At 25.4% G+C, this 58277-nt stretch overlaps 3 protein-coding genes and 1 long non-coding RNA gene across 6 annotated transcripts; 1 reads left to right on the forward strand and 3 right to left on the reverse strand.

The window, feature by feature from the left end:
* Positions 1–7039: 7039 nt before the first annotated feature.
* Positions 7040–12894, forward strand: LOC126554825 (uncharacterized). Of its 2 annotated transcripts, XR_007606736.1 has the most exons (6): positions 7040–7129; positions 7887–8041; positions 8802–8956; positions 10080–10234; positions 10988–11142; positions 12809–12894. It is a non-coding gene; the product is annotated as an uncharacterized LOC126554825 (long non-coding RNA). The 2 variants fall into 2 exon arrangements; XR_007606737.1 differs by lacking the exon at positions 7887–8041.
* A 10315-nt stretch (positions 12895–23209) lies between these two features.
* Positions 23210–24212, reverse strand: LOC114131506 (uncharacterized; the record flags this gene model as incomplete). The annotated part of the gene is made up of 4 exons (XM_027996741.2): positions 23210–23556; positions 23642–23846; positions 23966–24082; positions 24197–24212. Coding segments are annotated over 4 exons (603 nt in total), but the record flags the coding sequence as incomplete, so codon positions are not given.
* Positions 24213–27471: 3259 nt separating this feature from the next.
* LOC126548867 (general transcription factor II-I repeat domain-containing protein 2A-like) lies at positions 27472–28392 on the reverse strand. Its single transcript, XM_050209846.1, has one exon. The coding sequence runs from the start codon at positions 28390–28392 to the stop codon at positions 27472–27474; it is 921 nt and encodes a 306-aa protein (XP_050065803.1).
* A 13996-nt stretch (positions 28393–42388) lies between these two features.
* On the reverse strand, positions 42389–45968 carry LOC126554823 (uncharacterized). 2 transcript variants are annotated; one of them, XM_050209847.1, is made up of 6 exons: positions 45743–45968; positions 45514–45619; positions 43215–43343; positions 43022–43150; positions 42829–42957; positions 42389–42764 (listed from the first exon to the last, which is right to left on the reverse strand). In XM_050209847.1, the coding sequence occupies exons 1-6, from the start codon at positions 45831–45833 to the stop codon at positions 42557–42559; spliced, it is 792 nt and encodes a 263-aa protein (XP_050065804.1). In that variant the 5' UTR covers positions 45834–45968; the 3' UTR covers positions 42389–42556. The 2 variants fall into 2 exon arrangements, with proteins under 2 accessions (XP_050065804.1, XP_050065805.1); XM_050209848.1 differs by lacking the exon at positions 43022–43150.
* Between the last annotated feature and the right edge of the window lie 12309 nt (positions 45969–58277).

A 58277-nucleotide genomic window follows, 5' to 3' on the forward strand; every position in this document is an offset into this window, starting at 1 on the left:
ATAACATAATGGATTAGAATTATATAATATAAATATTGTTAAAGATTTGATTCAACCAAATTTCAAAAATTACAAAATCTATATGTAACTCATAATCATGTATTAATTCTATTCCTTTTTTTGTTTAGCTGAAACCTTGTAGCAGAGTATTCAATTTACACATATGAAGCAATTGCCATGAATCAGAATAGAATGGATACCAAGAAGATATTACTTCAAATTTTATATGTTAATATTATTAAATTGAAAAATTAAAAATGCCTATAGCTTATCAATATTATGAGTATGTATACTACATGAGTTTTTGTTTTGCTAATGAAAAACTCATAATTTAACTAAAACATTTGAAATATTTTTCATGTTGATAAAAGATAAATTAAGATAAACTATGATATAAGTTGACAATTAATATTTGTTTATGAGTCTTTTAAAAAATATAAAATCGTTATTGTTACTTTATATTATACGTAAATAGTCAATATTCATTTTTGTTTTACTAATTAAAAACCAAGAAGTTAAGTCAAACATTTGAAAATCTTTTTGTTGGGATGAAAAATAAATTTTAACAAAATAGAATATTACTTAATAAATGATATGTATAAAAGAATTTTTAAAAAATTGAAAATACCTATAGCTTATCAATATTATGAGTAAGTATACTACTATAATTTTGATTTTGCTAATAAAAGTCATAATTCAACTAAAACATTTGAAACCTATTTCATATTGATAAAAGATAAATGAAGACAAATTATGATATAAGATGACAAATAATATTTGTTAATGAGTTTTTTTAAAAATTATATAACATCATTGTTACCTAAAATTATAATTAAAAATTGAATACTTATATTTCTTTTGCTAATTAAAAACTGAGTATTCTTCTCAACAAAATTTGTGACAAAACATTAATAACATAATGGATTAGAATTATGTAATATAAAATACTGTTGAAGATTATTTTCAACCAAATTCAAAAATTACAAAATCTATATGTAACTCATAATCATGTATTAATTCTATTCCTTTTTTTGTTTAGCTGAAACCTGTAGCAGAGTATTCATTTACACATTGAAGCAATTGCCATGAATCAGAATAGAATGGATACCAAGAAGATATTACCTCAAATTTTATATGTTAATATTATTAAATTGAAAAATTAAAAATGCCTATAGCTTATCAATATTATGAGTATGTATACTACATGAGTTTTTGTTTTGCTAATGAAGAACTCATAATTTAACTAAAACATTTGAAATATTTTTCATGTTGATAAAATAAATTAAGATAAACTATGATATAAGTTGACAATTAATATTTGTTTATGAGTCTTTTAAAAATATAAAATCGTTATTGTTACTTAATATTATACGTAAATAGTCAATATTCATTTTTGTTTTACTAATTAAAAACCAAGATGTTAAGTCAAACATTTGAAAATCTTTTTGTTGGGATGAAAAATAATTTTAACAAAATAGAATATTACTTAATAAATGATATGTATAAAAGATTTTTAAAAAATTGAAAATACCTATAGCTTATCAATATTATGAGTAAGTATACTACTATAATTTTGATTTTGCTATAAAGAAGTCATATTAAACTAAAACATTTGAAACCTATTTCATATTGATAAATAAATGAAGACAAACTATGATTTAAGATGAAAAAAATATTTGTTTTTTTAGTTTTTAAAATATATAACATCATTGTTACCTAAAATTATACTTAAAAGTGAATACTTATATTTCTTTTGCTGATTAAAACTGAGTATTCTTCTCAACGAAAATTTATGACAAAACATTATAACATAATGGATTAGAATTATAAAATATAAAATACTGTTAAAGATTTGATTCAACCAAATTCAAAAAATTACAAAATCTATGTAACTCATAATCAGTATTATTCTATTCCTTTTTTTGTTTAGCTGAAACCTTGTAGCAGAGTATTCAATTTACACATTTGAAGCAATTGCCATGAATCAGAATAGAATGGATACCAAGAAGATATTACCTCAAATTTTATATGTTAATATTATTTAATTGAAAAATTAGAAATGCCTATAGCTTATCAATATTATGAGTAAGTATACTACTATAATTTTGATTTTGCTAATAAAGAAGTCATAATTCAACTAAAACATTTGAAACCTATTTCATATTGATAAAAGATAAATGAAGACAAATTATGATATAAGATGACAAATAATATTTGTTAATGAGTTTTTTTAAAATTATATAACATCATTGTTACCTAAAATTATAATTAAAAATTGATACTTATATTTCTTTTGCTAATAAAAACTGAGTATTCTTCTCAACAAATTTTGTGACAAAACATTAAAACATAATGGATTAGAATTATGTAATATAAAATACTGTTGAAGATTATTTTCAACAAAATTCAAAAAATTACAAAATCTATATGTACTCATAATCATGTATTAATTCTATTCCTTTTTTTGTTTAGCTGAACCTTGTAGCAGAGTATTCAATTTACACATATGAAGCATTGCCATGAATCAATAGAATGGATACCAAAAGATATTACTTAATTTTATATGTTAATATTATTAATTGAAAAATTAAAAATGCCTATAGCTTATCAATATTATGAGTATGTATACTACATGAGTTTTTGTTTTGCTAATGAAAAACTCATAATTTAACTAAAACATTTGAAATATTTTTCATGTTGATAAAAATAAATTAAGATAAACTATGATATAAGTTGACAATTAATATTTGTTTATGAGTCTTTTTAAAAAATTAAAATCGTTATTGTTACTTATATTATACGTAAATAGTCAATATCATTTTGTTTTACTATTAAAAACCAAGAAGTTAAGTCAAACATTTGAAATCTTTTTGTTGGAATGAAAAATAAATTTAAACAAAATAGAATATTACTTAATAAATGATATGTATAAAAGAATTTTTAAAAAATTGAAAATACCTATAGCTTATCAATATTATGAGTAAGTATACTACTATAATTTTGATTTTGCTAATAAAGAAGTCATAATTCAACTAAAACATTTGAAACCTATTTCATATTGATAAAAGATAAATGAAGACAAACTATGATATAAGATGACAAATAATATTTGTTAATGAGTTTTTTTAAAAATTATATAACATCATTGTTACCTAAAATTATACCTAAAAAGTGAATACTTATATTTCTTTTCCTGATTAAAAACTGAGTATTCTTCTCTACGAAATTTATAACAAAACATTAATAACATAATGGATTAGAATTATGTAATATAAAATACTGTTGAAGATTATTTTCAACCAAAATTCAAAAAATTACAAATCTATATGTAACTCATATCATGTATTAATTCTATTCCTTTTTTTTTGTTTAGCTGAAACCTTGTAGCAGAGTATTCAATTTACACATTTGAAGCAATTGCCATGAATCAGATAGAATGGATACCAAGAAGATATTACCTCAAATTTTATATGTTAATATTATTAATTGAAAAATTAAAAATGCCTATAGCTTATCAATATTATGAGTATGTATACTACATGAGTTTTTTTTTGCTAATGAAGAACTCATAATTTAACTAAAACATTTGAAATATTTTTCATGTTGATAAAAGATAAATTAAGATAAACTATGATATAAGTTGACATTATAATTTGTTTACGAGTCTTTTTAAAAATATAAAATCGTTATTGTTACTTAATATTATACGTAAATAGTCAATATTCATTTTTGTTTTACTAATAAAAACCAAGAAGTTAAGTCAAACATCTGAAAATCATTTTTGGGATGAAAATAAATTTTAACAAAATAGAATATTACTTAATAAATGATATGTATAAAAATTTTAAAAAATTGAAAATACCTATAGCTTATCAATATTATGAGTAAGTATACTACTATAATTTTGATTTTGCTAATAAAGAAGTCATAATTCAACTAAAACATTTGAAACCTATTTCATATTGATAAAAGATAAATGAAGACAACTATGATATAAGATGACAATAATTGTTTTATGAGTTTTTTTAAAATTATATAACATCATTGTTACCTAAAATTATACCTAAAAGTAATACTTATATTTCTTTTCCTGATTAAACTGAGTATTCTTCTCTAACGAAATTTATAACAAAACATTAATAACATAATGGATTAGAATTATGTAATATAAATACGTTGGAAGATTATTTTCAACCAAAATTCAAAAAATTACAATCTATATGTAACTCATAATCATGTATTATTCTATTCCTTTTTTTGTTTAGCTGAAACCTGTAGCAGAGTATTCAATTACACATTTGAAGCAATTGCCATGAATCAGAATAGAATGGATCCAAGAAGATATTACCTCAAATTGTATATGTTTAATATATTAAATTGAAAAATTAAAAATGCCTATAGCTTATCAATATATGATGTATACTACATGAGTTTTTTTTTGCTATGAAGAACTCATAATTTAACTAAAACATTTGAATATTTTTCATGTTGATAAAAGATAAATAAGATAAACTATGATATAAGTTGACAATTAATATTTGTTTACGAGTCTTTTTAAAAATAAAATCGTTATTGTTACTTAATATTATACGTAAATAGTCAATATTCATTTTTGTTTTACTAATTAAAAACCAAGAAGTTAAGTCAAACATCTGAAAATCATTTGTTGGGATGAAAAATAAATTTTAACAAAATAGAATATTACTTAATAAATGATATGTATAAAAGAATTTTTAAAAAATTGAAAATACCTATAGCTTATCAATATTATGAGTAAGTATACTACTATAATTTTGATTTTGCTAATAAAGAAGTCATAATTCAACTAAAACATTTGAAACCTATTTCATATTGATAAAAGATAAATGAAGACAAACTATATATAAGATGACAAATAATATTTGTTAATGATTTTTTTTAAAAATTATAACATCATTGTTACCTAAAATTATACCTAAAAAGTGAATACTTATATTTCTTTGCTGATTAAAAACCGAGTATTCTTCTCAACGAAATTTATAACAAAACATTAATAACATAATGGATTAGAATATATAATAAAATATTGTTAAAGATTTGATTCAACCAAATTTCAAAAAATTACAAAATCTATATGTAACTCATAATCAGTATTAATTCTATCCTTTTTTTGTTTAGCTAAAACCTTGTAGCAGAGTATTCAATTTACACATTTGAAGCAATTGCCATGAATCAGAATAGAATGGATACCAAGAAGATATTACCTCAAATTTTATATGTTAATATTATTAATTGAAAAATTAAAAATGCCTATAGCTTATCAATATTTGAGTATGTATACTACCTGAGTTTTTGTTTTGCTAATGAAGAACTCATAATTTAACTAAAACATTTGAAATATTTTTCATGTTGATAAAAGATAAATTAAGATAAACTATGATATAAGTTGACAATTAATATTTGTTTATGAGTCTTTTAAAAAATATAAAATCGTTATTTTTACTTAATATTATACGTAAATAGTCAATATTCATTTTTGTTTTACGAATTAAAAACCAAGAAGTTAAGTCAAACATTTGAAAATCTTTTTGTTGGGATGAAAAATAAATTTTAACAAAATAGCATATTACTTAATAAATGATATGTATAAAAGAATTTTTAAAAAATTGAAAATACCTATAGCTTATCAATATTATGAGTAACTATACTACTATAATTTTGATTTTGCTAATAAAGAAGTCATAATTCAACTAAAACATTTGAAACCTATTTCATATTGATAAAAGATAAATGAAGACAAACTATGATTTAAGATGACAAATAATATTTGTTAATGAGTTTTTCAAAAATTATATAACATCATTGTTACCTAAAATTATACCTAAAAAGTGAATACATATATTTCTTTTGCTGATTAAATACTGAGTATTCTTCTCAACGAAATTTATGACAAAACATTAATAACATAATGGATTAGAATTATATAATATAAAATACTGTTAAAGATTTGATTCAACCAAATTTCAAAAAATTACAAAATCTATATGTAACTCATAATCATGTATTAATTCTATTCCTTTTTTTGTTTAGCTGAAACCTTGTAGCAGAGTATTCAATTTACACATATGAAGCAATTGCCATGAATCAGAATAGAATGGATACCAAGAAGATATTACTTCAAATTTTATATGTTAATATTATATTGAAAATTAAAAATGCCTATAGCTTATCAATATTATGAGTATGTATACTACATGAGTTTTTGTTTTGCTAATGAAGAACTCATAATTTAACTAAAACATTTGAAATATTTTTCATGTTGATAAAAGATAAATTAAGATAAACTATGATATAAGTTGACAATTAATATTTGTTTACGAGTCTTTTTAAAAATATAAAATCGTTATTGTTACTTAATATTATACGTAAATAGTCAATATTCATTTTTGTTTTACTAATTAAAAACCAAGAAGTTAAGTCAAACATTTGAAAATCTTTTTGTTGGGATGAAAAATAAATTTTAACAAAATAGAATATTACTTAATAAATGATATGTATAAAAGAATTTTTAAAAAATTGAAAATACCTATAGCTTATCAATATTATGAGTAAGTATACTACTATAATTTTGATTTTGCTAATAAGAAGTCATAATTCAACTAAAACATTTGAAACCTATTTCATATTGATAAAAGATAAATGAAGACAAACTATGATATAAGATGACAAATAATTTGTTAATGAGTTTTTTTAAAAATTATATACATCATTGTTACCTAAAATTATACCTAAAAGTGAATACTTATATTTTTTTGCTGATTAAAAACTGAGTATTCTTCTCAACGAAATTTATGACAAAACATTAATAACATAATGGATTAGAATATATATAAAAATACTGTTAATTTGATCAACCAAATTTCATTCAACACAATTTCAAAAAACAATATATACTATGTACTCATAATCATGTATTAATTCTATTCCTTTTTTTTTAGCTGAACCTTGTAGCAGAGTATTCAATTTACACATTGAAGCAATTGCCATGAATCAGAATAGATGGATACCAAGAAGATATTACCTCAAATTTTATATGTTAATATTATTAAATTGAAAAATTAAAAATGCCTATAGCTTATCAATATTATGAGTATGTATACTACATGAGTTTTTTGTTGCTAATGAAGAACTCATAATTAAACTAAAACATTTGAAATTTTTTCATGTTGATAAAAGATAAATTAAGATAAACTATGATATAAGTTGACAATTAATATTTGTTTCGAGTCTTTTTAAAAATATAAAATCGTTATTGTTACTTAATATTATACGGAAATAGTCAATATTCATTTTTGTTTTACTAATTAAAAACCAAGAAGTTAAGTCAAACATTTGAAAATCTTTTTGTTGGGATGAAAAATAAATTTTAACAAAATAGAATATCACTTAATAAATGATATGTATAAAAGAATTTTTAAAAAATTGAAAATACCTATAGCTTATCAATATTATGAGTAAGTATACTACTATAATTTTGATTTTGCTAATAAAGAAGTCATAATTCAACTAAAACATTTGAAACCTATTTCATATTGATAAAAGATAAATGAAGACAAACTATGATATAAGATGACAAATAATATTTGTTAATGAGTTTTTTTAAAAATTATATAACATCATTGTTACCTAAAATTATACCTAAAAAGTGAATACTTATATTTCTTTTGCTGATTAAAAACTGAGTATTCTTCTCTACGAAATTTATAACAAAACATTAATAACATAATGGATTAGAATTATATAATATAAAATATTGTTAAAGATTTGATTCAACCAAATTTCAAAAAATTACAAAATCTATATGTAACTCATAATCATGTATTAATTCTATTCCTTTTTTTGTTTAGCTAAAACCTTGTAGCAGAGTATTCAATTTACACATTTGAAGCAATTGCCATGAATCAGAATAGAATGGATACCAAGAAGATATTACCTCAAATTTTATATGTTAATATTATTAAATTGAAAAATTAAAAATGCCTATAGCTTATCAATATTATGAGTATGTATACTACATGAGTTTTTGTTTTGCTAATGAAGAACTCATAATTTAACTAAAACATTTGAAATATTTTTCATGTTGATAAAAGATAAATTAAGATAAACTATGATATAAGTTGACAATTAATATTTGTTTATGAGTCTTTTAAAAAATGTAAAATCGTTATTGTTACTTAATATTATACGTAAATAGTCAATATTCATTTTTGTTTTACTAATTAAAAACCAAGAAGTTAAGTCAAACATTTGAAAATCTTTTTGTTGGGATGAAAAATAAATTTTAACAAAATAGAATATTACTTAATAAATGATATGTATAAAAGAATTTTTAAAAAATTGAAAATACCTATAGCTTATCAATATTATGAGTAAGTATACTACTATAATTTTGATTTTGCTAATAAAGAAGTCATAATTCAACTAAAACATTTGAAACCTATTTCATATTGATAAAAGATAAATGAAGACAAACTATGATATAAGATGACAAATAATATTTGTTAATGAGTTTTTTTAAAAATTATATAACATCATTATTACCTAAAATTATACCTAAAAAGTGAATACTTATATTTCTTTTGCTAATTAAAAACTGAGTATTCTTCTCAACAAAATTTGTGACAAAACATTAATAACATAATGGATTAGAATTATGTAATATAAAATACTGTTGAAGATTATTTTCAACCAAAATTCAAAAAATTACAAAATCTATATGTAACTCATAATCATGTATTAATTCTATTCCTTTTTTTGTTTAGCTGAAACCTTGTAGCAGAGTATTCAATTTACACATTTGAAGCAATTGCCATGAATCAGAATAGAATGGATACCAAGAAGATATTACCTCAAATTTTATATGTTAATATTATTAAATTGAAAAATTAAAAATGCCTATAGCTTATCAATATTATGAGTATGTATACTACATGAGTTTTTGTTTTGCTAATGAAGAACTCATAATTTAACTAAAACATTTGAAATATTTTTCATGTTGATAAAAGATAAATTAGATAAACTATGATATAAGTTGACAATTAATATTTGTTTATGAGTCTTTTAAAAATATAAAATCGTTATTTTACTTAATATTATACGTAAATAGTCAATATTCATTTTTCTTTTACTAATAAAAACCAAGAAGTTAAGTCAAACATTTGAAATATTTTTTGTTGGATGAAAATAATTTAACAAAAAGAGAATATTACTTAATAAATGATATTTGTATAAAGAATTTTTAAAAAATTGAAAATACCTATAGCTTATCAATATTATGAGTAAGTATACTACACGAGTTTTTGTTTTGCTAATGAAAAACTCATAATTTAACTAAAACATTTGAAATATTTTTCATGTGATAATAAAAGATAAATTAAATTAAGAAACTATGATATAAGTTGACAATTAATATTTGTTTATGAGTCTTTTAAAAATATAAAATCGTTATTTTACTTAATATTATACGTAAATAGTCAATATTCATTTTTGTTTTACGAATTAAAAACCAAGAAGTTAAGTCAAACATTTGAAAATCTTTTTGTTGGGATGAAAAATAAATTTTAACAAAATGCATATTACTTAATAAATGATATGTATAAAAGAATTTTTAAAAAATTGAAAATACCTATAGCTTATCAATATTATGAGTAACTATACTACTATAATTTTGATTTTGCTAATAAAGAAGTCATAATTCAACTAAAACATTTGAAACCTATTTCATATTGATAAAAGATAAATGAAGACAAACTATGATTTAAGATGACAAATAATATTTGTTAATGAGTTTTTTCAAAAATTATATAACATCATTGTTACCTAAAATTATACCTAAAAAGTGAATACTTATATTTCTTTTGCTGATTAAAAACTGAGTATTCTTCTCAACGAAATTTATGACAAAACATTAATAACATAATGGATTAGAATTATATAATATAAAATACTGTTAAAGATTTGATTCAACCAAATTTCAAAAAATTACAAAATCTATATGTAACTCATAATCATGTATTAATTCTATTCCTTTTTTTGTTTAGCTGAAACCTTGTAGCAGAGTATTCAATTTACACATTTGAAGCAATTGCCATGAATCAGAATAGAATGGATACCAAGAAGATATTACCTCAAATTTTATATGTTAATATTATTAAATTGAAAAATTAAAAATGCCTATAGCTTATCAATATTATGAGTATGTATACTACATGAGTTTTTGTTTTGCTAATGAAGAACTCATAATTTAACTAAAACATTTGAAATATTTTTCATGTTGATAAAAGATAAATTAAGATAAACTATGATATAAGTTGACAATTAATATTTGTTTACGAGTCTTTTTAAAAATATAAAATCGTTATTGTTACTTAATATTATACGTAAATAGTCAATATTTTTTGTTTTACTAATTAAAAACCAAGAAGTTAAGTCAAACATTTGAAAATCTTTTTGTTGGATGAAAAATAAATTTTAACAAAATAGAATATTACTTAATAAATGATATGTATAAAAGAATTTTTAAAAAATTGAAAATACCTATAGCTTATCATATTATGAGTAAGTATACTACTATAATTTTGATTTTGCTAATAAAGAAGTCATAATTCAACTAAAACATTTGAAACCTATTTCATATTGATAAAAGATAAATGAAGACAAACTATGATATAAGATGACAATAATATTTGTTAATGAGTTTTTTAAAAATTATATAACATCATTGTTACCTAAAATTATACCTAAAAAGTGAATACTTATATTTCTTTTGCTGATTAAAAACTGAGTATTCTTCTCAACGAAATTTATGACAAAACATTAATAACATAATGGATTAGAATTATATAATATAAAATACTGTTAAAGATTTGATTCAACCAAATTTCAAAAAATTACAAAATCTATATGTAACTCATAATCATGTATTAATTCTATTCCTTTTTTTGTTTAGCTGAAACCTTGTAGCAGAGTATTCAATTTACACATTTGAAGCAATTGCCATGAATCAGAATAGAATGGATACCAAGAAGATATTACCTCAAATTTTATATGTTAATATTATTAAATTGAAAAATTAAAAATGCCTATAGCTTATCAATATTATGAGTATGTATACTACATGAGTTTTTGTTTTGCTAATGAAGAACTCATAATTAAACTAAAACATTTGAAATATTTTTCATGTTGATAAAAGATAAATTAAGATAAACTATGATATAAGTTGACAATTAATATTTGTTTACGAGTCTTTTTAAAAATATAAAATCGTTATTGTTACTTAATATTATACGGAAATAGTCAATATTCATTTTTGTTTTACTAATTAAAAACCAAGAAGTTAAGTCAAACATTTGAAAATCTTTTTGTTGGGATGAAAAATAAATTTTAACAAAATAGAATATCACTTAATAAATGATATGTATAAAGAATTTTTAAAAAATTGAAAATACCTATAGCTTATCAATATTATGAGTAAGTATACTACTATAATTTTGATTTTTTAATAAGAAGTCATAATTCAACTAAAACATTTGAAACCTATTTCATATTGATAAAAGATAAATGAAGACAAACTATGATATAAGATGACAAATAATATTTGTTAATGAGTTTTTTTAAAAATTATATAACATCATTGTTACCTAAAATTATACCTAAAAAGTGAATACTTATATTTCTTTTGCTGATTAAAAACTGAGTATTCTTCTCTACGAAATTTATAACAAAACATTAATAACATAATGGATTAGAATTATATAATATAAAATATTGTTAAAGATTTGATTCAACCAAATTTCAAAAAATTACAAAATCTATATGTAACTCATAATCATGTATTAATTCTATTCCTTTTTTTGTTTAGCTAAAACCTTGTAGCAGAGTATTCAATTTACACATTTGAAGCAATTGCCATGAATCAGAATAGAATGGATACCAAGAAGATAGATATTACCTCAAATTTTATATGTTAATATTATTAAATTGAAAAATTAAAAATGCCTATAGCTTATCAATATTATGAGTATGTATACTACATGAGTTTTTGTTTTGCTAATGAAGAACTCATAATTTAACTAAAACATTTGAAATATTTTTCATGTTGATAAAAGATAAATTAAGATAACTATGATATAAGTTGACAATTAATATTTGTTATGAGTCTTTTTAAAAATGTAAAATCGTTATTGTTACTTAATATTATACGTAAATAGTCAATATCATTTTTGTTTTACTAATTAAAAACCAAGAAGTTAAGTCAAACATTTGAAAATCTTTTTGTTGGGATGAAAAATAATTTTAACAATAGAATATTACTTAATAAATGATATGTATAAAAGAATTTTTAAAAAATTGAAAATACCTATAGCTTATCAATATTATGAGTAAGTATACTACTATAATTTTGATTTTGCTAATAAAGAAGTCATAATTCAACTAAAACATTTGAAACCTATTTCATATTGATAAAAGATAAATGAAGACAAACTATGATATAAGATGACAAATAATATTTGTTAATGAGTTTTTTTAAAAATTATATAACATCATTGTTACCTAAAATTATACCTAAAAAGTGAATACTTATATTTCTTTTGCTGATTAAAAACTGAGTATTCTTCTCAACAAATTTGTGACAAAACATTAATAACATAATGGATTAGAATTATGTAATATAAAATACTGTGAAGATATTTTCAACCAAATTCAAAAAATTACAAAATCTATATGTAACTCATAATCATGTATTAATTCTATTCCTTTTTTTGTTTAGCTGAAACCTTGTAGCAGAGTATTCAATTTACACATTTGAAGCAATTGCCATGAATCAGAATAGAATGGATACCAAGAAGATATTACTCAATTTTATATGTTAATATTATTAAATTGAAAAATTAAAAATGCCTATAGCTTATCAATATTATGAGTATGTATACTACATGAGTTTTTGTTTTGCTAATGAAGAACTCATAATTTACTAAAACATTTGAAATATTTTTCATGTTGATAAAAGATAAATTAAAATAAACTATGATATAAGTTGACAATTAATTTTGTTTATGAGTCTTTTAAAAATATAAACGTTATTTTTACTTAATATTATACGTAAATAGTCAATATTCATTTTTCTTTTACTAATTAAAAACCAAGAAGTTAAGTCAAACATTTGAAAATCTTTTTGTTGGGATGAAAAATAAATTTTAACAAAATAGAATATTACTTAATAAATGATATGTATAAAAGAATTTTTAAAAAATTGAAAATACCTATAGCTTATCAATATTATGAGTAAGTATACTACACGAGTTTTTGTTTTGCTAATGAAAAACTCATAATTTAACTAAAACATTTGAAATATTTTTCATGTTGATAAAAGATAAATTAAGATAAACTATGATATTAGTTGACAAATAATATTTGTTTACGAGTCTTTTTAAAAATATAAAATCGTTATTGTTACTTAATATTATACGTAAATAGTCAATATTCATTTTTGTTTTACTAATTAAAAACCAAGATGTTAAGTCAAACATTTGAAAATCTTTTTGTTGGGATGAAAAATAAATTTTAACAAAATAGAATATTACTTATAAATGATATGTATAAAAGAATTTTTAAAAAATTGAAAATACCTATAGCTATCAATATTATGAGTAAGTATACTACTATAATTTTGATTTTGCTAATAAAGAAGTCATAATTCAACTAAAACATTTGAAACCTATTTCATATTGATAAAAGATAAATTAAGATAAACTATGATATAAGTTGACAAATAATATTTGTTTACGAGTCCTTTTAAAAATTTAAAATCGTTATTGTTACCTAAAATTATACCTAAATAGTGAATACTTACATTTCTTTTGCTGATTAAAAACTGAGTATTTTTCTCAACAAAATATGACAATACATTAATAATATAATAGATAAGAATTATAATATATAATACTGTAAATGATTTGGTTCAATCAAAATTCCAAAAATTCCGAATCCATATTGTAACTTATAATCAAGTATTAATTCTATTCATTTTTTTGTTTAGCTAAATTTTGAAAAATGTTTTTTTTCTTATAATTATTAGTAAATAGTCAATATTTATTTTTGTTTTGCTAATAAGAAACTGAGTATTCATCTTATGCGGCTGAAATATATGCTAATACTTTAATAACAAAATATATACGATTTGATTTAATGGAATTTTAATAAATTGCAATATCTGTAAGTTACTCATTTTCTCATATTAATTCTATGCAATTTTTGTTTAGCTTTAAACTTTTAGCATTGGTTCAATTCACACATTGTAAGCAAAGCCATTGACATCAGAATATAATAGGAATGAAAGATGTTTTTACCTCAAACTTAATATGTTAATCTACGTATTTAAAAAATTGTAAATCCTTCTTGTTTATAAAAATCAGGTGTAAGTTAACTGCTACAATTTTTATTTTGCTTCGAAAATCTCAGGATTTATCTCATACATGTGTTACATTTTCCACAAAAATAAAAAAATAATGGAGACTAATTATAAAATTACTTCATAAATAGTATTTCATAAATGTAAACTTATAGAGATGTAATTTTGTGTTCACATGTTTTAATTAACATACAGTCTTTAGATATATTCTTAAATTTTAAAAACTTAATGATGGACTTAATTATGTGGATAACATAATTGCTGCTATATTTTTAAATATCCCGTTCTTGGTTTATTTTATTATATTTATATATAAATCCTATTTAATTAGGAACTTTGTTTAATATTGAGATATCTTTACAAGTTAATCCTAAGTTAAATGTTTTATACATAAAATATTTTATCATGCTACATTTATTTCAGATTTATATTATTCATTTAATGAATATTTTCTATTTTTTTGTTTTTTGTTTTTTAATTTATAATTAATCTTTATTATTTCAATAGAGATTGACATGAATTATTTGATCTATGTGTATGAGTGAATAACATGTTAACACAACCATAGTTGTTATTAGTTATTGTTAAATAGAAATTAAACATTATTTTTTTAATTTGTGTTGTTACTTGTTTTGCATAATTATTTATTTTATATAAATATTTATATTATTATATATGTTATGGTACATTAAGAAGTATTATTATTAATTGATAGGTCTTTTTACAAATTGAAAGCAACCAGTTTTATATGATTCTGATGTATCATTGAATTCAGAATTATTTTTTATAATAATACATCAATTATATGATGTTGGATACAATGTTATTGGCTTGGTAAATGATATGGTTGCGACTAACATGGGTCGTTGTAGAGACTTAAAAATCTCTGTCAGTAATGTGTTTTCTCTTCATCCAGTAACAAACAAGAGTATATTTGAAGAATATATACAATAGAACTACAGTTATCCAGACTAATTTATGTCAAGTGTGGTCCGCATAAGCAAATATCCGGATAATTGACGTATGACATATCAAATGTTATATAATTATATAAATATATTGTATGTATGTATTTATTGTTAATAATATGTATGTAATATATTCTAAAATTTGTAACTATAAAGAAATAATTTTATTAAAATATTTCAGTTTTTTATTGTTTAACTTACATGGCTAATTATAAATCATTTCTTGAATTTGAAAATTATTTTGTCTGATTTCCTCTTAAAATTTTTAATGAATAATATTAACAAAAATAAAAAATATCTTAAAAAATAAATATAAGTACCTATCATAAAATTATTTTATGAATAAATTATAATAGTATTAGAAAAGTCGGTTGATACCTATCAAATTAATACAATATAGTTATTTTTATTTTTCATTATTATAAGTATTTGTTTGGCATGTAACAAAATTAATGGTTATACATATATAACTATAAAACAATATAATATACTACTACACATAAATAATTTAACTATATTATATTATATTTAACTGTATAAGAAAGTAACAAAAAAGTTAAAAAAAAAATTGTGAACAGACGTTTTGTTTAAATATATTATTATAATGTAAGGTACCTAAAACCTAACAATTAAGAATATTTTGATTTACACATTTAGAATTAATTTTTACTTACTAACATGACAAAAATATATAATAATAATGTTTAATGACACAAATATTACTTATTTAAAACTTTAAAAAAATAAGAATTGAGGTACTTATAAAAGTATATTATAATAATATGTATATGTATACACATACAATAATATTGCACATTAAGCTTATGTCTGATACACATGTCATCATTGTCATCTTACTAAAGTAATTTGGCGGACTTTAAATGTTACTAGAGTCTTGATAAACAATGTTATTGTAACTTGTTACTAGTTACAACTTAGAACAAATTGAGTATCTATTTTACCTATCTTAGAATTTACGGGTACCATAAAACTTCTAATAAAATAAGGGAGTATATGAAATTTGTATAATATACAATGTCTTAGTAATAATACATTATATGATTTTCAAATTATTTTCAAATAATTATGCCAAAATCAAATTGTATTTATTAGATAGTGTCATTACAAGTATTCAATTTATTTAATTTAACTAGTAGGTAAAGTGAATATTAAATAGGTATGCAATACATCAAAATGGGCAAGTTATTTTACATTTAAAATCTAGTAATATATATAATCATATATCTAAGTTTGGATCACGCACTAAGTATACTATTAACTGCTACGGATTAAATATTCATTTTAAATAAAGTAACATTTATTATTGAATTAGAATATTGTTTCTGATATTTGTATTATCATAATATGCATGATTTTTTATCATTTTCTTTCATCTATTTTACACTGAAACGGTTCATATTTATACAAATTATAAGCTTTTATTGATAAATAAATGTGTTTATAGGTAACCTCCAGCATTTTGCCTCCTTTTTTCGACTAGCCGTAGCAGTGAAATACGTTACAAGTCACAAATCCGTTGACAATGACTTATGAAAAATAATGTTTTCATTTTTATTACTGTTTTCTTATTATAATCTATCTATATTCTATAATCCTTTGCCAAATAGATGCAAAGGTAGGAAATACCTACTGTAGGTACGGACGTACGTACAGTACTACAGTGTACTCGGATCCGAAAATCGTTTTCGCAAACACCTTTTCGTAAAATACGTCTTGACGTGTCACTGGTACATTGACGTGGTCGTGAGTTGCCGCAAAGTATTCGATAATAGGTAGCTGCAGTGCACTCTATGCGTGGAGTGTAGTACGTCACGAGTTGGCCGTACTTAATCGCCAGAGCGCGGTTTTCGAGTTGAAGACGCTCTACCTAGTCAACTAGGACACCGAATTGCTATGTATATATAAAACCGAATCGATACCTGAACGATGCGAGGACGCTCGCGATAGTCGACGTCAACTCAGCCGTACGGCGGACCTGTCTCACGACAGTGTACAAGTTAAATTTAAACGCTAAATACCCTTCAGTAGCACTCGTGCACAAAACCATCATTGCTTCATTGTGCGTTGGGCTTAATCACCTGACGACACAGGAGCAGTTCAGACGTCTTTCGACTAATCGCAACCGATACCGTCCTTGCCAAAAATTTTTAACCCTATCCACTTTTGGAACATTTTTTTCCTACCATTTCATAGCTGTTTGTCGATTACAATCGATGTTAGTGTATCGTTTTGTATCATAAACAATTTTAAAATTTTATTTGTATCATTCGTAAGTGATTATTGTTAGAGGTGTGTAGTTTTTGTGTAAACAATACTAAGTATCCATTATAGTTTCCTACTCAGTGTCCGAGGTACACTCGATAATTACTGTACGGCAGAGCGTTACCCACTTGACCACCCTTTATTTTTTATCTAATGTTTCCATAACTCGAAATATTTGTATTTATTAGATATAAATTTTAAAAATCGGTATTGTGTTTATAAAATTTATAGTTTATTTTATTAAAACCTATACGTTTTTAATTCAATACAAATGATGTTTTAATTAACGTTTAAAACATATTTATTCAGTTATTTGAATGTAATTGTGAGTAATGTTGAAGTCTGGGATTTTTATTTCAGAATTCATGGTGCATAGCATGTCTTACACAGCTACACCTAATAATAAAGAAATTTAAGCGTGTTATATATACATATTATATGAATATAGTTGAACATTCTATCATACATAATCATTATATTATATTATACGTGTGTAAATACACTGTTATAATTTTTATTTTGCTAATACAAATCTCAGTTCAGAATCAGAATTTAATTGTTAATAAAGATGATATTACTTTATAAATAATATAATATAATCTTTTAAGATCTTTTAGAAATAAAAACCTTTTATCATCATATCCTAGTTATTTGTAAAAAATACTTAATGTCAATTTTTAATCTTTAATAACTCAATCAATTTTCATCTCGCACTATTCTCACACATTTAAAACTATTACCATTGGTTTTAGAATTTAATTTTACGCCACGGTCGTGGTGCAAGGTAATTAATAATTAATAATATAGTGGTGGCACAACGGTGTATATTATCTCAACAGTGTAAATATTTAGCCGATCGGTTCCCCCACTTTTGATAGTAATATCAAAATTACTATCGAAAATCATTTGCAATCATTGTATGATACGTTTGAAGATTATTATTCAGTGAATCAAGATCCACGAGACGGATATTTGTGGGTACAAAATCCATTTTTAACAAACTCTAAACATAAATTGTGTTTAAAAGAACAAAAACTTTTGTTAGAGATATCATTAGATATTGGTCTACAATCTAAATTGAACTCAAGGACGAGTATTACGTGCTTTTCGAAAAAGCAATGAAAATTCTTCTTCTATTTTCTTCAACATATCTGTGTGAAGCTGGATTTTCCGGAATGACCCACATAAATACCAAAACTAAAAATAACATGTTTTGGTTAATTTTGTGTATTCTTGTTGATGAACAAAAAAAAAAAGGTCTTCGTACAATTGAGGTGGTCCGCGACCTATAAAATATTATCGAAGTGGTCCAGGGTAGTAAAAAGGTTGAGAACTACTGCGCTAGTCCACTCCTCACCGTTGTTATCAGTTCCTCGCCCAACACTGGCTAACCTCTTCTTTCTAGATCAGTGATGCCCAACCTTTTTTCCTCGGCGGGCCACTTTGGTAAACATTTGTAATCGAGCGGTCCACCAAATATAAAAGTACTCATAATCTTAATCTTAATATAATTTAGTTACACATAGTAGGTTACAATATAATATGGAGGTACATATTGGATTGGTGATAAATCTAAATGATATTTTAAAATTTTATTCAACACTTTCACACGAAGATTTCCCTGCTTTGAGAGACATTATGATGAAGATGGCAACTATATTTGGCTCGACATATATATGTGAACAAATATTTTCACGGATAAAACAAACAAAATCAGTTCATAGATCGCGACTTATGGATAAACACCTTCATTCAATTTTGAGGATTGGAACAACTAAATTCCAAACAGATTTTTCATTATTAGTAAACGAAACACAAGTTCAAATTTCACATTAAAAACATTTTTATTTACTTTTTATTTTTATTTTTTATTTATAAATTAATTAAAATCGTATTTTGTAATAATTTTACTTTTTTTGGAATATTTTGTTTTGTTTTAATAATTTGTAACGGGCCAAATGGAATACCTTGGCGGGCCACATGTGGCCCGTGGGCCGCGGGTTGGGCATGACTGTTCTAGATCTTGGTATAGACCGGCCTAATATCTCACACGCGTACACACATTACATAAAAAATAATATTATCTGTAATATTAATAATATCAATATTTTTGATTTTGTGTAATCAATTATTATCGTTGCCGCAGCATTACTGCGTTAGTGCGTTATGACTATTATTGTCAGAATCGTTTTGACTTTTGATAGTCTAACGCGCGAGTGATTAACCTTAAAATTACTCGTACACCGAGTTGAATCATATCATAGATTAATTAATATTTAATCAAATTTTGTTATTTCACGACTCACAAGTGTGAACGCACCGTCATTTATTGTCACGTTATAATATGATAATATTTTGTTGTACCTATGTTTAATCTATTATTACTAATGTTTTGCAGTTATACTAATAGTGTTGTAACATTATGGCATTGTCCTCCTGAGTTAATACTTGGTGAACCTAATTACGGTTCAGCTGTAGATATGTGAGGAACAGGCTGTATATGGCTGCATTTTTTTAATAAAAATACCTAATAATTAAAATAACCAATATTATTTTTATTTTTGTCTTGTAAGAGTATTTCATTGTTACATTAGTAACATTAGTAAGAATTATTACATTTTAAACTATAAAGTATTAAAACTGAATCACTTAATTTTAAAGGAAAAATTTAAAGTTTTTCTGCAAATTTATAATCCATTCTTATTTATATGAATAAAAAAAACATATTTTATTTGTAAAAAATTTTATAAACATTAATCATTGATTTATAATTATTATAACTAGGTATGTAAATTTCTATATTATTGATGTCGGAAATGTACAAGTTTTGTAAAATTATTCTTATTATTATATTATTTCTTATTCTTTTTTTAGGTTGACTACTTGATTGGTTGAAATGATGGATTCTTATATTAAAATAAGTTTTGAAAATTTCTTTGATAATTTGTATTAAATGATTATTTATCGGATCTTGATCATATATATGATTGGACAAGCTTAGGAAGTATTTATTGATGTTAATCTTCGAAAATGATTTTAATATAAATGTTTCTCTTATATTTCTTGCATCAACTGTTGTATAAATTGTTTGATGAGTTCAGAATACATTTTCAGCAATTCTACAAAGCTCAGTCACGTCATTGGTAGGCTTTATAAGTTATTCTCTGTTTTTTATATTAATAAATGACATTTGATTTAAATTTGTTTCAGACAAAACTTTCACACAATCCAAGCAATTAATTTTTTTTTTTTTTAATATTTTTGTTATAGTCCCGCCTATCTATGAATTGAGCTACGTCCATTAAATATGATGTATGTGGAGAACTTTGTAATGTCAAAAACTTTGAAACAGTTTTATCTTCATCAGTCCCAGCAGCACAAACAAGGTCCAAACAGTTAGATTCCAAATTAGTTTTCTTGAAAGCACTAGTGGTTGACAGTGTTTCGGTCGTGTCTTGAGATATGAAATTAGCCTGTGAAGATGTAACTATTTCATTATGTATCAATAATCTTTTATGTTCGATTTCAAATTGGCTTACAGTAGGGTTGTCACAGAATCCACCTCGCGATCTGATTGCCGAAAAAAACGTTTCCAAATGGTTTAAGAAAATCTAATAAGTTAATAGAAATTCCAATTGATTGGTCTTTAGGACATTATCTATTAACTTACCAAGACTTTTTAGGCATACTATCAGACCATTAAAACCAGTTCTTTTTCCAGAATTTATTATGGGTATAAGCTGATGTGTATTGGTCTGTTTATCAAATACTTTTGTCTGTATATTTGATAGGTGCTCAGTAGAAGATTGACCTTTTAAATGTAGTTTTGCCTAAAAAATTTCTGGTGTTTAAAACATCGAAAATATTATTTATTCTTTGACAAAACTCAGAAGTAGCACCAGAGTCTTCAAAGTCAGCGATCTTCCGTTTTGTGGAATAAGTCAAAGCCTTAGCCACACTTTCACTCAATGTTTGAGCTGCGAGCTTGACCTTCATTTTCTCTTTGTGGTAGTCTATAATATGCCTTGACCTAATTTTGGTGGCTAAGTGTAATTGAGCACTTTCCTGTAAATTGACTAGTTCTTTCAGTAATTCCCGTTTTATTTCTATTCCATCTTTTTCGTACAATATTTTCCGATCCCCAAATGTATTTCTACAAGACTTGAGTATGTGGAATGGATCCAATAAAATGTAAATGTTTTCCTTGATTATTGGGTGCAAAAAAAAACGTTTTCGTATTTGGAGAATAAAGTTTAGCCCCTAACGTAGTAGCCATTGAAATATTTGATGCAACTCCATCAAATGTTAAGGTCTTTACAAGCACATCAGTATCGTAAACCATAGTTAGGGCTGTATTTATTAAATTAGCTTTTTCTGATCCAGATAAACCATTTAAAAGAAAATAGCCAATTGGAATTTTTCAATTAGAATTCAGAGCAACAATCATAATTACAAGAGCCTCTTTTGCTAATGGAAGTGCATATTATGTATCATAAGGCCATCTTAAGGCCAGTTTCATAACTTATATAACCTTGGTTTCTTGTACCATCAAAATGTGTGCCCTCCTTAATACTGATTTCGTCCACCATCATACCACACACTAAAGTTTTGTTTTTTGATTTTATTTCTGCTACTTTAATTTGAATTGCATTTATTGACTCTTTAGTAAAACCAGGTGTACCATCAACTACAGCATACCATTTGCGTAATTTTGATGAATGTAGAAGACGTTTATTAAAAGCTTGTCTTGGGTACCTATACGCTGCAGCTAAATAAAAATTAGGGTCAAAGCAAATGCTCGAAGCTCTGGTGAAATTTATTTCTCCGTATGACGATTTAATTGTTTCAAAACCATTTCTCTCTGTGATGTAAGAAGACTCCTAAAAATGAAATTCAATTTAACATACTAGCAGATATCTCATATTTTCTATGAGGTAGTAAACAATAAATAAATAAACACTTGTATAATTTGTAAATTATTCTTTATTTTATTTTAACTATGTACAATGTTACAATGTACATTGTACATAAAATGAATATAATATATAATTAGTTTGTACAAGCTGATATTTTTATCATGAACCACACATTATTCAAAAATATTTGTACATGATGTATAGTTGTCGATAAACAATCTCTAGTTATAATATAAACTATATGTAGTAGATACAATTATTACAAATATGAAAATCTTCAATTTCTTAATAAAGTTGTCAATAAACAATATTTAAAAAAAAAAGGGAGATTACATACAGTGTTTTTTTTATGTATGATCACTCTATTTTTATGCTTCGGAATTATTAAATACATTTCAAGACTGTAAATACTATATATTATGATATTAGATAGTTTATTTATTTATTTATTTTTTTTGTAAACCATTTTTTCATTATTTTTCTTAGGACAGTGAAAATTCTATTCAACAGTCTCTAAGGGAGCAAAAAAAATTTATATTATAGAGGAATTAGTTGAACAAAATTAACATGAATAACAATGAAGGTCATGGTTCTCAAAAATCATTTTGCTATATGGAAATTTCATCAAAAGGAAAAAAATTGGTGAACATTTTTAAACAATCACTATATATGTCGTCATTTCTGATTTATTTTACTTTTGTCACTTACCTTGAGGACACAGAAGCAGTTATCTGAAATTTTGCTCTCTTCTTTGAGATGATCGATCAATTGGCATAAATGTTTAACTTTATTGTTCAACCACATATTCTTATTATACAACAATTTCACTCTACATTTGTAATTGGATACTGTTTGTTGTGATATATCCCTATATCGTTTGCGTTTTCTTGGAGTATTCAAATCATCAGCTTTAAAATCACCAAATACCGATTTTCTTTCCCTGTAGAACGCATTAGTAAATAATAACAATAACTAAATTAATAAAGTGTCATAAAAAAAAAAATAATAATAATAATATTAATTACGTGAATTTTTTTGTAGTATTCATCATTATTTTTGGAGTTATTGGTACTTGAATATCCAAATTGGAAGTTTCCATAACATCAGTGTTTAATGGTCCAGAAATATCAAAATTATTACTCATCTTTGTTGGTGTAGTTACATCTATGAATGTTTCCATAACATCAACAATAGATGGACTAGGAACATTAGAATTACCATCAAATTCATCTAGGTAATTAAATTAAGTAGACAAATTTAAAAACATTATATGATTTTTTAAGTGTATAATATAATGGAATATAAAGTATAATATCAAAATAACTTACTATCATTGAAAACATGCTCACATTCTTCATCATAAAACAATGGAGCTACTGCATCTTTACAAAATGAATATGATGGTGTAACTTCCATAACATCGATAGTAGATGTACCAGAAATATTGGAATCACTATCAAGTTCACCTATTTAATATAATTAAGTAAAAATATTTTAAAAAATTATACACTTATAAGTCTATATAGCTAACATAATGGAATATAATAATGTGATCAACTTCACAATAACTTACTAGTTACTATCATTAAACACATACACACATAGTACATACAAGTTAATTAACTTAACGTTTTAACTTAATTTTAACTTTTAACTCGTTAAATCCCAGCATTTTTATTTTGTACTTAAACATTCTTAACTATACAATCAAGTTTTTAAAATATTATACTGTTGAAACTAACCGACTGATACAATCGTCGTTACGGTACGCCCTATCGTGTCTAACGCATTCGAATAAATTGATGTGGACGGTATGGATGATGTATGTTCAACATGACGTCCACTATATCCAACAGGGTGACCGTGTCCACTATGCCCACGTCCCCTCAGACGACCTCCATGACCACGAATTGTATTGCCTCGAGATGTGCTAGGGCGTTTGTATAAGGCTGAATACGACTATTGACACTGCCTCGGGGCCACTTGTCTATGACCATCATAGCTTGAGTGGGTCTACGACATTTTATAAATGAACAAAAATTATTACTTATAACATTTCATTGTAAAATGTAATTCATGATTATTACACATTAGCAAGTAAATTTAATTAAATTATCAACTCACATAGTTGGGTTGCACACCACTATTTTATACCGTCGTATATTGTCGGCCAACTGCGATCTGACCTATGACGAAAATGCGGCAAAGTGAATCATCTCAGACTTTGGAAATGCCCAAATTATTGATTCGAGGCCCATCGCTGCCGTGTTATTAATTTGGGCTTCCAAAGTGAAAAAATTTCACATCATCGCCCTGTATTACCCATATTATAAAATTGTCACTTAGACGGACGACCTGTCCTAGGCGCACCGTCGCCCACAACCTGTAAAAATATACATTGAAGTAAAATACAATTTAACTAAACGTTAAAAGTGTTATATATTGATACAAATTTGAATATAAAAACAATGAAACTACTCTGGTGTTAAAAGTTTGTTTGTTAAACATTTTTGAAACAATTTGTTGGTCGACGCGCACGTTATTCAACGGGTAAAATATACAATACTGCTGCAGAATTCGTCGAAACATCAAAAAAGTCCATACGTTTTTCCTCCATTGGGGCCAGATGGTGAGATGGTATCTGAAACTACATAAGTAACATGTTTTAATATTTCATTTATTGCAGTTGGTATAATGTATAGAAATGTTTAATGTATAATAATAATGAAATCTTACGTTTTCGGGATCGCAAACTAAAATTTTCAACTGGAGGTCATCACTACCGTTAAATGTAGTTTTTAATAGTCCGTGGACCTGATACTAATTTAGTCCATCTAAGGCAGGGGTGGCCAACTTTGATAGACCTGCGATCGACCTCCGAGTTTTTCTAAGTGGTCGCGATCGACCAAAAAAAAAAAAAAGGTTGTAAATAAACAAAAAGTATATTATATGTACAGGCGTGTTACACTTATTTTATTACTTTTTATTTACAATATAAATTCACAGTTTAACACTATAACAGTACACGTATTTTAATATATTTGATTACAAATTATTATTTTTAACTTATTACTATTTACTACTATAACTATACTACTACTTTTATTATTATTACTATTATTATGTTTATTTAATCATTCAATGAGATGTTTGTGCTTGCATTTGATTTGATAATTTCACAAACTCTGGGGTGTATGATGACAATGCTAATCTCAAGCTATCTTCAGAATGCATATCAGTCAAACGTGATCGGGCCTTACTTTTGGTTTGAAGCAAGTATGAAAAGGCCGATTCACATAGGTATGTCGACTCAAAGCAGGAATATACTGACTCAGCACATTGTCTTAAATTGGGAAATTCTTCTTTGCTCACCAAGTGCCAAAAGTTATTTTCTGACGATCTAGCTTTTAAGTACACGTTGCATCGCATATTGATCATCTCATCCTCAAGAGATTGTAAGAATTTGGTAGTTTGCTAGGCTACCAAAAGCTACCCACGACCAAAGGGGAACACTTCGGTCGTGACCTATGAGCCGCACGGCGTGTTAGCCCGAAGGCTAAGTCGGTGGAGCTCATAGGATTTGTACACGCAGTGGCGAATGAACACCAAAGATTTATTTAAAAAGGGGGAAAAGAAGACATAATATATAAAAAAAAATATAAATTAAATAACGAAAGAAAGTTAGGGTAATCAGAGGTATTGTATTTTACAATGATGCACAACGTGCAATAATAGATATTTGTGAATAATAATAATAATAATAAACTGGCAATTTCGAAAAAGATAATAATTGTCGCCTTATGGCAATTGTTACAAAAGAGTATATAATTTGGACACATACGTTTAACACATAATAATTTTGTAATAATATGGCATACATAATAATGTTGGCACATGGCAGTCATGTGAGTATAATAAAAGTGGGACGGGAATTAGGTAAAGAATATATATATTTGTTTTGGACTGAGCGAACCCACGGATCAGCCCACAAAGTTCGGCGGAACACAAATTATTTTTATATTAAATTTTACTTCGCCAACCATAGGGTTACCGCCCGGCATATCGCTAAGGACGGTAAGGATGGGAGGTAACAAAAAGAGAACTGCGCCAGGCGCAACAGTTGACACATATTAAAAAGTTATCCTAACGCAAATAAAAAGGGATATGGGGGGGGGGTGTATTTTAATACATTACAATATTATTTGATGGACGACGAGGCTGCTGACGGTTGACCGACGGCTGCGATGGGCTGGCCAGATGGCCGTCGACACACACGCGGTCGACAGGGCCCATCTGCATCGGTCAGGGGCTGAAGGTTGCTTCGCCCGACATCGAGCCCGTGGTGACGTTTAGCCCATCATGGTGTGGACACAGCGATGTTGAGGGAAGAAAAACGAACTTCGCCGGGTATATATGTGCTTGTGTGGACACGTGGTCTGGACAGCTGAGTTAACGGTGAGGCTGAGCGAACAAAAAAGAGCCACGACTGGTGCAAGTGGCGTTGGAAAAGGTAGTGTCGGCAGTCCGACGGAGCTGGCTGGACGGTGGCCGATGTTGATAGTTGAGATGTTGAGGTGGGGAAGCTCAGGGTAGGTGTATTGCGGACTTTTACAATAATGTGGAATTTTGATAACTGCACTGCGGCGAGTGCACCGACGGACGCGACAAAAACGCCGGAGGTGACGGGCGGCGGGCAACCGCGGCACGTCGATGACGAACACTGCATGATGACGGGGGGGGGGGGACGGGGAACATTTATTGCATAGCACTGCGGTCATTTCTTCATTAGCGCGCGATATTCATAACAATATATAGATAAGGTGTGTTTATTAATGGTACATAGGTACAGGTATGTTTATGACATTGATAATATTACTGCAAAAAATGCTGTGACGTTACAAGATACTTCGTCAATTTGAAACAACTGTGCTGCTTTTTTTGCAGTCATCTGGGTATTTAAGTCCTCTTTAAATGGAAAACTGATAAATGGGATCACATCTTCAGGTTTTTTGAAATCATTGAATCTTACATCAAAATCATCAATAACGGCTTTGATTTTTATCACATAATTTTTCGAATCGAAAACAACGTTGGGATATTTTCGAGTATGGTCTTCTAAGTTTGAAAATCGTTGTACATTTTTTTTCTCAAGATCTCTAATAAGAATCAATGCATTTGCCTTGAATGCCGAAATACAGCTTATTAAATCAATGATTATTATGTTTTTTCCTTGTAACTTCAAATTTAAATCACTTAAATGTCCAGTGAAATCTGCTAAAAACGCTAAATCACAAAGCCAATTAACATCACGAATTTGAGGAAAACTATCACCTCTATCTTCCAAAAATTGAACAATATCATCCAATAAATCACGAAATCTTTGAAGAAATCTACTTCTACTTAGCCATCCTACATCCGTGTGCAAAATTAAATCTACTTCCTTGTTTTCATTTTGCATTTTAAATAGACGTCTTTGAAGAGGTTTTCCTTGGATAGAATTTACTATTTTGAAGGTCGTATCCATCACGTCTTTTGTATTGAGCCTCTTGCTGGCTAAAACTTGCTGATGAATAATACAATGGTAGCTCAGAAAGTCAGGAAAATCATCATATTTTTTACATAAAGCAATGAACCCGTTATTGCGTCCTGTCATTGCTACTGCTCCATCGGAAGTTATTGACACCAATTTGAAAAGTGGCAATTTCATCAAAGTGACCCTCTCCTTAAAACTGTTAAAAATATCAAGACCTCTGGTTCTTCCTTTTAACGAAATCATGCAAAGTAATTCCTCTTTTATGTAAAATCATTCATTATCATTCTTATAAAAATAATTAGTTGAGCTGTGTCAGGTACGTCAGTGCTTCCATCAATTTGTAATGAAAATGTAACACACCGATCAATGTCGATTTGTAACTGCTCTGTTACGTTTTGGCTCGATTTTTCAATTCGTCGCATTACAGTGTTTCGAGATAGTTGTAAATCAAGGATTGCTTTTTTTATTTCTACCTTATTCTTGGTATTTTCAAACAAAGGATCTGCTATTTCTTCCAAGACACTTTTTATGAATTCACCGTCTGAAAAAGGTTTACATTTTACCGCTATTTTATGACTTACAATAAAGGAAGCGATAGTTGCAGATCTTGATTGATTTTGTGGTTTTAAAAATATGTTACGCTGAGCAATTAGGCCACATTTCAGTTCATACAATTTTGCTTTCTCTCGGTGGAATTAAGCGGATAATCATTTTCGTACTTGCCATGCATTGTGTTGAAATGCCTCTCTAAATTTTTTTTTTTTTGGCATTGCAACAGAAGTATTGAAAATTAAACAACAACATTTTTCACTCACCATAGTAAAGAAGTAGTTTATTTCCCACTTTTCGTTAAAGTGATATGTTTTGGCTCTTTTGCTCATGTTGATACGATTGTATTAGAAAATAATTCTATGTGCGCATTTGATACATACAATTCACACACACGATACACGAGTCACGAATGCGATACTATGAACAACTGATCGTAGAATTAAACTAAAATGTGTTATAACTTGAAGCGCAATACTAGAATAAGATAATATTAATTTATACTAGGTATATATGTATATATTTATTATATTTATTGTAACTGTCATTGCAGACTGGTTCGATTTATCAGTTTATACGAAGGCGATAAAGGCCATTAATTGGAAGTAATGCGGGCTATCCATCCTACAATACGATACTTAATAGATATCAGTGTATAATCTTGTTTTTCATAGTTATTTATTGCCCTTTTTCTAAATCTAACTTTTATATTCGTGGGATATACAAAGATCCACAAATTGTTCAAAAATTTAAGAAAATGCGAAATGGTGTCCCGATCGACTTGAATTCATCTCGCAATCGACCGGTTGGCCACCCCTGATCTAAGGTACAGCCCAACTTTGGTATGATTAAGGAATCGATTGATAATTCTTTAATTCTGTCTTTTAGCTGGATTAATGTGGTGGCTAGGGACTGGAGAGTTAGTTTCTGGTGGTATAATTCTTTAGTCAAAATATAAAATTTTTTTTCCTGGCCAACCTTAAATTCCGCCACCCCACCGACTCTCACCCTTTGGTCCAGAAGAACGTATTAAGAATTATAAATAAATTAAACAATGAAAATAAATATTCAGACAACATATTTTTAAATTTTAATTTCTAAACTTACATTTATATATATATATTAATATTCAAACTTCTCTTAAGCCATTGGTAATTTAAATTTAAAAATATATTAACACAGATAATTGGTATTCCAGGACATTAATAGGTATCAACATAAAAATTATGTTTTTATAGTGATCTACCTAAATGAATAAATGCAGATACTTATTAGTTATTTATTATATGATAATTATTAAAATAATAATAATAATTTATAATAATTTAAATATTTTTTTTTCATAAATGGATGAAAATATGAAATTTTGGATTATAAATATTTAATGAAAATTAATATATTTTGATTGATTTCCAAATTCATCAGCCTAATTAAGGACCTTCTAGGAAAGTAGCAAGAAGCTATCAAAATGTGCTTTAAAGCATGTTCAGTCCAATCCGGTCATTGTATAAGATATCAAAACTAATTTTGTTTAAGAATATATTTTGATTAAAATAAAAATTCCCGCTTTATATCAAATAATGCATAAGTGAAACATATTACTTATAACATAAACTATAACTTTTTAACGTTGTATAAAATAATTAAAACCAGCTTACTGATTTCAGACTAGTACTTTTCAAATGCTCGAAGAAAAATCAAAACATATCAAAAATGCAGAGCATAATGACGATTTTTGTCATATAAAAAAATAATTTTAAATCAGCTTTAAGTATGCTTACTTGTAGATGAGATGTCATTTTCGCCTTCAGTGAATTTTAATAAATTTACTCTGCGCGTTGATGGCCTTGTTGACTTGGATACATATACTTCAAAACAACAAGAAAACCAGTTAGGCGATCATGTCTTGGTGTTCTTGTATCAATCATGAAGTGCGCATAAATTTCGACTATTGGAAATATTTAGTTCAACATGATGAACTACAACATATTAAAGTTTGTTACAAACTAACAAAAGATCATTTAACCCTCAACATTACCAAAAAATTAATTAAATTAAATAAAATTTAAATAGTAGTTAGGGCGGTAAGTCAGCATCTAACCGAATGGTTACCAATTAAACATTTACTTCTAATATTTAGTATAAATGTATTTGTATTTTAATACTGAATTTTTCAAAATAAAATATAGGTGTAAAAAAATTGAAATTTAGATACAATAGGTATATACACATATTTTATATAATATTACAAAATATTATACAACAAATTACAAATGTAGTGATACATTTTTACTCATAATATATTTTTTATTTTATTAATTATAATAAATCATAATATTTGTCTATATATATTTGGCACAATAAAATTTTATAAGTACTTAATAAGTAGATATGTATAATCATAGACATTATACCAGTATAATAGTAAACTGGTTGAGTTTAATTGTAAATTATTAAATGCCTATGGATCACAGCACGCACAATAGTAGTTCATGGTATTCACCACCAGGGTACAGCAAAATCTATTAATATTTATTTAATAATCGTTAGCAGAGCGTATCAAAGTGTACGGTGGGCTTTAAATTGAAAGCTCTAGTTGTAGTTTCGTAAGGACTCGTACTGTTTGACCTAATCTAACCACCGGTGCAGCTCCTGTGAACCACGAGCCGCTGGAATCATATTGATTGTGAAAAAATCCCTTAATTTGAACTATAACTGGTACGATACTAAGATGCACAATTACTTATAATGTGCGTATACCTTAAACCAATTTCTTTTCTTTTACTGTAGGATCAACAAACGCTGAGCAGACTAAATTTTTTGTTACAGAATCTTCAAGATACGTTGATAATGATTCTGTAATTTCATTCAGTTGCGGATGTGTTTCGTCAAAACTGAAAACCTTAAGGCCGCCTACAACATTTGAATCAGTTTTGGACATCAAATTGTATGATAGGTTGTTAATTTTTTAATTCATAACTATAAAATTAAATTATTAAATAAATTATATAAATTGTTTTGGAAAAAGGATATAGGACACGATCCATTACTGATTCTTTTGTGTACATGCTATCAAAAGAATATCTCATTATCCACCACCGAAAACCGTGGTTTACCTGCGTTACTCGTCAATTCGATTCTAACATTCGGTACTTTAAGAAGTAAATAACAATCAACTTCAATTTGTTTTAAATTAGAAGGATAACCAGCAGTTGCTCGACAAAGGTTTTGTGTATACAACCGACAAGATAAAGGAAGACAAACACATTTAGAAATGTGTTCATTGAATTAGACACAAGTAATATAGGCGTCAAACAAAATCGATAGTTCAAAGTGTTTATGATTTTTTTTTATAAATTACGATTTAAACCTAACATTAAAAAAATTGATTTTACAAATAAATGTTACTGTGGAGGCATGTGGAGCTTTTTTAAGGACTGTTCAAATAATTTCTTGAGAAAATAAAAAGTGAATGAATATGATGTTCACCCCCTCATTGGATGATCAACCGGGTTAGGTTAATTCATCTTCCTCTTTAAAAGCGATGTTAGAGGATTATATCCGAGGGAAGATCAATGGCACCCTCAACTGGGAGGAGATAAATGGATTGGCAGGCATATTTACTGTGCTTTAACCGCCTCGTGTTGAGATAACACGAGGTATGGTTGGGGAGAACCCCACGGTGGTTAACGGATGGTTTACCGTGGAAGAAAATGTTGATAATCCTTCTGAATTAGTATCAAATTTTTTAATGAATAGAAAATGTAAGAAAATAAATACTTTATTTAACTATATTCCAAGAAAAATTACCAACATACATACCAAAGTCAATTGGATGATAATTTATTAAAATTAATTAATTTAGATTGTCAGTCTTTTTTATTTAACAGAAGATGAAGGGTTTAAACAATTAATGTTTATCAAACAATGTTAATTAATTTATTAAACCCTAATTATAATCTACCAAGAAGGCACAAGCTAACTAACACTTTATTGCCTTTGGCTAATGAAAAGTTATTAAATGAAACTAAAATAAAAATTCAAGAAGAAGCCATCTCGGTATGCTTGACTACTGACTGCTGGACTTCTATAAATAATGCAAGGTTTTTAGCTGTTACTGCTCATTATGTTGACCCAAATTTCAATTTAAAATCACTCTTACTTCAATGTGCTCTTTTTAATAAAAATACACAAGTTTGAATCTGAGTACAATCAACCAATCAATCAATAATTGATGAATGGCAATTAAACGACAAAATTGTACTTGTGGTTTCTGATAATGCCACATATATAAAAGGCACAACAACCAATTTACAATTAAAACACTTTAAGTGCTTTGCTCACAGCTTAAACTTGATTGTTCAAGAAGTATTAAAATATAATTAAATTTAATAAATATTGTAAAGACAATAGTGGGAAATTTTAAGCGAAGTTCTAATGTTAACCATCAACTAATACTTTACCAAGAAATCTCTGGGAAAACACCAACAAAACTATTACTATATACAGCTACACGTCGAAATTCCACATTCCACAGGCTGGATAGATTTGTTGAATTGGAAACCACTGTAAAGGCCACTGTGACAATAATAAATGCAGATTTACATATTCTAACACCCGAAGAGTGGAAAATATGTAAAGAGTTGTGCCTTGTACTCAAACAATTTGACAAAGTCACAAAAATAATATAGAGCAAGAACTACATGCGTGTCTCTATGGTTATTGTTTTATACAAAGGGTTAAGTGATGTATGTGAAAAGTATAAAAATAAGCCATTTGATTCTTCAGTAAAGATAACTATTCAAGTTCTACAAGATAGTATCTGTAGTCGAGGCAACGTTTTTTGGATCCGAAATTCAAACACTATTATTTATCAAAATCACTAGGAGAACAAACAAAAACACAATTAATAAATGCAGTTGCTCAAAAAATAAGAAAAAATACCCAAACATCATTACCTTCAGTTACAATTACAAGTACTATAGTCGAAAAAAGATGAATATTGTATTTGGGATAACTTTGATTCAAAGGCTTCAACTTTAACACCTGAGAGAACAAATACGTCAAAATTAATCATTGAAGTAAATAGGTACATTGATGAGAACATATTACCACGTGCAAATGATTCCTTTTGTTGGTTAAAAGAGTATAGTTACAATTATCCCAATTTAAGTAAGATTGTTAAAAAAAAATGTTGTGTGGTAGGATCTCCTGTTCTTTGTGAACGAGTGTTTTCGAAAGCAGGTTTTATCATTAGCGAATGACGTAATCGTCTTAAACTTAATAAAGTGAATCAAATACTATTTCTAAATCATAATTATAAGCTGTTTCAAAAGTGAATTAAATTTTTTTTTAAATTAATATTAAGTAGTTAAAAACAAAAATTAATTGGTTATTTGGTTAATATTTAATAATATACAATGAAGGTACCTATATAATTTTATATAACAAATACCTAAAGCAAAAACTGATTAATTTTGTAATATTTAATTATGTATTATATTAATTAACGTACCGTAATATTATAATGTAATAGTGTCACTGCTTTTATCGTTTACTGTTTACTGTTTACTGTTATCTGTTATCCACGATTAAAGATAGTATTAGATTACAACACGATGCAGAGAAGATAAGGTGATACCACTTCCCTATCTCACAATGTAAAAAAATGGATGCCAAAATGTACGGCAAACCAGGAGTTCGGAAATCTCTCAACAGAGTACGCCACTATTCGCCTGGAGGTCTATTTTATTTTAGGTTGTTATACAAAAATATATTATTAGATATTTAAAAACATATTTAAATTTAAACATTATGTTTATAATATGAATATAAAATAGGTGGAATAATATAGTATTATTTTATAGGTATAAAACAAGCTAATATGCTATTATGCTAAATAGGTATAAATGTTGTTATTGAACATTAATTTAAATAAATAAATACAATTTTCTAATATTAGTTTATTTATTTGTAAATACTAGTAATAGAATTAGTTTAAAAGCAATTGAATGATCATGATTCATGGTTTAAATAAGATAACTTACTATAACTTTGATGATTTTAAACAACATTAAAGTTTGAAACCTTGTTTCTATATTCAGTTGTGAAAATAAAAATAATTTAACAATGCCGAAAAAATGTTATGTACCTGGGTGTAAAACAGGTTATGCTAGTGAGTCAAAAAAATTAAAACGGAGTAATGAAAAAACCACAACATTATTTAGTTCACCAAAGGTATTTAAATTTTATTTATTTTTCAAGTTGATTATTTATTGGTCCTTCTAAATATGTGTGTGTTGCTATGTTATTACTTATATAGATTTTTATAAATTGAATTCATAGAGATTTCCATTTAAAATAGGTATACAATAATATTAATATACCAATAAATTATACTTATTATTGTGTTGATAAAATCATTTAATATAAATTATAAATCATAGGATTGTCATAGGATGATAAAACTCGAGAAGTTTGGAATAACAGTATTCCTACAGATGATAGAAAATTAACACAAAAAGACTACATAGTTCTCTATATTTTGACCCTGACACTATCATTATATATGATGACTTTATAATATGTGAAGATGTAGTAGAACAATTAGAAAGAACTACTCCAATTTTAAAATCTGAGGCAGTTTCAACAATTTTTCCGGGTCTTCCAAAATATTTGACCAAACCCATTGCAAAACGTCCAGCACCAAAATTCCGACCATGAAATTCGGGAAAAATGAAAAAATAAATGAATTAAATATATTTAATAATGATACTCCTGAGGACTTACTAGTTTTATAATTTAATTAGTTTATAATTTTTAAAATAATCTAGCCAAGGAATCAAAATTATAATATATATAATAATGATGTACCTGACCAATAAAAAAGAATATTTTTAATTTTATAATACTACATTTTACTTATACATTATAATTTTATTTTTAGATAACTATTTATACTTACTTAATAATTGTCAGTTTTTCATTATTTTAATAATTATACAAGGAACATGTAAAAAAATGTTTATTTATTAGTTAATAAGTTATTGATATATTTTAATATTACTAATTTAATGTGTCATGACTCCTGAGTCCTGACTGACTTATTGATAAATATAAATATTAGTGAAATGTAAATAGTAGGTAGGAAATAGGAAAGAATAGTAGGAATAGATATTCCTATTCTATTATTTTAATTATTGAAAATAGTTCTTACTCAATAACCATATTGAAATATAAATTATAAAACAATAATCAATCAGTCAATGAGTCAGGTTCAACACTAGGTAAGTTTCAACTTCAAAATCTTACGTTATTTTATAAAGAAAATCCTAAATCCTACATACACCTCATGATTTTATATGTAACAAAAAGGAAAAACAGGCCTCCAGGCGAATGGTGGCGCTACCTATCGCGCTCCTGTGGTACTATTAAACTGCCGTGCTGAGCTCATATCAATTATCAAGCCACTTAATCATAGTTCGTCGGGCAACATTGAATATATTATTTGAAATCGTGAGTTTTACACATTTAATCACTATTCACTAGCCCTGTAGTCGCTGAATAATTGAAATCATATTTTATTAAATTTAAAAAATATAGTAGAAGCATGGTTGACATACACAAGATTATTGCATATATACTTCTTCTCTATCAAATATTTGATGATAAAAACAAAAATGGCTGCGTTAAGGGAGCCAATAATAATTAAGTATGTATGCGGGGCCATTTTTAGGCCAGCGTATTTTTCACGATAAGAAATATTGTGATTTGTGGTATCCCTTTTCGCAGCCATTTTGTATCTGTTGATAACAATTTTTGTCGATATGCAATAACTTGTTTATTCCAACCATGGGTAGAAGTAAGTATTTCCAAAATTGCGTTGAGTGTGCAAAAAAAAAAAAAAATATTTGAGAGACGGCCTGTTTTTATGGCAGACATCAGTAGTACCGAAGATAAACTAAGGGGTGGTCTCGATGTGCAGTCGTGTCACTCGTTTTTTATACCGCCATCTTAAAATTAGGTGCTATTCACGACTTTGAGTCCTATCCGGTCTGTCCGCTTTATTCCACCAGTTCAATGGAAAATTTTATAACTGTTGAGTAACCTTGGCGTCTTGTCGTATTGAGGGCCTTTTGTGTCGATAGTCTCTGAATATTGGTAATATAAATGAAAATCGAATCGTCATATTTATTTTCCCGAAAGGTGATGAGTCATAGCGCCCCGAATGTACCATTACCTCCTGAGCCTATTATTACTCGTTGGGGTACATGGCTAAGAGCTGCCTCTTATTACTGTACCTATTTTCAAGAAATAAAAAATATCGTACTAGAGCTCAATCAAAACGGTGCTATTTCAATTAAAGAAGCTCAAAAAATATTGAATAATCCGTCGTTGGAAACGGATTTAGTATATATTCATACAAACTATGGATATTTACCTGACACAATAGACAAATTAGAAAATCAAGGACTTCCATTAACTACAAGCATTGAAATAGTCAGAAATGTTAGTGACAAATTAAATTCAGTATCAGGAAACACCGGCAAGTTTATTAATGAAAACTTTAAAAACGTCCTGGCGAAAAATAAAGGTTTTGAATTTCTTTAACAAATATCCAATATAGGTACTGATCGATGAAACAACTGTAATAGATGGATTACCAGAAGAATTATCTATTCAACACTTCATTTATTTTAAATATGCACCAATAACCTCGTTCGACGTCGAGCGCAGTTTTTCAATCTACAAGAATTTGTTGTCTTCTAATCGAAGGTCTTCGAGTTTGAAAACCTGAAGAAGTCGCTTATAGTACAGTGCAATAATTTTTAAGGTAAGGTAAAGTTTTTTTTAAAAAAAAATAAAAATAGTTTAAATAAAAAGTTTTAAATTTTGATAAAATTATTTGTAGGTTTCTGAAAAAATAAGAAGACCGGACAATTTACCAGATTTGTAATGACAACTGACGAGAATTTGAATTTGAATCTTTTTTATTATCTACTCGTTTAAAACCTACCTAATAAAAGTTTATAATATTACTTAATAAAATGACTTAATCCATTAAATAAAATAATTTTTTAATATATTTTTTTGGTACAAAATATTTTTTTATTGCAATTTTTAAGTGCAATTTTGGGGTTTTTTCACAGCAATAATGCAATCAATTTTATAACATTTTTAGTGCAACAATATCCGAGCCCTAGTGATGACAGAGAAAAAACACACATTATTTTAAAATAAATACATTTATTTCTCTGTTTAAAATCTTAAAATTAAAAACGCATATTATATATAAAAAAAATACTATAGTGCGGCTCACGAAAAGTGAGCGCTGGCTTCAGCGAATCCTGTGGCCGTTTCTTATAAGTGATTGTCAATCAAACCCATTTGCCGTGATCTAATTATAGCTCATGAGACCGCCAACAATACATACTAAAAAACAGAGAACCCCCTGGTTTCGACAATATTCACCATCCATCGACCTGGAACGATCACCTTTTGTGAGCCGGACTATAATTAATATTACCTAGTGTTTTAGATTAATTTTCTTAATTTAACAAATTGTATTTTAATGTTTTCCGTTGTTTTTAATAAATCAAAATCATCACAAAAACTTTTTGAAAATTAAAAATTACTAATTGTATTTTATAATTGAAAACTTTTTATAGAATTTATTTCAATTTTGTATTTTAGTAAGCTTTTAAGCTTCAATCGTTATTAATAAATATATTTTATATTATAGAGAATTCCAGAGAAAATGAAACTTAGACTTCTTGATGTGGCCAATGACATAGCGTCTTCTGTTTTTATAACTCCATCGACGGAGTTCAGTGAATTAATGGAAGCTTTTAGTGGGAGAACTGTAAGTATAAACTATTTAAAAGTAGCTTTTTGCAATTTTAACTACAGTGGTCGCCGCTTAATGTAATCACGGTTAATGATATCAATCGTTTATTGTTATCGAAAAGTACGGGCCGGTTCTATACTTATATAGTTATATGTGTAAATTATGTCGGTTTTTGTAATCAATACGCCGCATAATGTTATCAGTTTGAGCCGTTTGAGGTCATAAATCAACAATATGTACGAGTATATTTAACTAATATTTAACACATGACAAAATTTTCCGTCGAATGGCTCATAATAAAGATGAAAATGTCTACACATATCTATCTACATTTACCTTTAGTTCGTCAAGACAATACAGTTGTTGCCCGTCGGCCAGTAATCACGTTTGTAAGCATCAGTGCGAGATGCACATATGTAAAAATGAGCGAAAAACGAAAAAGAAATAACTTAACAATTAATGAAAAAATTTCAATACTATAACGTTACAACAATTTACCAAAAATGGGGCAGCAAGAAGCAGCTATAAAACTACAAATTTCCCAACCGTTATTATGTAAGTTATTAAAAAAGCGAATTGAAGTAGAAAATTCAGTTACACTTAATAAAAATCCAAGCATTTTTTTTTTTTTTATTTATTTAAAACATATATTTACAATCTATTTTACAATAATCAGTAAGTATGATGACAGTTTATATAACATTATAAAATGTTCGAATAGGAAGACCCTCAGTAGTGTCACCTGACCAGAGATTAGAATCCAAGCATAAAGAAGATGCGTAGTGGTAAAGAAGAACAGGTTGATAGGGTTGAAGCATTATCATTATGAACTACTAATGTTAGAAAAAATGATGTTCGCATTAATGGACCAATATTTCGTCAAAAAAAAAAAGATCTTGCAAAAAAAATGGGTGTAGAAAATTTTATTGCTTCAGAAGAATGGTTTCATCGCTGGAAAAAACGCGAAAATATTGTATACAATCGAACATATGGAGAAAAAAAGACGCGGATTTCTCATCAGCAGAAAATTGGAAAAAACTGAATAGCCAAAAATTATTTCAGAATATACGCCCAACAATATTTATAATGCTGATGAAACTGGGTTATTTTATCGTGCTTTACCTGAGCATACTTATTTATTCAAAACTGAAAACGCAAAAGGCTATAAAATATCAAAAGATCGTATCACTGTCCTGTTGTGCGAGTATGTCAGGTAATAAACAAAAACTTTTGGTTATAGGACAAAGTAAAAATCCCCGTTGTTTTAAATCTGTAAAATGTTTACCAGTTGATTATTATGCCAACACAAATGCTTGGGTGACATCAGTTATTTTTAATGAATGGTTAATGTAGTGGGATAAACAATTAAATAATAAAATCGTTTTACTTATTGACAACTGTCCTGCACAAATGGTTAATGTATCTTTAAAACACATTAAAATCATATTTTTACCGGCAAATACAACATCGTTAATACAACCATGTTACCAAGGAATAATAAAAACCTTAAAATCATATTATCGCAAACAAATGCAGACAAGAATAATAGACAATATAGAAAATTCAAATAATCAACAACAATTGTCCGCCAACGAATTAGCAAAAAAAAAAATCTCTTAGATGCATTACATCTTATAACAATGGCATGGGACCAAGTACCAGATATAACAATACGAAATTGTTTTAAACATGGTTGTTTTAAAAAAAGTATCGAAGAGGAAGAAGAAGAAGAAAATGAAGAAATGGACTTAAATTTTGAAAATTGGTTGAAAATCGATGAATTTACTACATCAAATTTTACCGAAGACAATATTTTACATTTTTTATCAAAAACCAATGAACCCGAAGAAATTGAAAATGAAGAGATTGCAGAGGTCGATACTGAAAAACATCCAAGTTTTTTTGAAATGAGAGAGGCACTTCGAGTGTTACGAAGAGGGGTGCAACATCATTCATCAAATTTTGAACTGCATTACTAATACGAACATTTTATCAATGATCTTTTAACGACACAAAAAAAAAAGATATCAATAAAAAAATATTGTTCAAGTTAGTAGTAGTTAATATGTATTATATGTACTTACATTTTATTTTATTTTTTACACAATATTACATTTTATACACCTATACATACTTTAAAAAGAAATTATAAATTATTATTAATAAGTTAAATTTAAAATTTTTTTTGTGTGTATTAAATTTAATGCAATATTAAATTATTTTTTCAACTTTCGTGTAATCAATCGGATTATGTCATCAGATATGTCCCGTACCAAAGCGATTACATTATGCGGCGACCACTTAAGGCATCTATTGACTATTACATTGTACAAATTTACTAGTTCAATGTCATTAAACAATCATGCACTTGCGGTGTTTAGTCTAATTATATTTAAGATATTAAACTCATAAATTTTTGACTACTAATAATTGTTAGTACAATATGACACAACCCCGCGTAACATCCGTTTGAATTCAAACGGCATTTACGCAGAAAACCGTTAATAACTTCTCTTATCAACCCCTAGTTGACGACGAACGACGCCGACGCGCGATAACCGTGTCAGGGCCAACCAAACTGCCGACACCGTGAACCGGACCTAGGCTTTTCAGTCTTGTGATCCGCGCTTAAACGCCAACACCTCGTGCTTACGATTTTAACTTGTTTTTTTTCTTTCCCTATCTCACATCATCCTTCTCTACCTTCCCAGTAACAGGTACGCGCCTACTACCAATTTTGTTAGTCATGTCGATTAAACTAAATAAATTCATTTACTAGTGAGTGAAATTGACAATAAGAATGATGGTCATAAACTTTAAAGAAATTTGATAGTAAAGTATAACAAGTATGTTTTGTCAACATAGTAGAGGCTTAATATTTTACGAAAAAAAGTAAATGTATTAAATAGCAGATCACATAAGTTTAGTTTATTTATATAAATTTAATAATTTGGTACTTTCACAGTACTTGATATTAGAACTGAAAACCAATAGGTACTAAAAGATATTTTGTTGTCACATTGATAGTAGGAATAATAACGACAAGCATTTTCTAGGATGTTGCTATAATGTATGGTTTTATGAGTATAAATTTAACAAAGTATACCTTGATTTTCACAAATAATTGCATAACTTAATTAAGCATATTTAATTTATTGAAAATTGTAAAATTTAGGGTGTTAACAAAGAATTGCTATACTTCCAAGCTAGTATAGACTTCCTAGTTCACGGTCACCACACATTCAAAGAGATGTTGCGCACCAAGACTATCATCATTACGATACTGTAGCTAAAATTTATAAATCGCTGCGCTCTTATTTCAAAAACCAATCAGAAATTATGTACTACGAATTATCCCATTAAAGTGTGTATGATATCAAAATATATGCGATCAAAATATATACACAGGCAATTCAGTTAATTTTTAAATAATGTTATAGAATTTATATATAATGTATAATTTATATATAATTATGTCATACCATGTGAATTAATAACATACGGAGCTCATTATTTTAAATTTAGAAGTGGCAAATGGGCAACATTTCAATTTTCAATGACAACGCAAGTATCTACCTATAGTAATTGCATGCTTTTCCTATAATCTTACCAAGTAAATAGTCATTTTTGGCACTTAACCCGAAAAAGTATCGCCACCCTTGCGCTAGACAATGTTAATAAATGTCTGTGAGTGTAAACTTAAGTTAATACAAAGTAAATAAAATACCATTTTCGTTTGATTCGAAAGTTTTTATTCTGAAAAGAAGAAAAATTTTATAAATGTTAATATATAATAAAGTAATATGTTGATTGCAACTAATACATAAAACAAAAATAAGCCAATTAATTATTAAATAATTTCATAATTTGGCCTTATAAGCTAAGTGAATTTATAGAAACGGTTTCATTATAATGAAGGTACACAATTGGCATGAGTCAGAGAAAAGGATTAATGCATGCCTACACTGGAACATCGGTTTTGGATGTTGAGTTAATATTCAATGCTGAGCGTCAACGCCTAAATTTGCATTGGCAGCACAAGCAATAGCAGCAAAAATTGTGTGATAAACGAAGTAACATATTTTTATCATCGGTTGTTGTTGCGGTATTTGTGCCATCATTATCCTCATTCAAATTTGACTGCGAACTTTGGAGGAACATGACAGAACCAAATCCACCGTCTCCACCAATTACACCAGGCAAAGCATGTCGTCGTTCCCTTTTTAAGTAAAAAAAAACTTATAATAGTAAATTATTATTTACTCCAATAGTCTACTACGTACCTTGTTGTTGTGGAGGAATTTGTGCTATCATTTTTCTCATTCAAATTTGACTGCGAACTTTGGAGGAACATGACAGAACCAAATCCACCGTCTCCACCAATTACATCAGGCAAAGCATGTCGTCGTTCCCTTTTTAAGTAAAAAAAAACTTATAATAGTAAATTATTATTTACTCCAATAGTCTACTACGTACCTTGTTGTTGTGGAGGAATTTGTGCTATCATTTTTTTCATTCAAATTTGACTGCGAACTTTGGAGGAACATGACAGAACCAAATCCACCGTCTCCACCAATTACATCAGGCAAAGCATGTCGTCGTTCCCTTTTTAAGTAAAAAAAAACTTATAATAGTAAATTATTATTTACTCCAATAGTCTACTACGTACCTTGTTGTTGTGGAGGAATTTGTGCTATCATTTTTCTCATTCAAATTTGACTGCGAACTTTGGAGGAACATGACAGAACCAAATCCACCGTCTCCACCAATTACATCAGGCAAAGCCTGTCGTCGTTTCCTTTTTGAGAAAAAAAAATTATTATATTAGATTATTATTTAATAAAGTTTAATTACAAAGATATTTAGTCCAATAATCCAATTGATACCTAATTCTTAATATTACCAATTGGCAATTATTTACTACATGGTATTCAAAATAATAAATATCAACATTTATTTTAAAATAAATATGATTTCTTAGTACAATATTTTCGATAATTTTAAAATAAAATTGTATTTTTTGATGATACGTCAATAAAGTTTATTAAACTATTCTATTTATATTTACCTATATATCTTTATTCATGTTTTAAATTAAAAATATCGTATTCACCATCATTCCAGATAAATCAAAAGCATATTTATTATTGCATTATTGAAATAATATGAAAGTGTTTTTGATATAATAGAATGGAGCAATTTGTGCCGTATAGTGTAATTATTGGATTATTTATTATACTATTCAAAATGATCGTACCTCGGCGGCGACCAAATTGTATATTATTTTTTAAATATTATTAAATGTTTTTTCTTTTTAAATTTATAATATGATAAAAATATTTAAAAAAAAAATAATATAATGCATTAATACTAATGTATATCTGGCAAAAAAAAATATTTTAATACTACAAAAACATTTTTATCGTCTATTGGTAATAAAATAAAATTGCTCATTGTATGTAAGTATATATATAAAATACATGTACTGCCAAATAACACATAGGTATTATAAACGATTGCGACTGAAATTGTTTAAATATATGTATAGGAAACCATTCGATACGAGTTATGAACAATTTAAAATGGTACCTATGTTATTGTATAGATGTAGAACAAATTAAATAAACATTATTTTATTTTTGAATAATATGAAAAAAACATATCGTAAATTATTTTTGGTGACCCTTAACCAATCATTCGCGACCCTAGATTGAAAACCACTGCGTTAAATAATAAAAATCATATTGAAAAATTAATACTATTTTTTTATTTTTTGTAGGTTAAAATATCAAACAACCTATAGTTAATATTTCTTCATCTCCATTTAAAGTAGTTAATTTTGTAAATTAATGGTTATAGTTGGTACATCAAATAATATTATGAATCCACTACAGCAGGGGTCTCCAACCTTTTTTTACGGTGGGCCAAATTTGGTATACGCTTTGGCATCGCGGGCCAAAATTTTTAGAATGTGTCTAAAAAAAAAAAAAAAAATTGTTGTCTATCTAGGAATAGATAGGTTATGAAATTGAGAAATAAATAAGAATAGATAAGATTTATTTAAAAAATGTATGTTTATTTATATAATTTTTTATTTTATAATTCAAAATTTGTTTTATATTTCAAAACAATCAAAACATTAATTAACTTGGCGGGCCGGTGCAAAAAGCTTGGCGGGCCGGATCCGGCCCGCGGGCCGTAGGTTGGAGACCCCTGCACTACAGTATACAGTATAATAAAATAATAATTATAATAAATAACAACTGAAGATTAGTATGTTCTATGAAAAGTTACAATGTATAATTTTTTATTAAGTTAATTTATAGTTAATGTTGATAACATACATTATAATTATTAAATAGGTACCTTTTTATATTACAGTAGTTATTAAAAAAATTAAAAAAATATTATTTTAATTAAAATAATAAACTAACGACAAATGAATGAATTTCTATTCAAACTATAAATCAAGAAGATGAGTTTCAATATCTTTACTGTTCTATTCAAAATAATCGTACCTTGGCGGCGACCAGATTGTATATTATTTTTTAATACTATGAAATATTTTTTTCTTTTTTTAATTAATATTATGATAAAAATATAAAAAAAAATAATACGATGCATTAATACTAATCTAGGTATATCTGGAAAAATAATAATACTTTAATATTACAAAAACATTTTTATCGTCTATTTGTAATAAATAAAATTGCTCGTTGTATATAAGTATATATATAATATATAAACATTATAGTACTATGTTAATGTTTTTTTTCTAGTATGTTAAGTTTGGTAATTATTTAGTACAAAATTTAATGAGCCCTTCCCAGCCACGAAAAAAAAACATGAGTGTAAAATACGTCATTATGATTTAGGTACCTACTATAAATTCTACAACGCTATATAATATAGAATAGGTACTTAATTAAATTATAAAATTGATGAAGCGTTTTCGCTTTGAGACTAACCTTTCGTAATCTACGTGGTTAACTTTTTTTCCTGATGATGACAATGTGGTCCCTTTGTTAAACTCCGGGAATATCGTTTCTGGCGGGTTAAGAACGTCCAACAATCCTTTACATATTAAAAAAACATATTAAGTTTAATTCAAAATATTTGTTAGAAAATTACAATTATATTCTAACAAAGAATGAATTGATAAAATAAATAAATAAATATATGTAGGTAGGTACTTACTTGTCAAATATTTTTCGGTTGGTTTAGAAGCTACTCCATTGCAGGTAATAGCGATTATTGTCATAAATACTATAACAGCTATCGACGCCATAAGTACTTTATGTTAGTAAAATAAAAAATAATGTGAAAAACCAAACGGTTCGTATGAAATGAATATATCTTAATGGTTTAATAAAACTTGGTGCTGGTAAGACGGACATACAACAAGGTGGTATATTGAATGCGCACTGATTACGGTAGGTAATTTTATAAACCGTATCCATGGTGGTAGTGGGGGTACCAGTTCCCACTACGAACTGCATATACGAATAACATAGCAGATCTACACCATGAACGATAAACGGACGTTTCGTCCACGGCAATTATTAAGATAAGACGTTACATCCTGGAGAGTTATTACATGGATCTTCCTCTTTTCCACCAATACCATATCCACCTAATTTATAGACGTTTTACCGAAACCATTTTTATATTACGCTATTGTTCGGTTGGTAAATTGTCTCTAGTGTGTTAGTTATATAATTATTGGAAATCATTTTTACAGTTATTTATAAAGTTAAATATTTTTTTAGTGTAGGTAAATATAAAATTGATGTGATTTATATTATTTTCTCTTGATACTTTTTACCGTTGTTGTTTACACATTCAGTGATTATATTTCAAACGTTACCTATAATAAATTTAATGTTTAATAAGACAATCTATTTGATTAAAAAATGACAAAGGAAATATATAGTTTATTTGTAAAAACGGTCCACACCCTTAAAAGATTATTTTAATGTGTTACTAATTAATGTAAATATATAGTGTAACTGTGAGAATAAAATATTTAATATTATTTATATACTAGCATTATATTATAATATAATACAGTAGCGTACGCAGGATTCAGGTTTGGTTAGGGTTTTACATCAGTAATTAATTTAAATAATTTGCTTAACAGTTTTTGTTTAATTAGTTGTAACAAATTATAATTTATTTGATTTATATCTATTAAATATTACCAACAATTTATCGACTATATATTCAAATGGTGGTAAATAAGATTTTTTTTTTGAAATTCTAGGGTCAGAACCCTAGAACCCTACACCTGTGTACGCCACTGATATAATATGATATCGTATAAAATATTAGTATCATGAAAATATGTTAAATAAAATTATAACAAAGTTTTGATAGTAGCTTAGTATCCAAATTGTTTTAGTAAGATCGTGGTTTAATCAGGTGGATCTCATTTGGTGGAAAAGGGAAACATACACTTTTGGTGGAAACGTGTTATTCCTTATTACTTATTAGCCATAGGACGAAATGGATAGATACATTTTATATTAATCTTATACTACCTAGGTAATAGGAGCAATTGTCATTTGCAAGTCACATCTCCATTTCTATAACAATTTCAGATTTAATCTTTGTACGCCAGAATTGTTAATACCCTGTAGCACTTAGGTATATAATCGTATAAGTAAAATACATTATACAAACAAGTAACAACATAAAAAATATAGCAAATAAATAGGTGGCGATAGTGTCCATGAACAGTATATAATAGAAATAAAAAGGTGGCGATTTGCGCCTGTAATACATTTAATAAAAAAGTGTCGATTCGCACTCACGACAGTGGCGTATTGAGGTTGGGAGGGGGGGCGTTGGCATGGTTGGCCCCTGGTAGCACTTGTTTTGGGGGCAGTAAATTTGACTGGAAGGTTATATTATTAAACTGATTTAAACAGTTGTAAAAAATAAATATGTGTAACCAAGGCTGCCAAATCCTAAATAAGCCTCTGCACACACTTAAAACTATTACCATTAGTTTTAAAATGTAATTCATCTTTACTATAATATTACTTAATACATGATAAGTTTATTTGAGATTAACTTACTTATAATATAATAATATCTATATCAGGGGTGGAAAAACAGTCAGTGTCAACAGATCAATAGTGGGTGGCTTCTCTCCCCAAATTATGTATTTCATGTTCTATTTTTATTTTCATAGATATATTCATAATATCCAGTATTATACAGAATGTATATTTTCTTCTAAAAACAAATTTAAAAAAGTCGGCAAGTGGGTACCGCTCTGCTGTACATTAGGGGGTGGGGTGGACCTCGGACTAGGGTAGATTAAATTTGAATGCAATGATAGGTATCATTTTATACGAAAAACGATTCTGAACGGAGATGATTTGTCAGTCTAGAATATATTATAATTAAATATTGTCATATATTCTATTTTGAAACAAATATTCCGATTTCATAAAAATTTAAAACTCAAACGCCCAAAACATTTTTCCTATAATGACGCTTAAAATTTTCTTTATAGCTTTTTGAAGCAAAACTTATGGAAAACTTAGTGTTGAATTTTTTAACGTTAGATATAAATACAAACAATTTTATGAATTTTGAACTACAAAATAATTGCAAATATTCATGATTTTGATGAATTTTTGTCAAAATTTAAACTTCAAATGCTAATAAAAAAAAATTGTGCCTATGTATTCTTATAATTTTTTAATCACTATAAGAATAACATATATGGGAACTTTGTATAAAATTTACAAAATTTACAAGTATTTTGATAGGGCCAAAAAAATTTTATCGACAATTCAAAAAAAAATTTTCAGAAAAATTGAAAATTTCAGTTGTCTATAAATAGCTCAAAAAAAACTCAAAATATTTTGAAAATTAATCATGTAAAGAAAATGCCAATCTAAATAACTGGTAAAATTTTCAAGTATCTACGACTTATACTTTTTGAATAATAATAAATATTTAAAATCGTTTGAGGCTAAACCGTTATTTAACGCGGTTTTGTAAAAATTTAAAATTCAAACACTCATAAACATTTTATGTCTGAATCCGGTAGAGTTTTTTTTACAGATATCTGAAGAAAAATTTATGGAGAACCATGTACCAAATTTTCAAAACTTAGTTATAAAAGAAAAAAATTTTACGATTTTCCAACCACAAAATTATTTGCAAATTTTCGCAATTTTGACATATTTTGTATAAATTCGAACTTTAAGCACTTATAAAAAAAAATTGTGACTTACGATTTCGGATTTTTTTTTATCACATTAAGAACAACTTATAAGGAACCTTGTATTAAATTTTCAAGATTTTCTGGTCAGCCAAAAAATTTTTATCGTTCTTTTAAAAAAAAATACTTAGAAAAATTGAAAATTTCAATTGTCTATTAATAGTTCAAAAAAAGTCAAAAATTTTTGAAAATTTAACTGTATATAAATAACACTAACCTAAACATTTGGTGAAAATTTCAAGTATTTACAGTGATTAGTTTTTAGGATATTCACTTTTACATCGGAAACCACCCCCATAGTTTGAGATTGGAGCATTATTTCGACTAGTTATGCTGTACACAGACACAAAAAAAAAAAAACAAAAAAAAAAAAAGAACATACATCATTGTAAAATCAATACATTCATCACTTCGTTCAGAATCTAAAAAAAACATACATCATTGTAAAATCAATACATTCTTCACTCCGTTCAGAATCTAAAATATTACAATCTCTAAATGGCCATAACTTGCTTAAATACTAAAATAGCCTAAAAAAATATATAAATAATTGAAATCTCGGGTTAATATTTTTGTCTTTAAACTTATGATAAGTAAATTCGCTCTTGTAGCACTACAAATAACAGAGTAAATTTATGGGTTGCATATAAATAAAAATTACGATATGTGACTTACTATTTGCATCCCGGTTTTTCTTTACGATTATTTAATACTAATTGAGTCCCAATTATGTGATATCAGTATAGATATATGATCATCTAAATAAATAATCAATATGAGTATTACTATGACGTTATCTAACGAAAATATAATAATACTTTGAAACTTAATATTTAATAACATAAAATAAACTTATAAAGTGGGTCAGTATCTATGTGTTTTGATTTTGTGTCGTTAAGTATCATGTGCTGTTCTGTTTTAAAAATAATTATATTGATGTACAACGTTGGATGTATAGCTAAAAAATGTAAGTCATACATTAAGATTTTATGATTAAGTTAAATAATAGAAAATAAAATATGAAATGTGCTACTGCATAACCATACTAGTTATTCTTTTAAAATGTTAAATAGACACAAATGAAAGCAATAATTTAATAGGTACATAAGGCAATAGACGATCTCTGTGATTAGCCATTAAAACTAATACGTAATACATATGTATTAATATCGACATCAGGTGCTACGTTACTTTACAGTTTACACTCTACAGTCTACACATTGGCGTCGTTCTGGCGGGTTGTGAATACCTATTGTGTTATTGACATTCCAGGTAACTACCTCCCACGACGTAGTAACCAACAGTGCAAATCTCGAGATCATGGGGATAAAAAATAAGAAATCGAAACATAATAGTGTATGTATAATTTTTTACAATACTACATATTTTTATAAAAACCTTATATTAGTATAATAATACTTTTTATTTTGCTAATAAGAAAGTCATAATTTATATAACACATTTGAAACATTTGCCATTAAAATAAAATATTAATTTTACCTACATAACATATAGTTTGGAAAAAATATGATAATAGGAGACTTTAATATAACACATTTGAAACATATGCCATTAAAATAAAATATTAATTTTACCTACATAAAATATAGTTTGGAAAAAATATGATTAGGAGATTTTAAAAAATTGCAAAAATAAAAATTTTTTCATAGGATTATGTGTAAATACACTGTTTATTTTTTTATTTTGCTAATAAAAAAGTCATAATTTATGTTTCACATTTGAAACATTTTCCATTAAAATAAAATATTAATTTTAACCACATAAAGTATAGTTTGGAAAAAATATGTTAATAGGAGATTTTAAAAAATTGGAAAAATAAAAATTTTTATGTGATCATGAATAAATACACCATTATATTTTTTATTTTGCTAATAGGAAGGTCATAATTTATACAACACATTTGAAACATTTTCCATTAAAATAAAATGTTAATTTTAACCACATAAAATATAGTTTGGAAAAATATGTTAATAGGAGATTTTAAAAAATTGCAAAAATAAAAATTTTTTCCTAGGATTATTTGTAAATACACCATAATACTTTTTATTTTGCTAATAAGAAAGTCATAATTTATATAACACATTTAAAACATTTGCCATTAAAATAAAATATTAATTTTACCTACATAAAATATAGTTTGGAAAAAATATGATAATAGGAGATTTTAAAAAATTGCAAAAATAAAAATTTTTTCATAGGATTATGTGTAAATACACTGTTATATTTTTTATTTTGCTAATAAAAAAGTCATAATTTATGTTTCACATTTGAAACATTTTCCATTAAAATAAAAATTAATTTTAACCACATAAAGTATAGTTTGAAAAAATATGTAATAGGAGATTTTAAAAAATGGAAAAATAAAAATTTTTATGTGATCATGAATAATACACCATTAATTTTTTATTTTGCTAATAAGAAGGTCATAATTTATACAACACATTTGAAACATTTTCCATAAAATAAAATGTTAATTTTACCCAATAAAATATAGTTTGGAAAAAATATGTTAATAGGAGATTTTAAAAAATTGCAAAAATAAAAATTTTTTCTAGGATTATTGTAAATACACCATAATACTTTTTATTTTGCTAATAAGAAAGTCATATTTATATAACACATTTGAAACATTTGCCATTAAAATAAAATATTAATTTGACCTACATAAAATATAGTTTGGAAAAAAAGATGATAATAGGAGATTTTAAAAAATTGCAAAAATAAAAATTTTTTCATAGGATTATGTGTAAATACACTGTTATATTTTTATTTTGCTAATAAGAAAGTCATAATTTATATAACACATTTGAAAAATATGCCATTAAAAAAAAAAGATTAATTTACCTACATAAAATATAGTTTGGAAAAAATATGATAATGGAGATTTAAAAAATTGCAAAAATAAAAATTTTTTCATAGGATTATGTGTAAATACACTGTATTTTTTATTTTGCTATATAAAAAAGTCATAATTTATGTTTCACATTTGAAACATTTTCCATTAAAATAAAATATTAATTTTACCTACATAAAGTATAGTTTGGAAAAAATATGTTAATAGGAGATTTTAAAAAATTGGAAAAATAAAAATTTTTATGTGATAATGAATAAATACACCATTATATTTTTTATTTTGCTAATAAGAAGGTCATAATTTATACAACACATTTGAAACATTTTCCATTAAAATAAAATGTTAATTTTAACCACATAAAATATAGTTTGAAAAAATATGTTAATAGGAGATTTTAAAAAATTGCAAAAATAAAAATTTTTTCCTAGGATTATTTGTAAATACACCATAATACTTTTTATTTTGCTAATAAGAAAGTCATAATTTATATAACACATTTGAAACATTTGCCATTAAAATAAAATATTAATTTTACCTACATAAAATATAGTTTGGAAAAAATATGATAATAGGAGATTTTAAAAAATTGCAAAAATAAAAATTTTTTCATAGGATTATGTGTAAATACACTGTTATATTTTTTATTTTGCTAATAAAAAAGTCATAATTTATGTTTCACATTTGAAACATTTTCCATTAAAATAAAATATTAATTTTAACCACATAAAGTATAGTTTGGAAAAAATATGTTAATAGGAGATTTTAAAAAATTGGAAAAATAAAAATTTTTATGTGATCATGAATAAATACACCATTATATTTTTTATTTTGCTAATAAGAAGGTCATAATTTATACAACACATTTGAAACATTTTCCATTAAAATAAAATGTTAATTTTAACCACATAAAATATAGTTTGGAAAAAATATGTTAATAGGAGATTTTAAAAAATTGCAAAAATAAAAATTTTTTCCTAGGATTATTTGTAAATACACCATAATACTTTTTATTTTGCTAATAAGAAAGTCATAATTTATATAACACATTTGAAACATTTGCCATTAAAATAAAATATTAATTTTACCTACATAAAATATAGTTTGGAAAAAATATGATAATAGGAGATTTTAAAAAATTGCAAAAATAAAAATTTTTTCATAGGATTATGTGTAAATACACTGTTATATTTTTTATTTTGCTAATAAAAAAGTCATAATTTATCTTTCACATTTGAAACATTTTCCATTAAAATAAAATGTTAATTTTAACCACATAAAATATAGTTTGGAAAAAACATGTTAATAGGAGATTTTAAAAAATTGCAAAAGTAAAAATTTTTTATGTGATTATGTGTAAATACACTGTTATATTTTTTATTTTGCTAATAAGAAAGTCATAATTTAAATAACACATTTGAAACATTTTCCATTAAAATAAAATGTTAATTTTACCCACATAAAATATAATTTGGAAAAAATATGTTAATAGGAGATTTTAAAAAATTGCAAAAATAAAAATTTTTTCATAGGATTATGTGTAAATACACTGTTATATTTTTTATTTTGCTAATAAAAAAGTCATAATTTATCTTTCACATTTGAAACATTTTCCATTAAAATTAAATGTTAATTTTAACCACATAAAATATAGTTTGGAAAAAACATGTTAATAGGAGATTTTAAAAAATTGCAAAAGTAAAAATTTTTATGTGATTATGTGTAAATACACTGTTATATTTTTTATTTTGCTAATAAGAAAGTCATAATTTAAATAACACATTTGAAACATTTTCCATTAAAATAAAATGTTAATTTTAACCACATAAAATATAGTTTGGAAAAAATATGTTAAAAGGAGATTTTAAAAAATTGCAAAAATAAAAATTTTTTCTTAGGATTATTTGTAAATACACCATAATACATTTTATTTTGCTAATAAGAAAGTCATAATTTATATAACACATTTGAAACATTTTCCATTAAAATAAAATATTAATTTTACCTACATAAAATATAGTTTGGAAAAAATATGATAATAGGAGATTTTAAAAAATTGCAAAAATAAAAATTTTTTCATAGGATTATGTGTAAATACACTGTTATATTTTTTATTTTGCTAATAAAATAGTCATAATTTATCTTTCACATTTGAAACATTTTCCATTAAAATAAAATGTTAATTATAACCACATAAAATATAGTTTGAAAAAAATATGTTAATTAGAGTTTTTAAAAAATTGCAAAAATAAAAATTTTTTCTTAGGATTATTTGTAAACATACCATAATACTTTTTATTTTGCTAATAAAAAAGTCATAAAATATCTTACACATTTGAAACATTTTCCATTAAAATAAAATGTTAATTTTACCCACATAAAATATAATTTGGAAAAAATATGTTAATAGGAGATTTTAAAAAATTGCAAAAATAAAAATTTTTCCTAGGATTATTTGTAAATACACCATAATACTTTTTATTTTGCTAATAAGAAAGTCATAATTTATATAACACATTTGAAACATTTGCCATTAAAATAAAATATTAATTTTACCTACATAAAATATAGTTTGGAAAAAATATGATAATAGGAGATTTTAAAAAATTGAAAAATAAAAATTTTTTCATAGGATTATGTGTAAATACACTGTTATATTTTTTGTTTTGCTAATAAAAAAGTCATAATTTATCTTTCACATTTGAAACATTTTCCATTAAAATAAAATGTTAATTTTAACCACATAAAATATAGTTTGGAAAAAACATGTTAATAGGAGATTTTAAAAAATTGCAAAAATAAAAATTTTTTCTTAGGATTATGTGTAAATACACTGTTACATTTTTTATTTTGCTAATAAGAAAGTCATAATTTATATAACACATTTGAAACATTTGCCATTAAAATAAAATATTAATTTTACCTACATAAAATATAGTTTGGAAAAAATATGATAATAGGAGATTTTAAAAAATTGCAAAAATAAAAATTTTTTCATAAGATTATGTGTAAATACACTGTTATATTTTTTATTTTGCTAATAAAAAAGTCATAATTTATCTTTCACATTTGAAACATTTTCCATTAAAATTAAATGTTAATTTTAACCACATAAAAGATAGTTTGGAAAAAATATGGTTATAGGAGATTTTAAAAAATTGGAAAAATAAAAATTTTTATGTGATCATGAATAAATACACCATTATATTTTTTATTTTGCTAATAAGAAAGTCATAATTTATATAACACATTTGAAGCATTTTCCATTAAAATAAAATGTTAATTTTAACCACAAAAAATATAGTTTGGAAAAATATGTTAAAAGCAGATTTTAAAAAATTGCAAAAATAAAATTTTTTCTTAGGATTATTTGTAAATACACCATATTACTTTTTATTTTGCTAATAAAAAAGTCATAAAATATCTTACACATTTGAAACATTTTCCATTAAAATAAAATGTTAATTTTACCCACATAAAAAATAGTTTGGAAAAAATATGTTAATAGGAGATTTTAAAAAATTGCAAAAATAAAAATTTTTCCTAGGATTATTTGTAAATACACCATAATACTTTTTATTTTGCTAATAAGAAAGTCATATTTATATAACACATTTGAAACATTTGCCATTAAAATAAAATATTAATTTTACCTACATAAAAAAAAGTTTGGAAAAAATATGTTAATAGGAGATTTTAAAAAATTGCAAAAATAAAATTTTTGCTTAGGATTATTTGTAATTACACCATAATACTTTTTATTTTGCTAATAAAAAAGTCATAAAATATCTTACACATTTGAAACATTTTCCATTAAAATAAAATGTTAATTTTAACCACATAAAATATAGTTTGGAAAAAATATGGTTATAGGAGATTTTAAAAAATTGGAAAAATAAAAATTTTTATGTGATCATGAATAAATACACTGTTATATTTTTTATTTTGCTAATAAAAAAGTCATAATTTATCTTTCACATTTGAAACATTTTCCATTAAAATAAAATGTTAATTTTAACCACATAAAATATAGTTTGGAAAAAACATGTTAATAGGAGATTTTAAAAAATTGCAAAAATAAAAATTTTTTCTTAGGATTATGTGTAAATACACTGTTATATTTTTTATTTTGCTAATAAGAAAGTCATAATTTATCTTTCACATTTGAAACATTTTCCATTAAAATAAAATGTTAATTTTAACCACATAAAATATATTTTGGAAAAAATATGTTAATAGGAGATTTTAAAAAATTGCAAAAATAAAAATTTTTTCTTAGGATTATTTGTAAATACACCATAATACTTTTTATTTTGCTAATAAAAAAGTCATAAAATATCTTACACATTTGAAACATTTTCCATTAAAATAAAATGTTAATTTTACCCACATAAAATATAATTTGGAAAAAAATATGTTAATAGGGGATTTTAAAAAAATTGCCAAAAATAAAAATTTTTCCTAGGATTATTTGTAAATACACCATAATACTTTTTATTTTGCTAATAAGAAAGTCATAATTTAAAACACATTTGAAACATTTGCCATTAAAATAAAATATTAATTTTACCTACATAAAATATAGTTTGGAAAAAATATGATAATAGGAGATTTTAAAAAATTGCAAAAATAAAAATTTTTTATGTGATTTTGAATAAATACACCGTAATATTTTTTATTTTGCTATTAAGAAAGTCATAATTTATATAACACATTTGAAACATTTTCCATTAAAATAAAATGTTAATTTTAACCACATAAAAGATAGTTTGGAAAAAACATGTTAATAGGAGGATTTTAAAAAATTGCAAAAATAAAAATTTTTCTTAGGATTATGTGTAAATACACTGTTATATTTTTTTTTTGCTAATAAGAAAGTCATAATTAATCTTTCACATTTGAAACATTTTCCATTAAAATAAAATGTTAATTTTAACCACATAAAAATATTTTGGAAAAAATATGTTAATAGGAGATTTTAAAAAATTGCAAAAATAAAAATTTTTTCTTAGGATTATTGTAAATACACATAATACTTTTTATTTTGCTAATAAAAAGTCATCAAAAATATCTTACACATTTGAAACATTTTCCATTAAAATAAAATGTTAATTTTACCCCATAAAATATAATTTGGAAAAAAATATGTTAATAGGAGATTTTAAAAAATTGCAAAAATAAAAATTTTTCCTAGGATATTTGTAAATACACCATAATACTTTTTATTTTGCTAATAAGAAAGTCATAATTTATATAACACATTTGAAACATTGCCATTAAAATAAAATATTAATTTTACCTACATAAAATATAGTTTGGAAAAAAAATATGATAATAGGAGATTTAAAAAATTGCAAAAATAAAATTTTTTCATAGGATTATGTGTAAATACACTGTTATATTTTTTATTTTGCTATTAAGAAAGTCATATTTATATAACACATTTGAAACATTTTCCATTAAAATAAAATGTTAATTTTAACCACATAAAAGATAGTTTGGAAAAAACATGTTAATAGGAGATTTTAAAAAATTGCAAAAATAAAATTTTTTCTTAGGATTATGTGTAAATACATGTTATATTTTTTATTTTGCTAATAATAAGAAGTCATAATTTATCTTCACATTTGAAACTTTCCATTAAAGTTAAATGTAATTTAAAACCACATAAAAATATTTTTTGGAAAAAATATGTAATAGGAGATTTTAAAAAATTGCAAAAATAAAAATTTTTCTTAGGATTATTTGTAAAAACACCATAATTCTTTTTATTTTGCTAATAAAAAAGTCATAAAATATCTTACACATTTGAAACATTTCCATTAAAATAAAATGTTAATTTTACCCACATAAAATATAATTTGGAAAAAATATGTTAATAGGAGATTTTAAAAAATTGCAAAAATAAAAATTTTTCCTAGATTATTTGTAAATACACCATAATACTTTTTATTTTGCTAATAAGAAAGTCATAATTTATATAACACATTTGAAACATTTGCCAATTAAAATAAAATATTAATTTACCTACATAAAATATAGTTTGGAAAAAAATAGATAATAGGAGATTTTAAAAAATTGCAAAAATAAAAATTTTTTCATAGGATATGTGTAAATACATGTTATATTTTTTATTTTGCTAATAAAAAAGTCATAATTTATTTTTGTTTCCACATTTGAAACATTTTCATTAAAATAAAATATTAATTTTAACCACATAAAGTATAGTTTGGAAAAAATATGTTAATAGGAGATTTTAAAAAATTGCAAAAATAAAAATTTTTTCATAGGATTATGTGTAAATACACTGTTATATTTTTTATTTTGCTAATAAAAAAGTCATAATTTATCTTTCACATTTGAAACATTTTCCATTAAAATAAAATGTTAATTTTAACCTCATAAAATATAGTTTGGAAAAAACATGTTAATAGAAGATTTTAAAAAATTGCAAAAATAAAAATTTTTTCTTAGGATTATGTGTAAAAACACTGTTATATTTTTTATTTTGCTAATAAGAAAGTCATAATTTATATAACACATTTGAAACATTTGCCATTAAAATAAAATATTAATTTTACCTACATAAAATATAGTTTGGAAAAAATATGATAATAGGA

This window comes from Aphis gossypii, unplaced genomic scaffold, assembly GCF_020184175.1.
Source record: "Aphis gossypii isolate Hap1 unplaced genomic scaffold, ASM2018417v2 Contig00619, whole genome shotgun sequence".
Lineage (NCBI taxonomy): Eukaryota > Metazoa > Arthropoda > Insecta > Hemiptera > Aphididae > Aphis > Aphis gossypii.

Excerpts from the sequence above, each read along its gene's own strand:
- LOC126554823 (XM_050209847.1), bottom strand. The coding sequence starts at position 45,833 with ATGGCGTCGATAGCTGTTATAGTATTTATGACAATAATCGCTATTACC. Across the intron at positions 43,344-45,513 it reads AACCACGTAGATTACGAAAG|GAAACGACGACAGGCTTTGC; the intron begins GTTAGTCTCAAA and ends TTTCTCAAAAAG. Across the intron at positions 42,958-43,021 it reads AATTCCTCCACAACAACAAG|GGAACGACGACATGCTTTGC; the intron begins GTACGTAGTAGA and ends TTACTTAAAAAG.
- LOC126548867 (XM_050209846.1), bottom strand. The coding sequence starts at position 28,392 with ATGATTTCGTTAAAAGGAAGAACCAGAGGTCTTGATATTTTTAACAGT.